At 41.2% G+C, this 72,089-nt stretch overlaps 2 protein-coding genes across 2 annotated transcripts; one reads left to right on the forward strand and one right to left on the reverse strand.

Moving 5' to 3' along the window:
* Positions 1–8,721: 8,721 nt before the first annotated feature.
* Positions 8,722–9,555, reverse strand: LOC145120383 (uncharacterized protein At1g08160-like). The gene has a single exon (XM_079056210.1). It carries the CDS (start codon positions 9,526–9,528, stop codon positions 8,920–8,922), a length of 609 nt encoding a protein of 202 aa, XP_078912336.1. The 5' UTR covers positions 9,529–9,555; the 3' UTR covers positions 8,722–8,919.
* A 24,546-nt stretch (positions 9,556–34,101) lies between these two features.
* Positions 34,102–35,939, forward strand: LOC145121695 (uncharacterized). Its single transcript, XM_079057404.1, has 5 exons — positions 34,102–34,638; positions 34,710–34,768; positions 34,923–34,999; positions 35,044–35,775; positions 35,890–35,939. The coding sequence occupies exons 1-5, from the start codon at positions 34,102–34,104 to the stop codon at positions 35,937–35,939; spliced, it is 1,455 nt and encodes a 484-aa protein (XP_078913530.1).
* The last annotated feature ends 36,150 nt before the right edge of the window (positions 35,940–72,089 follow it).

Below are 72,089 nucleotides of genomic sequence, written 5' to 3' on the forward strand. Positions count from 1 at the left end.
TTAATATAGTTTTTATTTAAATATAGTAATGTCATTAGGACCTTATAATAATTATGTAGGCTATTATTATGGGTTATATAAGTGTCGTTATAATATCTCTTTAACCACTCGCGGTACGGGGAATCTGGTTTGGAGAGCCGCTTGGGTTGCTGGATTCAGAAGTGCTATATGCCAAAATGATCCTGCCCTCCGGTGTTCCATGTCTGGCCCCTGTCTGTACATAGTGGGTGAAGATTATTGTTTAACGCTTATATAATAGTAATAATAGCTAGACTATTAATTAGTCTCGGTGAATATTAGACTAAACTCTAGTGGTAATGATACTGGTTTTGTCAAAGGAAAATTGTTTTAAGAGTAACGAAGCGCTGTCCGAGTACCGAGTCACCACCTTATCAGGTGAGTGCATAGTTACTTTCATCTTACACATAGATATGAAGTATTTTATATAAATTACGTGCTATGTGTCCATATTATCTGTATACTTGCTATCTATGCTGGAGGAACGATTTTATACAAGTTTTATATGATTTAAATTGTATATGTATTTATATCTACATAATATGTTGGGTAAAACATGGGTAGATGAAATATGAGTTGGATAATGAGTTGAGATGTGATATAGACCATGAGGTAAGGGTGAGAGGTAGACGATGTGAGAAGCCTTTTTCCCAAATGATGTCCCCGTCATCTAGAAGAGTATGGATGATAACCACTGACAATTCTAGACAGTCCAGTGGAACACTAGCAGACTCGCAACCTGTAGGTGTTGTGAACGATGTGTTCACCCGGTGTACTCTAAACCCTGGCGATCATGCAGACTTGGTGCCTAAACCTTGGCGATCATGCAGACTTGGTGCCAAAACCCTGGCGACTATGCGGACTTAGTGTCTGTTGTATAAACCCTGGCGACTATGCAGACTTAGTGCCTAAACCCTGGCAACTATGCCGACTTAGTGTCTGTTGTATAAACTCTGGCGACTATGCAGACTTAGTGGCTAAACCCCTGGTGATGATGGACTTCGTGTCGATTCCATAGGATGATCCTTAGGAATGAATGAACGAGGAATAGTTGATTCTTAGGGTAGATCCTTAAGAGTAAAGAAGATAATGGGGATGGGTAATTGGGTTGATTGTTTGATGTTTAAACATAATAATTATATTATTGTGGGTTGAAAACTCTATTTACTCACCAGGTTTCCCAACCTGACCCACTCCAGCTTATTTCTATCACAGGTGTCGATAGGAAGTTACATTACACTGAGAGATTTAAAAGAGATGTAGATCACTAGTGTAAATGAATGTAAGTTCTGTTTATGCTTATGTTTCTGTATTGACGATGACATCCCAAATGTTTTAAAAATGAATAAAAATACATTTCTTCGAAAATGCTTTGATAATGTATTTATCATGTTTTACTGGGAACAAATTCCACAACATTTTTATTAAAAGAAGTACTCTGATTTTTATAAAGCATAAACAAAATCGGTCTTTTCTGGCCGCGAAAATGAGGATGTCACATTTTATACCTATCCTTATAGGGACATGTAATAGTTGTAATTTATGAATAAATATAGATTTACTTATCGTTTAATGGATGTTCACATTCATGTTTTGAAACGATGTATTTTGTGTTAAAGAATATTTTTCTCATAATGTTGATTATGAAGTAAATCTATAAGGTTTCATTAAATTTATAGTTCTGATCATAACACCTATATAATCAAATAATATTTGATTGGAACTTATCTATGTCATAATCATCATGACTATATAAATAATAAATACATATACATACTTTAAGAGGATGGAATTTTTGAAGGCAAATGAGCTTGATTCATTTGATATATGTGGATCATATTTATAAGGGAAGATGATTCACAAGCGTCTTTATCTATTAGTAGTTAAAGAACAAAAGGCTTGACAAAGAATTATACATAAGTAATCTATGTAATCTTTTCAATCCACGAATAGAATTGGTGATAGATACTTAGTCAATTTCACTGACGACTTTTATTCGTTATTGTTGAAACCTTTGATTTTCTCAAATTGTTTCATAGTGAAGATTGATATATAACTTAATTTAGACCATCATTAACCTTTCATTGTGATAAATAAAATGAGTTTTTGTAAACCAAGTCTTCTTGGAACATCTTAAGAGTTGTGGAATCGATTCATAACTCATTCCGACAAAAACACTCACTCATCATTAGTATGGTTCTTGTGGCAGAGGATCACCTCGTCACTTGGATCTATCTTTTGATGTTCGAGGTAGCCTTCATATTCTTTAGTGGGATAGGGTCACCTGGCCACTAGCTGAATGCGATAGTCTAAGTTTTTTAAGAGGATAAAAATAGACCTTTCAGTATATTATATTATGTTTTAAAAAAAACTATTTACTTAATTAAATTTTGGAATAATGCTCACTGCAACAATATATATATATATATATATATATATATATATATATATATATATATATATATATATATATATGTGTGTGTGTGTGTATGTGTGTGCGTGTGTTTCCAAGAAAACGAGTGGATTAAATAATTTCACTAGAATAAGGATGTAATGGTTTATCTTTATCTAAAAGTTATGGAGTTATAGAGCTTATGTTAGACAATAAGCTTAACCACTCTAGCATCTACTAACTGCATTTATGTAGACAATCCTAAATGATTGTTTAAGATGAAGTTTTTAATAATCCCACTAGTTGTCATTCCATAAGACAAGTGCTTAGAAAGTTCTTTTTCTAAGTGGGAGCTATTTGGAACTTTAAGTGAAAAAGATCCATAAGATAAATGCATCATAGTTTGGAACTAGCAAATTTTCAACTATTTTTGAATCTGCTCAATAGTTGATCAGAAACTAATAAGTCACATAGAGATGAATTCATGTATAATTATCAAGTATGGGCTTGATTAATCTTCCTCGATATATTATGAATATAAAGAGTTAATGAGTTTTCAAATGAGAAAACATACATGAATGAAAATCCCTCCAGATTTAAGCTAACATCTCAAAGTAATAATCTTCTTTCTTATAAGATAATTACATAGTGTGATTAAATTATAAATCAAGAAGACTCTTGTGTTTTATACAAAGCTAGTGGGAGTGCAATAACATTCCTAGTCTTATAAGTAGTCGACATACTAATACCCGGAATAAAGATCTATATAGATAGATCATGGCAACTTAAAGGATTAAGTAAATTACATTAATTGTCAAGGATCCTAAAGAGCTTAAGATAAAGGACCCTGAGAGAGTTATCTTGTCAAATACCACATGCCATGATTTTTGAGAAAAATCCTAGTGTAAATGTTTTGAACTAGATAACATGATTGTATTCTATATGATGTTGCAATTGGAGTAATCATATATGTCATGATTATGCATGAAAGCCAAATAAATCGTATGCTTAGAGCATGTCGAATGATACCAGTATAATCCGAGAACGAGTCATTGTGTGACTTATAGGAATATTCTAAAGTACTTTGAAGAACTATATGTCTAATATGCAGAGTATTTGAAAGAAATCTATGTTTAAAGTTGTTACACATGTGATAAACTTTCAAATAGATTGAGATGACTCTTAGTCACACTTGGGTGTGTCCTTATTATGAATGAAGAGAAAGTTACATGGATAGTGCTTCCATGTAGATTTTAATTACAGTTACAAATCAGAGTTAGATTACATTGTGATTTGGAGAACCACATGCAAAGATGCTTAATGTATAGTTCATTATGACTATGAGTAACCCCATTACGTAAGTATTGGTATCTAAGTCATATTTAAGCATCTAATACATTCTCAATAGTTCTCTTTATATATGAGTTATATATATATATATATATATATATATATATATATATATATATATATATATATATATAACTGAATATGTTTGTATCCGCAAATTTTATACAAATCAAGTTTGTCAAATCTACTTAACAAAGATCCTTCATTAGCTAAAGCATGAAAGTCAAGTTGGTGCTATAGGAACTTGTTGATATAAGTAGATGTATTTGATTGAAATTTAGTATTTGGATATTGGAACAGTACAAGCAACATATGTTGTAATAAATTGATATATTGGACATGAGTCTTTCATTGAATAATTGTTGTGTTCTATATCAACATGTTTAAATCCTCGAATAACTAGGTTATTCCAAATGTCCATAGTTGTTCATAGTTGTGGTAGCATCTATGAAGTAAGACTAATATGAGTGGATTGGTGGATTCTCATGGAGATGAGAATAGCAAGAGCTGCTAGCCTGCTACCAACTTCGTAGGTATTTGATTAGAGAATAAGTATTGGACTTGACTCACATCAAAATCACTTTATGGATCGTAGTTAAGAGTGATGTTTTGATTAAGATTGTATCTTTGTTTTCTTAGACCTGAGATACATATTTAGGACTTGAAGTGTGGGAATTGTTGTGTTTTGACATGGTTTAACGTTATTCCTTAAAAGGCAGTCATTAGGGCCATCATTGGGTATGACATGAACTACATTAATGGGCGTATGTAGTCCAGATAGGATTTTTCCCTCTTATTCATTGAGAGTTAGACATCTAAGGCCTTACTAAAAGTTGAACACTAAATGAGATTGATGGCGATCTATATCTCATGTTCGACATGATGTCTGAGACAAAGGAATAATTGATACCACACTTTTAGTAACAATTATAGCTTAAAGCTCCTGGAATTGGTTGTTGATGAGATGACACCCTTCATATGTTGTTAGGGGCAGCAGCCCGTTGCTAGACGTCAGCTACTGTCTATGTCATTCTGTAATGAATCTTATGCAAGTGGGAGATTGTTGAATCTATATGTCCAAGAATCATTATTAAGTGACATTGCTAATAATATATGATCCTATAGGGTCACACCTTTATCAAGTTGGCACATTTTGTATATTTATTATTAATGTGATTACTAATAAATAATATCAATTCTTGTATTTTAATTAGGGAATAGTTATTGTTTTGTGAAAATAAAAATTATAAGAGAGTATAACTACTTATTATTTCACATGGTATGAAATAATAAGTCATATATAACTTTTTGGACTAGTTGAATTCTTTTGTCCTTTACCTAAAAACTAAGTTTATATTTTATAAACTTTGAGTTTATAAAAATTAAAGAATTCTTCTCTTTTCAAGAGGTATAACCGAAAATATTAAACAAAGAATGAGGTTTCTTGTCAACCTTCATGCTTTTTCTCCCCATGCTTCTAAAGGCTACATTACTTTAGAGTATTTTAATGTAAAGCCCTTACCTTTGCACGGGTATATAAGAGAGTGTTTTGCATGAGTTTTTGGCTAATTTTTCTAGTGAGCTCTCTCCATTCTCCATATGGATGAAACCTCCTCCCTTCTACTCTTCTTGTTGTCTTTTGAAGATTGTTGCAAGCTTAGAAGCCTTCTTGAGTTGTCTCAAGTGTTTTAAAAACCGGTTTGAACCGGCCGATCAAACCGGTTGGACTGAAAACTGGGGAAGGGAGCGGTTCAACTATCACTGGTTTTACACCAATTTCTGAACCGGATTAAACCGTCCGGTTTTTAGAAAAAACCAGTTCAACCGGTCAAAATAAACCGGTTAAACGAAATAAAAATACATGGAAAAAATCATTTTCAATAATAAACTTTGGTGGACTTTTTCACATCTATTTAGATTTTTCCAAATAAAAACATATGGTAAATGTTATGATGTTTTTTGATGCACTTGTATTCATCTAAAACTATATTTTGTTTCAGTATTATACTTTATTTTCTTTTTGATGTATGTGAATTTGATGTAAAACTTGTAGTTATGTGTTGTTTTAATGTATTCAGATTGATCTACAACTTATTTTTATGTGTATTTTTAATGTTTGAACTTGTAGACGTCAAATTTATGATTTATGTATGTATGTATGTGTAGAAAAATAAAAAAAAAAGATGAAAATTATAGAAATCGGTTGACCCGACGATCGAATTGGTTGAACCAGGAACCGGTCGTCATACCGGTTCAACTAAAAAACCGGTTTTTAGAACATTTGTTGTCTCCTTTAGTGCTTATTTGAGTTAAGCACTTAAATGCTTAAGACACACAAGAATACAAGAAGGAATTAGCATTCCAAGTGTCTTACTCTTGATAGTGGATACACATAGAGAAATCATGTTCTTCGATTTTTTGCTATCTTCATCAACACCCAAAAACCAAGTGGGTCCAAAGGCTTCAAAGGTTGTCATTCTAAAAACTCATTGGTTGTTTTTATTTCATTCTAACCTCTATAATGGATCCTTGATGGTTTGGTTTTGTTATAAACTTAAAATAAACTTGTTATTTTTAAAGTATTTCGTTGCGGTTTTTATGAAAAACAAACTTATATTTTGTATCAAAACCCATCATAATCATGAATAGAGAGATCTCCTAATGTAACATTCCTCAACTCATCTTCAAGTTGCATAGTTGTAGATTCGACATTTTCATAGAATAAAGAGTGGAGATTTTGCCAAACCTTTTTAGCTGATGCATTATTCGAGTGAACTGAAGTGACCAGTTTTTGAGAAATTGATCCAAAAATCCATAACTTGACCAGAGAATCCAATTCTTGCCATGTTGCATCTGTAGGAGGTTGAGTTGGTGGATCGTATGTGACATCAATATGATCAACAATGCCATTAGCAATACAGTGGGCTTTAAACAGATCACTCCAAGGTTCATAATTGTGGGTAGTAATGTCGAGAATCAGTGGTACGTAGGTTTTTATGTTGGTGACACCAAATGCACGATGGGTTGGTTTAGGATGGCTGCTTTCTTTTCCAAACACGGAGAGAGAGATAATCAACAGAAAAAAATAAAATAGGAGAAGAAGACATGAAGGGGAATGATCGACTAGATCGTTTTGAAGGAGAAGGATCGGCTAGGGTTAAAACCCAATGTAGCGTGATACCATAATAATAGTTATGTTCCCATGAAAAACAATTCTCATTAAACAATGAGACTAAATATATGTACACAATACAAACAAGCCACAAAGGTCAAAGGCCGAGTACACAAAACCCTAACTCTAATGGGCTAAATGTATATACAAAACATACCCGCAAACAGGGACTTCTTTTCATAAGCCGAACCCGAATATGGGGTTGAAATTTATCGCCATAAAGCTAAAAATACGTCTTAGACTTCATTCGGTAAAGTGATCATCCACTCCTCATATTTCATGACTCCCTTCATAGCAAGAGGTCTTTGTTTTCTATTAGGCATCCCATGATAAAATTTTAATCCCCTTCCACCACCGTCGCCTTTGGAAGAAAATCCGTATTTTCCGAAATTTTTGGGATCTAAAAATGTTTTTAGTAAATTGTGTCGGACAACATGAAAATCTTGAACAACCATCCCCATGTCTATGGCATCGTCTGACTTTTGTATTTTATTTTTCAAGTCAAATTGTAATTCCTCCTCTTAGTTTTCAAATCTCCATTCCAATCCTTTAGCTTCCTTTTCATTAAAAAAGAAAATTATGTTTATCCATGAACATAATAAATTTGTTTCTTTCAAAATAGCATAATCAGCATTTTGATGGGCCCATAAATACTTTACCAACTTCTCAAAGCCATATAACTCCAAAAGTTATGAAGTTTAAAAGATATGGCCCATAATCTAAATCATCATTTTTTTTTCTGGAATTAGGATAAATGAACTTTGAGTTATGATATGACCATATCAGATCCAAAGCAAGAGAGGATAAGTTAGCGAAAATATCAATGACATCTTGTGAAACTAAATAATGATCTAATTGGCTAATTTGCTCATTTTCTTACATGCAAAAGACAATATAAGGATTTATTTTTACATTAACAATTTTTCTGTAATAACTCTGAGGAGAAAATGGCTCAAGTAGAAGACGTTTTCTTAAAATAAGATTGTTTTTATAATAAACCGGCTAAACTCCTTCAGTTAATAAGTTTCTAATTTTTAAAAGGCTAACATAAAGGAAATTCATATAATAGCCCATTAGAAAAAAGTAATTTAACTTCGAAGATTTTATTAGCGTCAACTTTTTCGTAAATTTCAAAACATCATTTTCTTTGTTTTATTATCCTAAAATAAATAAGCTATGATTGTCTCTTAAATCTAGGGGGAGACCTTGGTGTCCGAAAGAAAAAAATGGCAAAGATTTCATAATCATTTGCTCGATAATAATCAAAGAAAAACAGTCACTTATACAACATGGAAAAGTTTCTTCATGACTCGATGAAGGAAACACAAAGAACTTGGGTTTTTGCTAGTTTGTGTAATGTTTTGAGCATTTGCCAAAGCATGGGTACCTAAGGTATGTACGGGTTCCGATAGGCATGATGGGGATTTTGATAGAGAATCAAAGCAAAGTCGGGTAAACTTCTGTTGGAAAAATAAGGGTTGGTCTTAGCATGATGTCAAAGGGGAGAATGAAGGTTAAATGGTGATAATAATGTTAAGTCTAGGGTCTAATATGTAAAAAAATAAAAGTTGGAGGTCAAAAGCTGACTTTTGACCATAGAGATAGAAAGAGACGTAAAGAGAAGGATTATTCAGTTCTCTCCGTACTTTTCAGTTTTAATTTTCTAATTCTAATTTATTCCTGATTATTGTTTTGGGTTTGTCTTACTCATTTGCAAAAAGTTGTGATTGCGAATGTCAATAAATTTATTTTAAAAAATTACAATTAAACATGTACTACGGTAAATAAGTTGTAGCTTAACGAAACAGTGTTACAAAAAATATTAAAAGGTATCACGTGATGTCTTCAAGTAAATAAATCACACATACAAATTATAATACTTAAAATTCACCCAAATCCACAAAAATAGAAACAAAACAAATAGAGCAACGAAATTACAAAACACGCCCTAATCATATCCAAGAAAAACACAATTCAACCCTAAAAATTAAATATCAACATCACACATGGTCCTTTGAAAGCCCCTGGAAGATGTAGAAAAATGAACCATTATAGGTGCACACGATACTTTCATGTGGTAGTGTCTTGACTTCCACACTCCCACCTTGAACCTTATTTTAGCCCTCAATTTCACAGTCATTTCAACTCGACCTGACGTTCTTTCAGTCTTCAGGTCTCGTGCAATCTGATCAGACAACTGTACATCATGTGATGCAAGATTCAACTTAAAACGGGTTGCGTTTCTTTTAGGCTGATGGAATGGATCAATAATCCCTCTGCTAAGAGTTTCATCATCATATAGAACCTCAATATCAACTTTATCATAGTAGACAGACACTTTCTTGTTAGGGTTGTATGCACGAAGGATGAAGTTGTAGGTTGAGTTTAGGTGGTTGCCATCGGATAAATTGTAGTTGTTGATAGAACCATCATCAATGGAGTAAACCAACTTTTTTGGCTTAATGGTTAGCCAGATGATGAGAATGGTTAGACCAACAAGGACTATGAGTACTAGTAAGACTATTGCAATGAGTCTAACCAGATTTGAATGTGTTGGGGTGGCTTGATTTGGGGTTGGGGGTTTAGCTGTTGCCATTTTCTCTAACAATTTAGATAACTTGGTTAAAATGGGGTTGAGTGTTATATAGTATGCAAAAAGTTGGGACTGTTGTGTTATAGAGAATAGAGAATGTCTTGCAACAGAGTCTTTCCTTTTTCTTTCCACCAAATGTCCTTTTTATTTTTCCTATTGTAAAATACATATAATTTCACATGATCCAAGTATTTTGTACAAAATTAAATGATTGTTAGTATGATTTTTTTTTGTATTAATTACGAGAAGCAGATATAGATATATTGTGTTCGAATATTGATTTGATATATGGGACTTCCAATATGTATTCCTAAATAATTAAAATTTTGAAATATACATTATATTTAGTTAGCATAAACCAATTATTATAAATGAATTCTATTATTTATTTTTATTTTTTTTTGGGAATTTACACTAGATTATTATTTGTCGACATGATTTTCATATATTTTATTAATTTTAAAATAAGTACCAAGTAAAAAGATAGATACTCCATCTATAACACACACACACACACACACATATATATATATATATATATATATATATATATATATATATATATATATATATATATATATATATATATAAGTGAGAGGGAGTTAGAGTAATAGAGGATTAATAAATGTAAACATGGAGAAAAAGGACCATAAATGATTCTTAACTTGAAGATGGGGGAAGAAGGAATAAGTAGTACTCTCAAGTGATCCTTTTATTCATGTTTGAAAATTGCAACTTTTGTGGATCCTTGGTTTTGAAGGTTTCTAAGAAAACCCCCCTGTAAATTCGATTCCTTTGGTAAATTTAAAAAAAATACAATTAATTTAGTTTTAGATAAATATTAATATACAATTATAATAATAATAATATAATTCCATAATTTGTCTCACTGGGGTGGCTGTTATTTGTTTGTACAGATCTAGTCACTATATTTTCAAGATATATTTCTGTTGCATCATTTTGTTAAGAACATTTTTGACTTTATTGAGATATCTCATTAAAAGTTTGGTTTAGTACAACGATATTATTCCATTAGTATATCAGTTAAAATCAACAAAGTACTTAATAGGTCATTGTAAAGTGTATTACAGATCAAATGTGTAAGAATGATTGTAAATTTTTGTTGGGAGATGGCTCAAGATTATTACTAGTATATTGATTTTTAACAAACGGTATGGTCTTTGCCGGCGGCAATCTGATTTGGCATTTAATGCCGGCCGCAAACACCGCATCTTGAGTCTCTTTTTTTTTCTTTTTTTTTTTGCCATCGACGATCTTGAGCGGCATATATGTGCAGATGAGAAGTTGAACGTCAAAAAAATTCAACCAACAAAAAACGAGACACATTAGCACATTATCTTTGATATTTTCATCTGAAACCCTTTTTTTTTGTAAACAAAAGTTTTACCATTAGCAAAAAAAACTACCACACCCCACTCATTGAGGCAAAAATAGTAAAAACTTGTATGATGCCTATGTGATATACTTTTACCATTTATAAAAAACCACCTCCAAACAAAGTCTCGTTCCCAAAATTCCATATCACCTATAATGAAGTAAATCTCCATTTTTAGCACCAAGTGCAGACTTTCTTTGAAATTCTAATAATTTCCCGTGACCTCATTCCATTCATGATTAAAGAATATATACAAAATACATGGGAAAAGAGCCTGAATACAACTAATGTGGGTTATCTATACAATAGTATAAATAATACAAGAAATAATGATCCGTTAACAGCCCCCCGTAGTGCGAATGGGAGGAGAATCACGTACGTTCAAACTGGACCGAAAGTCTAGAAAAAGAGGCGATGGAAGACTCTTGGTAAATATGTCAACATATTGAGAAGATGATGGCACATGTAAAACTCGAATGTGACCTGTGGCAACCTTGTCTCGAACAAAATGAAGATCGATATCAATATGTTTTGTTTGTTGATGTTAGACCGGGTTAGTAGACATGTACACATCACCCAAATTATCACAATAAACAATGGTAGCCTGATGTGGCGAGTAGTGAAGTTCAAGAAGCAAGCTTCGAATCCAACAAGTTTCTGCAATGACATTGGCAACACCTCGATATTCTGCTTCTACACTAGATCGATAGACGGTATTCTAACATTTTGATGACCAAGACAACAAATTTTGTCCCAAAAAACACAGTATCCAGATGTAGATCGACAGGTGAATGGGCAACCAGCCCAATCAACATCAGAGTAAACAATGATGTCACAAGACGAAGAGCAGAAAAGTTGAAAACCATTACTTGTAGTGCCACGTATATAGCATAGAATACGCTTAAGAGTGGTAAAGTGAGGTTCCCGAGGATCGAGCATATATAAACATATCTGATGAACAACATATGAAATGTCTGGTCTAGTGAACGTGAGATATTGTAGTGCACCGGCAAGGCTACGATATAAAGTGGAGTCGGCAACTGGAGGCCCAGAGCTATCGAACTTAGCAGAAAGATCAGTAGGTGTTCAGGAAGTTTACATTTGAGCATGGACACCCGTTCAAGAATCTCATTGTCATAGCTTTGTTGAGATAAGAACATACCATCCTTTGATCTAGTAGCCGAAATGCCCAATAAATAATGTAGATCGCCAAGATCAGTCATGGAAAAGTCAGAGCTAAGGACGGACATAATACGGGTTAGCAATTGTGAAGAGGATCCGGTGAGAATAATATCATCTACATACAAGAGCAGATATGATATATGAGAACCTTGTATGAAAATAAACAATGATGTATCGCACCTGCTATGAACAAAACCAAAACGTGAGATAAACATAGCAACCCGTTGAAACCAAGCTCGAGGTGCCTACTTGAGACCATATAGAGAGCTTTGAAGTAGGAAAACATGGTTAGGCCCATTAGGGTCCTTAAAAACCGGAGGTTGTTGCATATACATAGTTTCCTGAAGATGTTCATGGAGAAAAGCATTCTTAACATCGAGCTATCGAATAGGCCACTGATGGGTTACAACAATACTGAGAACAGTCTGTATAGTAGTTAGCTTCACAACCGGGCTAAATGTATCATCACAGTCAATGTCAGGTCTCTGAATCCGACGATTAGCAACAAGTGTCGCTTTGTAACAAGATAGAGAACCGTATGTATTAAGTTTCTTTTTGAACAGCCAAATACAATTAATAACATTAGAAGCATGTGGTCGTGGTACAAGAACCCAAATTTTGTTTGAGATAAGAGCCATAAATTCATTAGTCATTGCTTTTAGCCAATTTGGTCTGTAAGGCATGCAAATAGTTTTGAGGATTAGGAGAAGAGGAGTCAACATGAAGGTTGAGCTTCCAGATGGTCTTATAAATGCCCGTTTTTTGCACGAGTCAACATGGGGTGTTGAGACCTTAAAGACTTGGTGTTGGTGGGAGGAGACGAATCTGATTTCGTCGATGAAGGGGATGAAGTAGAGATAGCCAAGGGGAACAACTTGCAGACGGGAGTTTTCAGCGAGGAAGATGTCGAATGGGTAGGGATTGTCGGTGTGGTAGGATTTCATTCCAACAAATGAGGGATGGTGATGGATGAAGTCTCATTAAAAATAAAGTGATAAGTAGGAAGTTAGGTTTCGTGAGGAACACCTCCGTCAAAATGATTTTGATTGGAAGATGGAGATTGAGTGAAATCGAGAGAGCCAAGGAAAGAGTATGATGGTGCAAAATTCAGGGCATTGATCTTAAAGGGAAAACAGTTTCACCAAAGACAATATGATGAGATATGATAGTTTCTTGAGTATCCAGATTGAGGCATCTATAACCTTTATAATTGGAGGTATACCTAAGGAAGACACATGGGATGGATTTTGCTGAATGTTTATGAGAAGTAACAATATGTGGAAAACAAAGACATCTAAAAACATGAAGATGAGAGTATGATGGTTGTTTTTGAAATAGTCTGTGATATGGAGAGTCATTGTAGAGAGTAGTTGTAGGAAAGATATTGAGTAGGTGTGTAGCCATGTGTAGAGCTTCAACACAATAAGTTAGAGGTATACGAGCATGGAACAAAGGTGTACAAATGACATTAGTAATGGTGTGGAGCATGCGTTTAGATTTGTCATTTTGTTAGGACGAGTAAGGGAACGAAAAACACATTTGAATACCATTTTCATCACATAATTGATGAAATTGATGATTGTCATATTCACCCCCATTGTTGCATTGAAAAGATTTGATGTCAATTTGAAATTGATTTTTGACAAATGAACGAAAGTGCATGAATTTAGAAAACACTTCAGATTTGGCACGTAACGAATATACCCACAAAAAATGAGAAAACCCATCCAAAAATATGATATAATATTTAATACCACTAATACTCTTAATCAGAGAGGTCCAAACATCAGAGTGCACAATTTCAAAAGGAAAATGAGTAATAGAATTCGACACACTAAGTGGAAGCATAACATGTTTGCCAATTTTACAAGCATGATATAAACTAGAGTATTTATTAAAAGAACAAGAAATAGAACGATTATGAACTAGATAGTTGATGACATGGAGACCGGGGTGACCTAGGTGTTGGTGCCAAATTGACTGAGCAACGGAAGAAAATACTTGAAGAGTACGATCCGTGACAGGATAGAGGTCATCGGTGCTGTCACATTGCATTAGAGTTTGTTTTGTCTGATAGTCCTTCACAGAAAAACCAAAAGAGTCAAATTCAATAGATCACATATTTTGACCAGTAAACTGGTGAACGGAAATGAGATTTTTAATTATATGAGGGGTAATCAAGACATTTTTAAGATTGAGGGTACGATAAAGATTTGGGAGAGATGTATGACCAATTTTAGTGATGGGTATGGATGACTCGTCACCAACTAAAATTGAGGATGAATAATTACTTTTATTATCTAAAACAAAGTTGAGAGTACTTGCATCAGAATGATGATGAGCCATAGCGCCAGTGTCCATGTACCATCCGCCTTGTCCCGAGTTATTTAATGTTGTAGAATAGAACATTTTCGGTATATAAGTGAGCTCAGGGGATGCATTGTTGGGCCATAGGGCATGTTAAGCAGTCTCGGAAGCGTGAAAGACCTGCTGGGGCGAAAATGGGTTGTTAGGTCCTTACTGAAAAAACTAATGGGCTACTTGATGTTGGGTTGTTGCCTGAAGAGGCCCATTTAAGGGATGTTGGGGCAGATTAGATGGACTCGGCAGAACACCTGCTTGCGTCGAAATAGAACCAGGCGGAACTTGATGCCAACCAAACACCTAAGTACCACCGTTGTTTCTATGGCTATTGTTGGACGATGCGTGACCACCACCACCGCCATGAAAATTATTTCGGCTACCATAGCATCCGCCACCTTGGCCTTCGTGTTGCTAATTGCGACTACCATGATATCCCCCTCGATGGTTATTGTGAGATTGGGAGGCTTCTGAGACCAAAATTGTAGAAGATGACGAATGGTCAAAGTGGATTTGAGTTGAATTTTTGGATTCATCTTGCTATATTTGTTGTTCTTCAAGTAGAATTATGGAGCGTATATCCCAAAACGAAGGCAGGGGATTGCGATAGTGGATCGTGGTTGCAATGTATCGAAATTTTTGAGACAAGCCATTCAATGTGTAGGCAACAAGGTTGTGTTCATGCACTTTGGCATCCATGTTACCCATCAGGTCAGCAAGATTTTTTATATTGTTGCATTATTTAGTGATTGTGGAGTTACCACTGGATATGTTACGAAGTTCGTTGTCAATCTGAATAAACTTGTTGGCCTTGTTGTCACGAAAGACCGTTTCAATATATTCCCAGACTTCATACGCAGTAGCCTTCTTCTTAAAAATCATTTGGAAAAGAGAGATAACTAGTATACCGTACAACCAGGACTTGATTATAGAGTCTAATCTATCCCATCCAGTGGAATCAGAAGAGGTGGGCTGCTTCTCATTTCGTGGTAGCAGGTGATCGGCAACTCCATAGCAGTTATAGTAGATCTTAAAGAGTTCTCTCCAGATGTCATAATTCAATCTTTCAAGATAAAGCACAAGGGGACAACATGTTTAATGTTAATCATAGATTATGGCTTGTTAGACGCAAAGGAAGAAGAGTTTGGTTTTGGATATCTAGTCATGATGATTAAATGGAATGAGTGAAGAAGAGGAAAATGAGAAGAAAAGAGGATGAGGAAATGGTCGATAGAAGGGAAGCAGTCTACAGGAACTAGGGTTTTTGGAGATAAACTTTACATGAAAGTTTCACAACTATGATACTATGAAATTCTAATAATTTTCCATGACCTCATTCCATTCATTATTGAAGAATATATTCAAAATACATGGGAAAAGGGCCCTAATAAAATGGGCTAAAGTAATGTGGGCTATTTATACCAGAATACAAATAATACAAGAAATAATGATTTGTTGGAATTCTTTTCCCCCTTTCATTATTATAACAAATGTCTAATTATAGTTTCTTCATGCAAAATTTTAATGAAATAATAATAATAAGCAAAAGATTCCATCGATGTTGAAGAATGCAAAGATTCAATCGATGTTGAAGCTTTTTTCTTGTTGATTCGAGGCAATGAATTGAACTTGGTGGAAGCACTGAAGAATCTAGAAGGATGAGACGTATAGAATACCTTTGAAGTTGATCAATAGTAAAAATAAGCCATGACTCCATTTCTGAAGTCAGCTTATGAACATTACTGTTCATAAACCGACATCAAATTTAATATATATATATATATATATATATATATATATATATATATATATATATATATATATATATATATATATATGTGTGTGTTTATATTATCATATTGTTCAAAAAAATTATAATTTTATATATCAACATAACGTAAGAATTATTATTTCATAGTTAATATGAATAACTATATAATCTTAACATGCGCAGCATGCAGGAATTCGTCTATTGTATATATATATATATATATATATATATATATATATATATATATATGTGTGTGTGTGTGCGTGTGTGTGTGCGTGTGTGTGTGTATATATGTGTGTATATATGTATGTATCATGTATGTATGTATGCACATAATATTAGAGGTATTTTTATGCATTTTTAGGGCATTTGTTCTGTGCATTTATATAATATTTAGGAATTAAATTTCACGTATTTTTAATATTTTCAGGACTTTTTGGTAAATTTGTGGAACCTATTGATTTGCATGCGTTTTATATAATTTACAGGAGCTTCAAAGCTTGGAATAATTTTAGGATGTAGTTATCCAAATTTCATGAAGAACATATCTTAAATGCAAAAAGTCGAAAAAACAGATATTCGTACAATTTTGGAAAACTACACGGCCGAGTCAGGCTTTTCCTAGGATCTAGACTCGGTGATTCCATCAAAATCATGTCTCATATACATTTCAAAGTGACCCACTCAAGTCAAATATTGAATCAGTCTAGTCAGGGTCGATTTTTTCAAAAAGTCCGAAAAAAGTCAATATTTACAGTTTTGGTCTCTGGTAAGTTGACTTGTCCGAGTCAACCCGATGCCAAATTCAACTTGACCGAGTCAAAGTTTACTTGTTCCCTATGCTTACTAAAACCTATATATATATATATATATATATATATATATATATATATATATATATATATATATATATATATATATATATATATATATGAGTGATGGGTAAATATTTCGACCAGATCTAATTTATGGTTGCTGAAGACGAATTTTTGGTGCAATGGAATGCTGAAGAACACAATTATGGTGGGGTCAGGCAGATTGTGTTAGAAGAGGCTCATAAGTCTCGCTTTTTTATACACCCAGGAGCCTCCAAGTTGGAACGGGATTTGAGATTGAGCTACTAGTGGTCGTGTATGAAGAGGGAGATTGTCTGGTATGTTGAGAGATACTTTACCAGCAGGATGGCCAAGGCTGAGCATCAGAGGCCGCATGGCAAGATGCAACCTCTGGAGGTTCCCATATGGAAATGGGTGCATATTACCATGGATTTTATCACCAAGTTGCCGAAGACGGCAAAGAGTTTTGACACTATATGGGTCATCGTGGATCGATTGACCAAGACTGCCCACTTTTTAGCTATCTGGTAGAGTTCTTCAGCCGAAAAGTTGGCTGATGTTTATGTCTGAGAGATTGTTGCTCTCCATGGGGTTCCGGTCTCTATTGTTCCTGACCGAGATGTTCGGTTCACTTCCTGTTAGTGGCAGAAGTTCCATGAGGAACTGGGTACGAGGTTGCATTTCAGCACAAGTTATCATCCTCAGACCGATGGCCAGAGTGAGCGGACGATACAGACCCTTAAGGATATGTTGCGGGCCTATGTTATTGATTTTTGTAGGAGTTAGGATTCCTACCTACCTCTTGCAAAGTTCTCCTACAATAATAATTACACTCCAACATTGGTGATCCGCCTTTTGAGCTCTTGTATAGTCTGAGATGTCGTACCCCGGTTTGTTGGGGGAGGTTGGTCACAAGGTTATGGGAAGGACCGAAGTAGTCCTTCAGGCCACAAAGTTTATTCAACAGATCAGGCAGAGATTGTAGACCGCTCAGAGTCGGCAAAAGAGCTACGCCGACCGACGCCGATCAGAGTTGGAGTTTCGGGTCGGCGATATGGTACTCCTGAACATCTCACCCTGGAAGGGTGTGATCCGCTTCAGGAAGATGGGGAAGTTGGATCCCTGGTATATTAGGCCTTTTTGAGTGATTACCAGGGTTGGAAAGGTTGTTTACATGTTGGAGCTACCTGGAGAGCTCAGTCAGATTCACAGCACTTTCCATGTTTCGCAGCTACGAAAGTGCGTATTGGATGAAGGTCTTGCACAACAAGGAGATACCTTTGGTAAAGGTTTGGTGGAAACATCGGAGATGCTCCGAGTGGACCTGGGAGTCAGAGGCTGAGATACGGGAGCATTATCATGAGTTATTTGCCACAGCAGACTTCGAGGACGAAGTTTAGCTCAAGTGGGGGAGAATTGTAACGTCCCGATGTAAGGTACTTCTAAATTTAACCCCTTTAATTCATTTATATTGCATTTGGTCCCAAAGTTGAAGAAGTGGATGCAAAAGTTCCTTAATGGCATTATTGTAAATTAAGGCCTTCGAAGTACGCCATGCGTACGTGGTGTACGTTGAGTGTAGTAGGGCGCGCCCTAGTACGCTGGGCGTACATTAGTTTACGTTGGGCGTACTTTGTAAATGAGGAAACCCTAATTTTTAGGGTTTAGCTAGTATTTAAGCATCCTTATGGCCTCATTTCCTTTCACCTTATCAGCCTCCACCCTCTCATTCGTGAATGTAACCCTAGTGTAGCTTGAGAAGCCTTTTCTAGCCTAAAAGAGTGTGTTTTTGTGCTCAGAAGAAGGAAGGAAGGAAGCCAAGCTCATATTGGAAGAGTGAAGCACTTTGGATCTAGGACTTATTATTCATTTGCAACCTTTCAAAGGTATAAAGCTTGCAACTTTATCTTTCAATCATGTAGATCTACAAAATGGGTGTTTTAATGATGCTTTTTTGTCCCAAATGTCTTATCTTGAACGTGGCATGTTCTTGACGATTTGAGTTGTCCTTTCAGACCCAAGGAGGGGTCCTAAGTCATAAAATGAAGTCCCAATGGTTAATTTTTCTCCATGCATCTTGTAGAAGGTCTTTATGACTCTAGAGTGTATTTTAGCCTTGAATCTGAGATATGGATGTAAGTGCTTAAGCGAATAAGCATTTAATGAGTTTTGAAGTTTACGAGAGTACGCCCTGCGTACAAGGTCAACCACCCCGATGGTGGTTTACATGTGAGGCTCGAGTACGTTCAGCGTACCTCCAGAGTACGCCCCGCGTACTCGCACTGGGTTAATCTGGTTGAGTTGGCTCGGTTGGGTTGACTCGGCTGGGTTGACTCAGTTGACACATAAAGTTTTAGAAGAAAAACACATAAAGGCGGAAACTTGATCACTTAAAATTTTTTAGAAGAAGATAAGAAAGTTGAATCTACTCTGGATCTAGCTTTTTTGTGCATAAATGACACATTTGCTTCTTCAACAAGGATCACCAAAACACCCCAAAGGCACAATAATATACATCTGGGAAACATGTGTTACCAAACCCTATTTCACCTAGCAGGTTACACAGCCATGCCAACTCGCAAGTAAGTTTGGGTCATATCCATACATTCAGAATAAACAATTCGACGGGAAACAACATTTTATTTCTTACTTTTCAACGAAACCAGATTCCCTCCAACAAACACAAAATACAACATAGTAGACCACTTGCTCAAAATGTTCCCATTATGGTAAGTTTTTATGAACCCTTCTATGACATCATGTGTAACACCCTGTTCCGAGTCGTTTCATAATTCAAGGTTGAGACCCAAAAATCAAGTATCATAAGGCTTCGGGCTTTGGGGAAAGAGACGATTAAACCCAGTAGGAGGTGGATAATGTAGATTACATGATCCAAGAGTTCGGTTGGTGTTTTGGAGCCCAATGGCAAAATGGTAAAAGTGATGCTTCAGACCTTTTCTTTGAATTAAGGATTTTAGTTCGATTTGTTTTTAAGCCAAAATTAATTAGATAGGGTTGTAGAGCTCCTCAAAACGTTTCTGAGGATATAAGGATCGTCGAAATCGGAGTTAGAACGAACAAGTTATTGCCTTCGGAAGTTAGGAGGTTTTTGGGCAAAGCCTAGTACGTTGGGCGTACAAGGTGTACGTCGGGCGTACTACCTCGGAGTGATCGCGAAGGATTAATCTAGTATGTTGAGTGTCCAAGGAGTACGTAGGGCGTACACACTGTAATGCCTGATTCCAGGTACGCATTTAATAATAATTTGTTCATTTTTGTAGAGCTACTCGACGAGTTAGGAGCCCCAAACTCGTCGAGTAGAAACGGTCGCGGGATTTTAAGTCGCCTACTCGGCGAGTTGAGAGCCTCGACTCGACGAGTAGGGCTGCCAGGATGAAACCCTAAATTCGGGGTTTTGCACCCTATTTAAGCATCCTAGTCCCCACCTTTTGGCCTCATTTCCAGCCTCCAAGTCCCAAACCCTATTCCACGAAACCCTAGTGCCTTGTATGAGCTTGTGAGTTGTTTTTGAGTGAATGTTGTGTGTTTTGAAGCTTGTTGAAGAAGGAGGAGCTTGGAGATTCAGAAGGAAGCTAGTAGATCCAGAAACAACATCTCATCCTCTTCATTTTCTGGTAATCAAGTCTCAACCTTGCTAAATAGCTTGTTAGATCTCCTTCTTATCATTTTATGGGGTTTTTGGTCCAAGAAGCATGATCTTTGGGACATGGATGTCCCAAGTGGGTATACTTTCAGATCTATGACCTTGAAGGGCTCACATGGCATAAAGGTGCAAACGTTATGGCTATGGAAGCCCCATGCAAGCTATAAGTTGCCATTTTAGCCTTTTAAGCTTCAAAAGGCCATGCATGGGGAGAAAGTTAGGAACTTTATGTGTTCATGGAGTGCTTAGAGTCTGGATCTCGGTGAATATGCCTTAGTGTGGAGTATGGATGGCTTGTGGACCAAGATCTAGGTCCTAAAGGTTTAGGGTTTGAGCTAAACCCATGAAGAAGAGCAATTAACGGTTAAAGTTGGAAACTTTACCCTCAAAAGGATGTTTTCAATATGCATGAGAGATAAGAAGCTTAGATCTGAAGAGTAGGGGCTTAATCCTTTAAGAAAGCCCAAACAGACTGAGGAACTCGTCGACTCCATAGAGGAACTCGACGAGTTGAGTCGTTTTGTCCCGATTCTGTACCAGGTAGAGCTCGACGAGTCCGAGGGGGAACTCGACGAGTTGAATCCTTTTATCGCGACTGTGAGTAGTCAGGGAACTCGGCGATTCAGGGGGATGACTCAACGAGTTGGATCGCAATTTCAGGGTTTTGATTTATAGAACTCGACGAGTTGATGAAGCAACTCGGCGATTTGAGTCAACCCAGAACGTTGACTTTGACCAGAATCTTGATTTTGACCGGGGGTAAAGTGGTGCAAACCGATCCTGGACCGGTTTGTGATAGTCTTCATTGATGACATCTCGGTTTACTCCAAGACTCAGGAGCAGCATGAGGAGCGCCTGAAGGAGGTGCTGGAGACTCTGAGGAGGGAGAGACTTTTCGCAAAGTTCTCCAAGTATGAGTTCTAGTTACGCGAGGTACAGTTTCTAGGGAACCTTGTCAACCAGAAGGGTATTCTGGTCGATCCGGCCAACATAGAGGTCGTGACGCAGTGGGAGGTTCCTAGGTCTCCAACTGAGTTTCAGAGTTTTCTTGGTCTAGCGGGTTATTATCGGAGATTCATTCAGGATTTCTCCAAGACCGATGTTCCTTTGACCCGAATGACCAAGAAGTCGGTGACATTCCACTGGGGGCCTCAGCGGCAAGCAGCCTTTGAGACTCTCAGACAGCGGTTATGCGAGGCACCGATTCTGACTTTGTCGGAGGGTGTCGATGACTTCGTGGTTTACTGTGACGCTTCGATCATGGGCATGGGTGCGGTCTTGATGCAGTGAGGTCATGTGATAGCATACGCTTCGAGGCAGTTGAAGCCTCAAAAGGCGAACTATCCGACGCATGATTAGAGCTGGGGGCTGTGGTTTTCGCCCTCAAGATTTGGCGGCATTACCTCTATGGGGTTCATTGTACCATTTACACAGACCACGAGAGTTTGAGGTACCTCATGGATTAGTCGAATCTGAACATGAGACATCGTCGGTGGTTAGATGTGGTGAAGGACTATGACTGTGAGATCCTTTACCACCCAGGAAAGGCCAACGTGGTGGCCGATGCCCTGAGCCGCAAGACAGTGGCGGCCCCGATTCGAGATATATGTATGAGGATGACAGTGATTACTCCGTTACTGGAGAAAATTCGGGAGGCGCAGGTCGAGGGTATGAAAGAGGAGCGCCGGAAGTGTGAGCGGATCATAGGCTAGGTGGCCTAATTTGATTATGACAGCTGTGGGTTGTTGAACCTACATGGGAGGGTCTGGGTTCCGTACTGGGGCGGAGTATGACAGGTTCTGATGGATGAGGCCCACAAGTCGAGGTTCTCTATCCATCTCGGGGCCATGAAGATGGATCGGGATCTTCGCCCTAATTACTGGTAGCCCTACATGAAGTGGGACGTAGCATGGTATGTGGAGCGGTGCTTGACCTGCAGGAAGGTCAAGGCCGAACACCACCGACCCCATGGCAGGATGTATCTGTTGGATATTCCCGTTTGGAAATGGGAGAATATCACCATGTATTTCATCACCAAGCTTCCCAGGACCGCACGTGGAGTAGATTCGATATGGGTCATCGTGAATCGGTTGACCAAGAGTGCTCATTTCATCCCGATCCAAGAGAGTATATCGGCTGAGAAGCTAGCTGAGACCTACGTTCGAGAGGTGGTGGCATGTCATGGAGTTCCCGTTTCGGTGGTTTCAGACCGAGACGTCCATTTCACTACCAGGTTTTGGAAGTGGTTTCACGAAGAGATGGGTACTCGTCTCCACTTCAGCACCGCTTTCCACCCTCATACGGATGGACAGAATGCGAGGACGATACAGACTCTCGAGGACATGGTACGCACATGTGTCTTGGAATTCGGTGGCAGTTGGGATACATATCTTCCGTTAGCGGAATTTTTGTATAACAACAGTTACCACGCCAGCATAGACCAACCTCCCTTCGAGATGCTCTACAGGAGGAAGTATAGGACCCTAATCTGTTGGGGTGAGTTCGGTCAGAGAGTCATGGGGAGTACTTAGGTAGTACTCAATACCACTGAGAGGATCCAACAGGTTCGGAGTAGGCTCCAGACTGCTCAGAGTCGACAGAAAAGCTATGCCGAAAAGCGTCGTTCACACTTGGAGTTTCAGGTGGGCGACATGGTTCTCCTGAAGGTGTCACCTTGGAAAGGTGTCATCCGGTTTAGGAAGTGGGGCAAGATGGGCCCCATATACATCGGTCTGTTCAGGGTTTTCGCTCGGGTGGGACAGGTTGCTTACCGTTTGGATCTCCCAGCAGAGCTCAGCCAGATCCACAACATTTTCCATGTCTCTCAGCTGCAGAAGTGCTTAGTGGATGACTCAACGGTTGTGCCTCTAGAGGATATTCAGGTTGATGACAGCCTGAATTACATCGAGAGACCAGTATCTATTCTTGACAAGAAGACGAAGGAGCTAAGGAACAAGAGGGTTAAGCTAGTGAAGGTGCAGTGGCAGCACCGCAAGGGTTCAGAGTGGACTTGGGAGCCCGAGGAGGAGATGAAGGAGCACTACCCAGAGTTGTTTCCAGACGCAGCAGACTTCAAGGACGAAGTATAAGACAAGTGGGGGAGAATTGCAATGCCTGGTTCCTGGTTCGCATTTAATAATAATTTATTCGCTTTTGTAGATCTACTCGACGAGTTGGGAGCCCCAAACTCGTCGAGTAGAAACCTAAATGGCCGCAGGATTTTAAGTCGCCTACTCGGCGAGTTGAGAGCCTCGACTCGACGAGTAGGGCTGCCAGGATGAAACCCTAAATTTGGGGTTTTGCACCCTATTTAAGCATCCGAGTCCCCACTTTTTGGCCTCATTTCCAGCCTCCAAGTCCCAAACCCTAATCCACGAAACCATAGTGCCTTGTATGAGCTTGTGAGTTGTTTTTGAGTGAATATTGTGTGTTTTGAAGCTTGTTGAAGAAGGAGGAGCTTGGAGATTCAGAAGGAAGCTAGTAGATCCAGAAACAACATCTCATCCTCTTCATTTTCTGGTAATCAAGTCTCAACCTTGCTAAATAGCTTGTTAGATCTCCTTCTTATCATTTTATGGGGTTTTTGGTCCAAGAAGCATGATCTTTGGGACATGGACGTCCCAAGTGGGTATACTTTCAGATCTATGACCTTGAAGGGCTCACATGGCATAAAGGTGCAAACGTTATGGCTATGGAAGCCCCATGCAAGCTATAAGTTGCCATTTTAGCCTTTTAAGCTTCAAAAGGCCATGCATGGGGAGAAAGTTAGGAACTTTATGTGTTCATGGAGTGCTTAGAGTCTGGATCTCAGTGAATATGCCTTAGTGTGGAGTATGGATGGCTTGTGGACCAAGATCTAGGTCCTAAAGGTTTAGGGTTTGAGCTAAACCCATGAAGAAGAGCAATTAACGGTTAAAGTTGGAAACTTTACCCTCAAAAGGATGTTTTCAATATGCATGAGAGATAAGAAGCTTAGATCTGAAGAGTAGGGGCTTAATCCTTTAAGAAAGCCCAAACAGACTGAGGAACTCGTCGACTCCATAGAGGAACTCGACGAGTTGAGTCGTTTTGTCCCGATTCTGTACCAGGTAGAGCTCGACGAGTCCGAGGGGGAACTCGACGAGTTGAATCCTTTTATCGCGACTGTGAGTAGTCAGGGAACTCGGCGATTCAGGGGGATGACTCAACGAGTTGGATCGCAATTTCAGGGTTTTGATTTATAGAACTCGACGAGTTGATGAAGCAACTCGGCGATTTGAGTCAACCCAGAACGTTGACTTTGACCAGAATCTTGATTTTGACCGGGGGTAAAGTGGTGCAAACCGATCCTGGACCGGTTTGTGATAGTCTTCATTGATGACATCTCGGTTTACTCCAAGACTCAGGAGCAGCATGAGGAGCGCCTGAAGGAGGTGCTGGAGACTCTGAGGAGGGAGAGACTTTTCGCAAAGTTCTCCAAGTATGAGTTCTAGTTGCGCGAGGTACAGTTTCTAGGGAACCTTGTCAACCAGAAGGGTATTCTGGTCGATCCGGCCAACATAGAGGTCGTGACGCAGTGGGAGGTTCCTAGGTCTCCAACTGAGTTTCCGAGTTTTCTTGGTCTAGCGGGTTATTATCGGAGATTCATTCAGGATTTCTCCAAGACCGATGTTCCTTTGACCCGAATGACCAAGAAGTCGGTGACATTCCACTGGGGGCCTCGGCGGCAAGCAGCCTTTGAGACTCTCAGACAGCGGTTATGCGAGGCACCGATTCTGACTTTGTCGGAGGGTGTCGATGACTTCGTGGTTTACTGTGACGCTTCGATCATGGGCATGGGTGCGGTCTTGATGCAGTGAGGTCATGTGATAGCATACGCTTCGAGGCAGTTGAAGCCTCAAAAGGCGAACTATCCGACGCATGATTAGAGCTGGGGGCTGTGGTTTTCGCCCTCAAGATTTGGCGGCATTACCTCTATGGGGTTCATTGTACCATTTACACAGACCACGAGAGTTTGAGGTACCTCATGGATTAGTCGAATCTGAACATGAGACATCGTCGGTGGTTAGATGTGGTGAAGGACTATGACTGTGAGATCCTTTACCACCCAGGAAAGGCCAACGTGGTGGCCGATGTCCTGAGCCGCAAGACAGTGGCGGCCCCGATTCGAGATATATGTATGAGGATGACAGTGATTACTCCGTTACTGGAGCAAATTCGGGAGGCGCAGGTCGAGGGTATGAAAGAGGAGCGCCGGAAGTGTGAGCGGATCATAGGCTAGGTGGCCTAATTTGATTATGACAGCCGTGGGTTGTTGAACCTACATGGGAGGGTCTGGGTTCCGTACTGGGGCGGAGTATGACAGGTTCTGATGGATGAGGCCCACAAGTCGAGGTTCTCTATCCATCTCGGGGCCATGAAGATGGATCGGGATCTTCGCCCTAATTACTGGTAGCCCTACATGAAGTGGGACGTAGCATGGTATGTGGAGCGGTGCTTGACCTGCAGGAAGGTCAAGGCCGAGCACCACCGACCCCATGGCAGGATGTATCTGTTGGATATTCCCGTGTGGAAATGGGAGAATATCACCATGTATTTCATCACCAAGCTTCCCAGGACCGCACGTGGAGTAGATTCGATATGGGTCATCGTGAATCGGTTGACCAAGAGTGCTCATTTCATCCCGATCCAAGAGAGTATATCGGCTGAGAAGCTAGCTGAGACCTACGTTCGAGAGGTGGTGGCATGTCATGGAGTGCCCGTTTCGGTGGTTTCAGACCGAGACGTCCATTTCACTACCAGGTTTTGGAAGTGGTTTCACGACGAGATGGGTACTCGTCTCCACTTCAGCACCGCTTTCCACCCTCATACGGATGGACAGAATGCGAGGACGATACAGACTCTCGAGGACATGGTACGCACATGTGTCTTGGAATTCGGTGGCAGTTGGGATACATATCTTCCGTTAGCGGAATTTTTGTATAACAACAGTTACCACGCCAGCATAGACTAACCTCCCTTCGAGATGCTCTACAGGAGGAAGTATAGGACCCTAATCTGTTGGGGTGAGTTCGGTCAAAGAGTCATGGGGAGTACTTAGGTAGTACTCAATACCACTGAGAGGATCCAACAGGTTCGGAGTAGGCTCCAGACTGCTCAGAGTCGACAGAAAAGCTATGCCGAAAAGCGTCGTTCACACTTGGAGTTTCAGGTGGGCGACATGGTTCTCCTGAAGGTGTCACCTTGGAAAGGTGTCATCCGGTTTAGGAAGTGGGGCAAGATGGGCCCCATATACATCGGTCTGTTCAGGGTTTTCGCTCGGGTGGGACAGGTTGCTTACCGTTTGGATCTCCCAGCAGAGCTCAGCCAGATCCACAACATTTTCCATGTCTCTCAGCTGCAGAAGTGCTTAGTGGATGACTCAACGGTTGTGCCTCTAGAGGATATTCAGGTTGATGACAGCCTGAATTACATCGAGAGACCAGTATCTATTCTTGACAAGAAGACGAAGGAGCTAAGGAACAAGAGGGTTAAGCTAGTGAAGGTGCAGTGGCAGCACCGCAAGGGTTCAGAGTGGACTTGGGAGCCCGAGGAGGAGATGAAGGAGCACTACCCAGAGTTGTTTCCAGATGTAGCAGACTTCAAGGACGAAGTATAAGACAAGTGGGGGAGAATTGCAATGCCTGGTTCCTGGTTCGCATTTAATAATAATTTATTCGCTTTTGTAGATCCACTCGACGAGTTGGGAGCCCCAAACTCGTCGAGTAGAAACCTAAATGGCCGCAGGATTTTAAGTCGCCTACTCGGCGAGTTGAGAGCCTCGACTCGACGAGTAGGGCTGCCAGGATGAAACCCTAAATTCGGGGTTTTGCACCCTCTTTAAGCATCCTAGTCCCCACTTTTTGGCCTCATTTCCAGCCTCCAAGTCCCAAACCCTAATCCACGAAACCATAGTGCCTTGTATGAGCTTGTGAGTTGTTTTTGAGTGAAGCTTGTGTGTTTTGAAGCTTGTTGAAGAAGGAGGAGCTTGGAGATTCAGAAGGAAGCTAGTAGATTCAGAAACAACATCTCATCCTCTTCATTTTCTGGTAATCAAGTCTCAACCTTGCTAAATAGCTTGTTAGATCTCCTTCTTATCATTTTATGGGGTTTTTGGTCCAAGAAGCATGATCTTTGGGACATGGACGTCCCAAGTGGGTATACTTTCACGTCTATGACCTTGAAGGGATCACATGTCATAAAGGTGTAAACTTTATGGCTATGGAAGCCCCATGCAAGCTATAAGTTGCCATTTTAGCCTTTTAAGCTTCAAAAGGCCATGCATAGGGAGAAAGTTAGGAACTTTACGTGTTCATGGAGTGCTTAGAGTCTGGATCTCAGTGAATATGCCTTAGTTTGGAGTATGGATATCTTGTGGATCAAGATCTAGGTCCTAAAGGTTTAGGGTTTGAGCTAAACCCATGAAGAAGGGCTATTAACGGTTAAAGTTGGAAACTTTACCCTCAAAAGGATGTTTTCAGTATGCATGAGAGATAAGAAGCTTAGATCTGAAGAGTAGGGGCTTAATCCTTTAAGAAAGCCCAAACAGACTGAGGAACTCGTCGAGTCCATAGAGGAACTCGACGAGTTGAGTCGTTTTGTCCCGATTCTGTACCAGGTAGAGCTCGACGAGTCTGAGGGGGAACTCGACGAGTTGAATCCTTTTATCGCGACTGTGAGTAGTCAGGGAACTCGGCGATTCAGGGGGATGACTCGACGAGTTGGATCGCAATTTTAGGGTTTTGATTTATAGAACTCGACGAGTTGATGGAGCAACTCGGCGATTTGAGTCAACCCAGAACGTTGACTTTGACCAGAATCTTGATTTTGACCGGGGGTAAAGTGGTCATTTCACCCTAAGAAGGGATGTCAGTTTTTGACTAAGTGTTATTGTGATAATGATAGCCGGGGAGTCATTTGAGCAGCCGTCAGAGATTCATCACACGTGATTTCATAGTTAGCTTACGAGGTGAGTTTTCCTCCAGTAGGAACAGGTCGAAGGCACCAAGGCCGGCCCGTTTATGTATGTTAGTATGTTCCGGATTAAGGTCTGATGTCGGGCGGGGCCCGATGTAGGTTTATATGTTTTTCCGGATTTCGATCCGATGCCGGGGCGGTACCCGATTAATGTTAGTATGCTTGATGTCTTTGTGATTCTTTCATGTGTTTGCTACTTGTATGTTTCTGGACTACGGTCTGATGCCGGGGCGGTTCCCGAGGAATGCTTGTTTGCTTCCGGATTTCAGTCCGATATCGGGCGGGGCCCGAGGAATGTTTATATGTCTATGATTAGGTGGTTGTGCTCATGTTATGTGTATTAGTAGTTATGCTCATATATATGTCGAGTTTTGCTCGATACCAGGCGGGGCCCGATGCCGGATGCGGTCTGATGCCGGGCGGGGCCCGATGTCGGACAATGCCGATGTCGGGCAGTGCCCGATGTAGCAGGGCGGGGCCCAAAGTATGTTATATGTGATTATGTGATTATGTGTATGGTATGTGGTAGTTTGGGGAGACTCACTATGCTTCGTGCTTATATTTTTAAGTTTTGGTTTCAGGTACTTCCGGTAGCAAGGGGAAGAGCTCGGGATGATTGCAGTGCACACACCATTTGTCCATCCTGGGATGCTTAGACTCTGATATTTAGACATGTGACTTGATACAGTATTTTGATATGATGATTTGAGATACATGACTTATGATTTTTATATGATGTTTGATGACTTATGGTTTTTCTTAAATGGTTTTAAAACGAAATTTTTTGGACAGTATTTTTAGGATGTTTCAAGTTGGTATCAGAGCCTTCGATTGAGGGATTCGGGCACACTCTCGGGTGTGTCTGTACTCAGACTGAGGACTTGGTATACAAATTTTCAAAAGAAAATCTTTTTCATAAAAAGGATTTTGAAAAGAGAAAGGAACTATGCAAAGAGAAAAGGGTGTGGTGCATGCAATCAGCCGAGATCAAGTAAGTATTCCCAAATTACCCATACAATTTATTGTTATGATATGTTTATGAGAACTGCATGCTAGACTAGGGATCAGGATCTAGGAAGGATGCCTTATGTGCTTGTTATATGTGTATCAGCTTTATGAACTGCATGCTAGTACAGATTAGACAGTGATATGATGGCCTGATTAGGACATGTTTGATTATGTGTACTCAATGCTCAAATGCTGCTTGTTTTGTGCTTTTAGGAGTTCTAGTTAACTTTAACTAACTAGTAAATGAATATGTTAAGTTACTTATTGCAAGGACTAAATGATTTCATAAGGTTAGGTTTAGCTCTATTTCACAGCTCTTGTTTGAGTCCAACTATTGTAGGGTAGGACCTCTCATTTGAAGAATTATCTAGTCTTAGTGATATGTAATGGTATTCACGAGCTAGTTAGGGGGAGATAACAAGGACTTCTGATGCAGATGATGGCGGATAGTGGGATGGTGATTACCCTAGGGCAAGCCTAGGATGAGATTATCATGTGAAGCAGTAGTTGTAGAAGGGACTTGGTGAAGTCAAGGCAGTTCTTGAGGAAAGTACGGATAGATGTGGAAGGTAGTATGGACCCGTACTACTGAAAGCAGAGGATCCGTACTCGAATCAAGGAAGGCTGAGATAAATCCAGGGAACTTGTAGTGTGTATGATCCCTCGATGTATGATGAGAATTCTGATGTTTGTTATGGTGTATTTTCAGTATGGTGACGCTACGCACTAGACTAGTTGGCACTTCAGGCGCTGGTGAGGTATCGGGCTCGGGATCTGGAGCCAGGCAGTTTGATAAGCAGACGAGAGAGTTCATAGGTCACGCGCAACATTTTAGACCAGACTCCTGTGAGCTTAGGTACGATCAAGGAGGGTATCTTGGAGCTTTTGGATGAGAGGCTGAGTGCATTCCGCACTAAGGTGGCGGCAATGATGGGGTCGCGCACGCTGACATTCAGGGATTTCAGAGCCTGTGGAGCTCCCAACTATCATGGGGCTCGGGACCCCATTGCTAGCGGCAGATGGTTGGCAGATGTCGCCAATGCCTTTCACACCAGCAGATGTCCCGAGGGGGAAAAGGTCTGACTTGCTTCCTTCCTCCTAAAGGACAGGGCACGAGATTAGTGGGAGGAGGTTGGGAGAGCTATCGAAGATGATGTTGCTATTGATGCGATGACTTGGATTGATTTCTCGGCCAGGTTTAGGGCCGAGTTTGCACATGTGATTAAGGTGCAACAGCTGGCGAGGGAGTTCCGGGACCTCCAGCAGACTACGGAGACAGTGGCTGAGATCACCGCTATATTCAGGGAGAAGGCCCTTATCATTCTGCAATATGTGGCGGGCGAGGAGTTGAAAAAGGCCCGATATCATGAGATGTTGCGGAGTGATATCCGCCAGTTTATGAGCCGATCCAGCTGCAAGACGCTGGAGGATATGATTGTTAGGGCTCGGGAGAGGGAGTTGGATTTAGAGATGGAGAGGAAGAGGAAACCAGATGGGGTTCAGACAGGCAGTTCAGGCAAGAAGCCCAAGATATCAGATCACAGATCGAGGAGCCAGCAGGGTCGCAGCCGATGTGGCAAGTGCGGCAAGATGCACGAGGGGGTGTGCAGGGCGGGGAGTTCGGGCTGCTTCAAGTGCGGCCGAACTAGTCATATGATCAGGGATTGTACTGCTACCACCACCACAACAGTTTCAAATCTGATTTGCTTCCAGTGCAATCAGAGGGGCCACAAAAGGGTCCAGTGTCTGGGTTTAGCAGCAGCAGGACATGTGGCAGCACCCGCTCCTGCTACATTGAGGATCACAGATGGCCGTCAGGGCGGGGCTGAGGCGCCTACGGCTAGGAGCAGGGCTTTTCAGCTTACTGCAAAGGAGGCACGTGCAACTCCTAATGTTGTGATGGGTATGTATTCTCCCCTTATCTCTTTATTTGTATTTATTATCGCTTATGTTACGTGTTTTGTTATAGGATTGTTCTTAGTGAACGGTATATCATCTCTGGTATTGCTAGATTCGGGGGCTACCTGATCAGTTGTTTCACTCGCACTTAGCAAGCGATTTGTTGGAGCTCTGGGGGAGCTAGATTGTCCATTGCATGTGGAGATAGCGAATGATAGGACTGTTCAGGTTGCGAGGGTGCATCGGGGATGTACACTACAGTTGTTCGACGAGCAGTTTTCCGTGGATCTGGTCCCCATTCCCCTACGAGGGAATAAGGTTATAGTGGGTATGGACTGGTTGAGCCCCAATGGGACAGTGATCGACTGCGAGCAGCAGCTAGTGAGAGTTCGGACTCCTAGTGGGGGAGGGTTAGTGATTTAGGGAGAGAAGCCACAGTGTGGACCGGCTTTGTGTTCGGAAGCGAGGGTGAGGCGCTACCTTCAGTAGGGTTGTGCAGGTTATGTCGCCTATGTTATGGATATCTGGGACAAGGGTAAGACAACAATGGATGATGTACCGATCTTACGGGAGTACCCGGATATGTTCCCAGAGGATTTGTCTGGGATACATCCGGAGAGACAGGTTGAGTTCAGGATTGACCTAGTCCCTGGTGCGGCTCTGATAGCCAAGGCACCATATCGGTTGGCTCCTCCCGAGATGCGGGAGTTGTCTACACAGCTGCAAGAGCTGCCAGACAAGGGATTTATCAGGCCGAGTAGTTCGCCATAGGGAGCCCCGATCCTATTTGTGAAGAAGAAGGACGGGTCACATCGGATGTACATAGACTACCGGGAGCTGAATAAGGTAACGGTGAAGAACCATTATCCCCTCCCAAGAATTGATGATTTGTTTGACTAGCTACAAAGTGCATCTTGGTTCTCCAAGATTGATCTGCGATCGGGTTATCACCAGATGCGAGTCAGAGACGAGGATGTGTAGAAGACAGCTTTCAGGACTCGTTATGGTCACTATGAGTTTGTGGTGATGCCGTTTGGGCTCACCAATGCTCCAGGCACATTCATGGATCTCATGAAGCGCGTGTGCAAACCGATCCTGGACCGGTTTGTGATAGTCTTCATTGATGACATCTCGGTTTACTCCAAGACTCAGGAGCAGCATGAGGAGCGCCTGAAGGAGGTGATGGAGACTCTGATATTTAGACATGTGACTTGATACAGTATTTTGATATGATGATTTGAGATACATGACTTATGATTTTTATATGATGTTTGATGACTTATGGTTTTTCTTAAATGGTTTTAAAACGAAATTTTTTGGACCATATTTTTGGGATGTTTCACGCACTCAGGTGCTTTCTCATTATCCCCTGTTTTACATAATGAAGGTGCTTTGTCATTATCCCATGTTTTACATAGTGAAGGTGCTTTCTCATTATCCCCTGAGTATAATAGGAAAAAGGTGTTGGACCAAGGATAAAGCTTTGTCATCATGTAGTGAGAAATTGGCCATGGATGATGTTGGTGAAGTTAATATAGGTGGGGATAAGGATCATGCACCTAATGATTTTGATGAGGCAGTTAATGAATTTGATCTTGGTTTGTACCAACAGATTTTACAATCTAATTCTGAATTTGATAATGGAGTCAATGAAGAGAAGGCAGGGGAGGAGGTACTTAATGAATTTGATGAGGGAGTCAGTGAAGGGAAGGAAGGGGAGGAGTTAGTTAATGAAGTTAGTGATAATATAGATATGAGGAATTATGAGAAGGATGCTAGAGTTAAAGATGATGTAGATATGGGGGGTTATCAGATAGATGCTGGAATTGAAGATGAAGTTACTCATAATGTAGATGAGGATGAAAGAAGTGATATGGAGGAGGATAGTGATGAAAGAAGTGATGGGGAAGAGGATAGTGATGACAGTGACTTTTGGGTAGATGAGGATAACATAATTCCTGAAGTAGAGGTAGATATGAAGGATTTTTACATGAGTGTTGAAAGTGATGAAGACCCTAAAGATTTGGATGTAATTGATAATGACCAATGGGATTCAATGGAGGAGGGTTCTGATATGGAAAGGAAAAGGAGAGTTTTATGAAAAGAATTAGGGAAGGAGACAAGGTGATATCAAGGGGAGATACATAAATTTACTTTTAGGATAGGACAAAAATATAAAAGTAAAAACGAGTTAAAGGAAAAGATACAATTGGATATATTGGAAACCAGGAGGAATATATTCTTCAAGAAAAACGACAAAACAAGGTTAAGAGCTTTATGCAAAGGGATTGTAGCCTTTAATGAGAGTGATGTTGGTGAACCTACCCCTTGTCCTTGGGTGATACAAGGTTCTAGATCAAATAAAGATGGTAGTTAGATGATTAAAACATATAACCACGAACACAGATGGTTGCATACAAGAAAAGTGAGATCTGCAACTGCAAAGTTCATTGGTAAGCAAATAATGGATCAGGTTGAATTAAACCCAACAATCCCTGTGAAAGCTTTAAAAGAGCAACTGCAAAAGGACTATCAAGTGGGTTTCTCTATACATCAGATTTTCAGGGCTAAATCTAATGCAAAAAAACAAGTGCAAGGGGATTACAGAAAGCAGTATGAGGTTCTCAGAGATTACATCTTAGAGTTACAGTCTACCAATCCAGATACAACTATGAAGTTAGAATTTGAGTCTGAACCCAACTCCAATGCTACCTCAAGAAGGTTTAAAAGAATTTATGTGTGTCTGGGTGGAATGAAGAAGGGGTTTAGAACTTGCCTGATGGATTTTCTAGGTTTTGATGGGGCATTTATGAAGGGCCCTTTCCCAAGACAGATTTTGATTGCAGTTCGGGTAGACTCCAACAATGGAATATACCCCCTGGCTTATGCCATTGTTGAGTCGGAGAACACTCAAAGCTGGAAATGGTTTCTTGAGACTTTAGGAGATGACCTGGACCTATATGCAAACTCAAACTTCACATTTATAAGTGATAGACAAAAGGTATGTAATTGCAATCTTACATTTGCTATATTTGGATGAAATATACTAACTATGTTTTATTTCCTTTATAGGGTTTACAGGCATCCATTTCTCAGTTGTTTCCATGTGCTGAGCACAGATACTGTCTCAGGCATATACATGATAATATGAAGAGAACATGGAGATCCAATGAACACAAAGAACACTTGTGGAATTGTGCCACAGCAAAAACAGTCCAAGAGTTCAACCACTTGATGAATGAATTCAACTTATTTGACAAAGATGCATATAATTGGTTGAAGCAGATCCCCCCACAACACTAGGCAAGAAGCCACTTCACAGGTAATTTCCGAATTTGCCCCTGAGGTGTATTACTTTGTTAGTACACTGTCTTGCTTACTTTCTTTGTTTTTGACAACATTTCAGGGAGAGCAATATCAGATATGCTTTTGAATAATCTTTGTGAAGTTTTCAACAACAAATTGATTGAAGGAAGGGATAAGCCACTAATAACTTGCTTGGAGTACGTCAGGGAATACATGATGAAAAGAATCTGCAATGTCATCAAGGTGCAAAATAAGTGTGTAGGGCCTCTAACTCCTTCTGCAACAAAGATTATGGACAGAAATTTATATTTGGCATCTCAGTACACAACTAGGTGGAATGGGTCAGACAAATACCAAGTTAAAGGGCCATGGCAGGATCAACAGGTTGTTGACATGGCAGAAAGGGTGTGCAGCTGCAGGAAGTGGGAATTAACTAGCCTCCCTTGTAAACATGTCATAGCAGTCCTAAATGACAAAGCAGATAATGGTGAGAAGATTGGAGAGTTACACACTTATGTCCACAGGGTGCATTGGCTTGAAACTTGGAAAGCAGATTATGTCCATAAGGTAGATAAAGGGAGAGCAATGTGGCCTATAAGTGAATGTCCAATTAAAATCACCCCTCCTCTACACCATAATCAGCCTGGGAGATCCAAGAAAAAAAGAAGGCAATCTGAGGGGGAGAGAAGCCAGAAGAAGGGAGATAATGGTAATGGTGCTAGTGGGAGTCAAACTCATGGGGCTAGTGGGAGTCAAACTCATGCTGCTAGTGGGAGTGGGAAGTTGACAAGGAAGTTTATTAGTGTAACTTGCAGCAAGTGCAAAAATAAAGGTCACAATGCTATAACTTGCAAGGGCCAAGTAGGAAATTGATGGGGTTTGAAGCTAGTTTGATATATTTTGGGTTTTACATGTCAATTGCTTATGTTTATTGTATGTTATGTAGTTGATGTCTTTTGGTGTGGAAGATACATTGATATTCTTTTTGGTACTTGATAGTATGCAGAAATGTCTAGTTTGTATTTTGATGTATGGGAAAAAACTTATCAGAAATTTAATGTTATGGTTTATGGTATGTTAAATTTGATGTTAATTGCGTATTTTACAATGTTTAAATCATACAATTGGATGTTATGGTTTATGGTATGTTTAATTTGATGTTAATTGCATATTTTACAATGTTTAAATCATACAATTGGATGATATGGTTTATGGTATGTTCAATTTGATGTTAATTTCATATTTTACAATGTTTAAATCATACACAAATGGAATGGTCAACATATAGATACCAAATATAACTTCCATTGACATTTTGTTGCAAAACATGTCTTACATTGATTACATTGCTTACATCTTGAATAAGTACTACTTTCATACAACTTACCAAAAGATTACATTGCTTACTGCTTACATCTTCAACAAAAAACTACATACCCAAACTATTACATTCCAAACTACTTGTAAAATAGAACATACACAAAGAAAATCCAACTGCATAACAGGTAAATTTTGAGTCTTGTGGTCTGAGCCTTCAATTTGTTTATTGTCCTCAGCAATCCAGGTATGATGGCTTTTGAACATTCACACATTGGACCATCATACCACCCAATAAAGCGACACTTGAATCCCCTCAAAATTAAAAAAAGCTAACACAAATCTTCACATGTAATGCGAGAATAATGATGCAAATACAAAATCCATTTGCTTACCTCAGTAGGGCATCCCCAGAAACGTCGACCTGGGTTTTTTTCGGTCCATGAAGTGCGAACGATAGCCATTTTACCACAAAAACACAACACCAGTGTTAATTTCTTTAGAGGGAAAACGTGAATAGTGATTGTGTTAGGGCTTGTGAAGAAGACGGGAATGAGGGGATAAAAGCTTGAGCACAGTTGTATCATCGATCTTATAGGATCGATCTTATAGGAGGATTTTATTAATTAAATAAAGGGAGTAAAATAGGGAATGATGAAAATACCCTCCCTTTGATAAGTCAAATGGATGGTAACGGGGGAAAAGTGACGGCAGTTAAGGTTTTGGACCAAAGTGGCAACAAAATGCAAACCTTTGGACCATCAGTGCTAGCCCAAACCTTTTTGGCCCAAAGTGGCAATTTCCACCTAACCACGGGGACCATTCTTGCAATTTTGTCCCCTATTTAATTTCTTTAACTCACTCAAACCCTTTCCATTCTTAGCCTCCACCCCTTAAACGTTCTCCCTTAAAACCCTGACCCTATTTGGAGCTTTGTGAGAAAAAGAAGGTGTTCTTGTGTGCCTTTGAAGGAAGAGGAAGGTGGGTATTGTTCTTAGAATCTTGAAGTAACCTTGGATCTTGAAGTTCTCCTCCCTCATTCATCTCTAGAAGGTATAAAGTTTGTACCTTTATGCCTCCATTGATAGATCTAGTTTAATGGTTAAAATTATGCCCTTTTTGTCCCATGAATTGGTCCATTTGGATGTAGGTTGTTCCTGGTCTTGTGACGTGCATGTCCATGTATACAAGAGGGTATTAAGTCATAAAAATATGATCTTGGCCTTGTTCTTCTATCCCTGCATGTATTATGAAGTTTAGAAGGTTATGATAAGTCAGGGTTTTGGATTTGGACACTTTCTAGCCATACAACATCATAAAGTTGTAAACTTTATGATTTAGGGCATCATTTAGACTTAGATCTGAGATCTCGACAAACGGTCTTAAGATATAAAGTGCTTAATGGAAAGGAAGGAACCAGCTCGAGTACGCTAGGCGTACTAAGCCATCCCATGTACGCAGAGCGTAAGTTAAGTATGCAGGGCATACTCAACCAGCCTTAGACTTTGACTTTTGTTGACTCCATTGACCACTGACTTTTTTACCAAGTTTAACTTTAGGTCAAACTTGAGGGTTTTGACTGGTGATTAAGATTTTATCTGGTTTCGGTGTTAGTGGATCTGCGGGAGCAAGTAGTGTAGAAGGGAGCGTATTTCCGTGTTTCTCGGGTTTCTTCATTCAAGTGAGTTTTCATCATTGTACTCGTGGGTCGAAGGCACCAATATCAGCCCACTAGATTATGTATCCTAGTACTGAGGATGATGCTATGTGGTAGTGATATGTTAGATCGGTATCCTCGTATATAGGATGTAGTATGCAATAATGATCTGTAGATCTGCCTGTTAGTTTATTGACTGGTTATGTGATTAGTTGTTGTTGTGTATATGTTATATGTTATGTATATGTCGACATAGTATGGTTGGGTTGAGATTGTATTGCTTTGTGAGGGCAGTCAACAAACTTGGGGCAACCCAACCTGGAGGTTGTGGGCCAAGGGAATCCAACCGAGAGGTTGTAGACCCAGTACATTATATACAGGGCAATCCAACCAAGAGGTTGTGGGCCAGGGTAATCCAACTGAGAGATTATGGACCCACTATGCCATCTTCAGGGCAATCCAACCAGGAGGTTGTGGGCCAGGGTAATCCAACCGGGAGGTTGTGTACTAGTATGCGATCTTTAGAGAAATCCAACCGAGATGTTGTGTGTAACATCCCGAGATTTGGCAGGTATTCCTGAACCCTCTTCTATCATTACCTTGTCATTTATAGTCCTTGGGGTTAGAAGTGAAGAGCCAAGATAAGTTTAAGGACCAAGTTTGCAAATTTGGGCCAAAAGGGAGTACGCTGCGCGTACATAAGAGTACGCTAAGCGTATTAAGGCCCGCCTTAGTACGCTGGGCGTACTAATGTCTGGGTAAAACCCTAATATTTAGGGTTTGGGTCCTATATAAGCAACATTATGAACACCAAAACCTCTCTTACCTCAGCCTCCACAGATTACATTCGTCCTCCCCAAACCCTAGCCTCTCCTTTGTGTGTTTAAGCTTATTTGGTGTGTTCTTGAGTGCTTTAAGAGGAAGGTATTGAATCAAAGAGTTGGAGAAGAAGATCAAGCTTGTAGATCTGAAGTTAGCTTGTGCTTAAGAAGCTCCAGAAGGTATAAAGTTCCAAACTTTATGCATATATGCATAGATCTCATCATTTTACTTTATTAGAAGCATTTCTTGTCCCAAAAGCCATAAGGTGGTGCATGTGGTGATTTGGACGAAAAAGAGTTGTCCTTCTAGACTCTTGAAGGGACCTTGAGTGATAAAAATGAGGTCCCATTAGCTGTATGTGTCCCATGCAAAGAGAAATAAGGTCTTAATGGATTAAGACCAAGTATTAAGAACTTTATGGACGCCCAAGTGATAAAGTTCATGACTTTATGAATCCTAGGCATATTAGGTCTCTGGATCTGAAGTTTGGGCTTAAGTGCTTAAGCCATTAAGCACTTAATAAGGTTTTGGAAAACTGTTGAGTACGCCCAGCGTAAATCCAGTACGCCTAGCGTACTGGGTCAACCAACCCGATGGTGGTCAACATCTGGTCGAGTACCCCCCGCATACCAGAGGATTACGCCCCGCGTACGTCCTCTGTTGGGCCTTTGACAAATGGACTTTGGATTTTGGGCTCTTATGGGCTAAATGGGAATTGGGCCTTGCTGGACTTTGTAAATAAGATATTTTGGGCCAGGTAGTGATAGTGGGTCATGGGGTTAGGACCAATTAGGAGGTTGGGCCCAATTTAGTAAATTGGGCCAATTATGGGCTTTATATGTGGACTTTCAAATCGAGGACTGGGTAATTGGGCCTTGGCCCAATAAAGGGAATGGACTTAATGAATGGTGTGGACTTTTAGTCAAGAAGGTTATTTTGGGTATTAACTTGTAATTATTGTGTAATAGTTTGGGATTCCCGGTGAGGCAGCAGTCAGAGATTTACAGTATTTCGATACTACTTGCGAGGTGAGTTATCCTCACTATATCAATAGGGTCTAAGGCACCAAGGCCGACCCTTTATGGTTTGTATCTGGATTATGGCATGATATGTTTATCGATTACATCCTGGTAGTTAGGATGGTGATATGCTTATGCTTAGTGACCTGGTTAGGTCGGTGTCCTGGTTATAGGATGATACTATGTTAGTGACTGGTTAGGCCTGTATCCCGGTTATTGGGATGTTGCTATGATTAGTGATATGTTAGATCGATTTGACTGTTATATGATATGAGCTAGCGTATGATATGTATGTACACATGTTTGTTCGATTGGGGGTTGGGTTGAGGAGGTCATGCTTTGTGCTGTAGGCCAACATACCCGGCGAGCGGTCCGGATAGGCTGTAGTCCCTGCGAGGCGGTCCAGTCATGCCGAAGGCTCGGGAGCGGTCCAGATAGAATGTAGGCCCTGCGAGGCTGTACAGTCATGCTGAAGGCTCATTATGCATGTTGTTATGTATTTGTTGTTATGATATGATTATGGTTCTATGACGTTGGTATTTTGGGGGAACTCACTAAGCTTTCCGGCTTACAGTTTCAGTTTGTTGTTTCAGGTACATCAGGGGATCGCGGCAAGGCGAAGGCGTGATCGTACAACTCCTCATGTTTTATTTATGTCTCTGGGAAAACTCTTATATTAGACTATTTTGGAAACAAATTTGTAATAACTACTGGTTTTAAATGTTTTGAAAAAGTTTAAAATTGGCTTGAATTTTATGGGTATTAGAAGTTGGTATCAGAGCCTTGGTTTGAGTGAATTGGAGGAACATTCGTGTGAATCCAGTCTCAAATCGAGGAAAGATTTTCAAAATGATTTTAAATGGTTTTCAAAATAAGTAAAGGAGGATGTAGGGTGTACGATCAGCCGGAGCCAGTAAGTAAACCCTAAAATACCATACAGTTATTTGATTATGTGACATTTTAGAACAGCATGCTAGTACCAGGCTAGGGATTTTCAGGGTTTGCATGATAGAATTGCCTGATTAGATGATCCCTGCAAGCCTAGGGTTTTCCTTATATGAGATTGACATCATTATTGTAGTTACTTGTGTATGTATCACCGATGTACATAACTAAGATCTTATAGCCTGAGAATGTTTGATTTGGCGTTATGTTATGTTCTTATTGATTAGGTCTTAGGGTAGGATTAGATATTTGAACGTCTATAGGGTCCAGCATTATGTATAGTTAGCATACACTAGTGCTGCAGGGTTGGTGGAAGTTTTATGGATGAGTGAGTTGTGTGAGGCCAGTGGGTCGATGTGATTCAGTTAGCCTTCCTCTAGGAGTGAGGTTGAGCGACCACCATATGTATGTATATTGTTGGGGAGTTGTGATGATACTTGAGACAAATATGGGTAGGTGTGGAAGGTAGTATAGGCCCGTACTAATGGAAGCACAGGACCCATACGCGTAGCAAGGAAGTCACAACTCCTAGGGTTTAGTCGGGAGTTGGTTCCCAGTTATTTATGCGGATTGTCTGAAATCTTCCTGTTATATTTTCAGTATCGTGGTTACGAGGCCTTTTGTGATTGGATCCAGATCGGGATCAGGACAGGGCGATCAGGAGGCCCCAGCAGCGCCTGAGGTTATCGGCCAGGAGGGGCCAGTGTTGACAGAGGATCGAGTTAGGGAGATCATCCGCGAGGAGATGGCCGAGATTGTCCGAGGTCAGATTCTGGAGCTGTTTGGGTCTATCAAGACCGTTATGATTGAGTACTTCAATGAGAGATATGCAGCCCTTGCGGAGACGGCTGCCGCTGCATCTGCATCGGCTGTATCAGCGGCAGGGGGAGGAGTAGGAGCCACTCGGGGCTTCCAGTACAGGTACTTCTATAACACGAAGCCCCTACTTTTAATGGGAATCAGGACCCCATCAAGTCTATGAGGTGGGTTTCAGATGTGGAGGGGTGTTTCTTTACTTGCTCGTGTCCTACTGACCAGAAGGTCAGGTATGCCTTGAACCTGTTGAGGTCCAGGGCCAAGGATTAGTGGACATTGACGACAGGGTCGTATACTGATGAGCAGATAGCTGTTGTTACTTGGGAGCAGTTCAGGGATATGTTCCGCGACTGATACATTCCACGGGTTGAGCGGGAACGATTGGCACAGGAGTTTTTGAGTTTGAGAGAGAATGGGGAGTCGGTGACAGAGATCACCCGTATGTTCACAGAGAGAGCGATGTTCTGCTCAGAGTTTGCTTCTGAGCACGCTCAGATGACTCGTTATCTGAGCATGCTCAAGAATGACATCAGACAGTTTGTTTCTACCCAGCGATATGATACTTTACTCGATCTACAAGAGGCCACTAAGCGGCGTGAGTTGGAGATTGAGCTGCAGTTAAGGGAGCAGCGGCAGGCCCCGACACAGTCTCAGCCGGCGCTGAAGCGGTCTAAGACCGCTGATTCTAGGATCGGAGGTCAGCAGAGCCGCACTTGTGGAAAGTGCGGCAAGAGTCATTCCGGATTTTGTCGAGTGGGTAGTGGGTGCCACAAGTGTGGCAAGGAGGGGCACTGTAACACCCAAAAGCAGGTATGACCTTATAGCCCTTGAAGTATCTTGATATTGGCATAAGAGACCCTTAAGTACGCTGGGTGTACTTAAGAGTACGCTTAGCGTACTTGGTGAGGAGGAACGCGGAGGAGCAGTACGTACGCTGGGCGTACCAGGAGTACGCCGGGCGTACATGCCAGCTTGTTCAAACCCTAAAAATCGGACTTGAGCCCTGTATAAACATATTGAATTCCTTTGGACCTCATCTTTAACAGCCTCCTTCACCTTTAAACGTCCCTAAAAACCCTAATATCATTTGTGAGTGTAGCTTGAGCTTAAGAGTGCATTGGTGGTTCTTTTAATGTTCATCCAAGAAAAAGAAGTTGCCAAGGAAGCTAGGAGTGTCATTTGGCTTCAAGGATCTGACCATTTTCGACCTTGAGGTGCTTCTGGAGGTAAAAAGCTTGGACCTTTCCTTCTTAATCTCTAGATCTAGCTAGGGTTTTTGTAGTTTGTCCCCTTTTTGGTTGAGTTTGGATCTCTATTGGTGAGTTAAGCAACTCCAAGAATGGAAATGACAGATCTGAGGTCCCTTAGTCATTTTTCAATATAAAAATGGAGTCTTGATGGGTATTTTGACCTCATGCATGGTCTAAGAGCTTTACACATGACTTAATAGGGGTGTTGGGAGCATTTGAGACATGCAAAGGCATAAAGTTGCCAACTTTATGCCTTAGGTCCTCTTAATGGGGTTGGATCTGACTTCTGGATGTAAAAGGATCAAGTATTAAGCACTTAATGGGAAAAGTGCTTAATCTGTTAGTACGTTGGGCGTAACCCAGTATACGTTGCGCGTAAGCCCTAGAACCCCAGTACGCTGCGCGTACCAGGATGGTACGCTAAGCGTACGCATCACAGTTGGGTTGAATTCGTTTTGGGCCTTAGAGCTAATTGGGCCTCATTTGATTATTGGGCATGGTGGTATTCTGAGAATTATGGGTCATATCATCTATTATGGGCCATGGACATATTGATTGGGCCTTATTGGGCCAAGAGGCCCATTAGGGATTTTGGACTTGGACTTTGGGCCCATTAGCAAGGGATGGATAATTGGGCCTTAGGGAAGGGTTTGGAGTTTGGGTTTCCTTTGAATAACTAAAGTCCTAACATTGTTTAATATTACTATTCAGCACGGGGGGGTACAGACCGTTAGGAGAGCAGCTTTTGTATTCAGCAGGCAGAGGTGAGTCTTCTCACCATACCCATGGGTCTAAGGCACCAAGGCCGGCCCATTATGTGATTATGATTTATGTATTAGTCATTTTGTGATTTGATATGATATGTGATGGCATGTTTTGGATGTAAGACCATGTGGGGTAGCCCATGGCAGTCCTAGGTCAAGACCATGTGGGGTAGCCCATGACATTAGATGTAAGACCATGTGGGGTAGCCCATGACAGTCCTAGGTAAAGACCATGTGGGGGATCCCATGGCGTTGGATGTAAGACCATGTGGGGTATCCCATGGCAGTCCTAGGTAAAGACCTTGTGGGGTAGCCCATGGCATTCTTACATCTTTTATGTATGCATGGCTTATGTGATATGTGTGTATCTTTAATTAGATAACAAGATATGTGTATGTGTATTGTGTGTGGTATGCTCTGGGGGACTCACTAAGCATTTCGCTTACAGGTTGTTGGTTTGTTTCAGGTACATCTGAGCCCAAGGGAAAGGGCAAGGCGTGATGGCGCGGCGTGCACTCTATCTCTCTTTTATTGACATGTTTTGGGGACACTCTGATGAATCAAATAAGTTGTAATGAATACTGATTTGAAAACAATTATGTTGGGATTTCATGGATTATGCGAATGTGTTTTATTAATTAAAATCGAAAATTTATTGAAAATTTTTGGGTTGTTACAAGTTGGTATCAGAGCCTTGGTTTGAGGGATTCGGGCACACTCTCGAGTGTGTCAGGACTCAAACTAAGGAAACGGTGAAAATTGTTTTCAATATATATATATATATATATATATATATATATATATATATATATATATATATATATATATATATATATATATATATATATAATTATAATAATTATAATAATAATAATAATAATAATAATTTAAAAGGGTTTTCAAAAAGAAATGAAAAGATGAGAGTGCAACGCACGTGATCAGCCGAGCCAAGTAAGTAGTTCCTAAATATATTAGCCATGCTATACTGATATTTGAGTTTGTTGATTTCATGGAACTTGCTATGTGTATGCTTTTAATTGTATACGGTTAGGAGCTTATAGCCTCAGAATGATTGATTTGGCCTTATTTCCTGTTCCTTGTCTGGTTGTGGTCCTAGGGTAGAATCTTTTATTCGAAAGTCTGTTTGATCCTTTTCTGTGTATAATTTTCATGCATGAAGGTAACCTCTTATGATTGGTCTGATTGGTATGAGTAGAGTAAATCTTAGGACAGCCTCAAATCAATGTATGTGGTAGTTTGTGGAATATGGATCTGTTTTGGGACGAATTGGGTTATCAGGTAGAGCGTTGGGGAAAGGTACAGGTAGGTGTGGAAGGTAGTATTGGGCCCGTACTAATGAAAGCACAGGACCTGTACCCGAACCAATGTTAGATCTGGCGATTTCAAGGAGGACCGGTATGGGAAGATCCCTTATATGGAAATCCTGATCATTGTAATTTATGATATTTCAGTCCAGCATGGTGATGACGCGATTTGGAGTACGAGGATCAGGATCGGGGTCTGGATCTGGGGCGGGATCAGGAGATGCTACTGATGCCGCCAATGAGAGGCTGCGCGAACTCATTGCAGCCGAGGTTACCAGGGGCATCCTTGATGCGACCCCAGTCATTTTCGGGACGGTCAAGGAGGGTATGATGGAGATTATGGAGGAGAGACTTAGATCTTTCTGGGCTGAGTTGGCGGCGGGGCAAATTGGGGCCCGAACTCCCTCGTTTCGGGAGTTCAAGGCGTGTGGGGCGCTGGAGTTCTTCAGGGTCAGGGACCCCATTGTTAGCCGACGCTGGGTAGCGGATATCGAGAATGCCCAGCGCACGAGTTCCTGCCCGGATGCGGCAAAGGTTGGGTTTGCTTCGTGTATGCTGACGGATAGGGCCCGCGATTGGTGGTGCGAGATTACTAGCCAGGTGGGGCCAGCCGGGGTGGCAGATATGACATGGATCGAGTTTGTTCGGCGATTTGATTTGGAGTTTGCACCACCTATTGAGGTGCAACGACTTGTGAGGGAGTTTCATGACCTTCACCAGACTACCGAGACTGTGGTGGAGATCACCGCCAAGTTTCGGGAGCAAGCGTTGTTGATCCCACAGTACGCTACGGATGAGGATATGAGGCGGACGAGATATCATTCCATGTTGAGGGATGATATTCGTGAGTTTGTGAGCTTTACAGGGTGCAAAACCCTGAATGAGATGGTGGAGAAGTCCCGTGAGAGGGAGATGGAGTTGGATACCCGCGCGAAGCGGAATACTGATCAGGCGTACGAAGCAGGAGGTCAGGCTAAGAAGCCTAAGACCTCTGATTCTGCGGGTAGGGGCCAGCAGGGTCGGGGCCGGTGTGCCAAGTGCGTGAGGTTTCATAATGGGGCGTGTCGGACAACCGGGATATCGGGATGTTATTCTTGTGGTCAGCAGGGCCCCGTGAGCAAGGATTGCCCCAAGAAGGGCTTGATATGTTTCCACTGCAACCAGACTGGCCATAAAAAGGCCGATTGTCCGAGGTTGCAGGGAGGGGGACGAGCAGTGGTGGCGCCCGCGCCCGCCACAATGAGGATCACAGATGGCCGCCCTGCTAAGGCGGATGCCCCGGCGGTGAAGAGTCGTGCTTTTCAGCTAACTACCGAGGAGGCTCGGGCAGCTCCGGACGTCGTGGCTGGTACGTATCTATTATTTCTCTGCTCATTATGATTGTATGACTTATGTGTATGTGTATATATATATATATATATATATATATATATATATATATATATTGCATATATAGGGACCTTTTTGGTCAATGGTATGTCGGCACATGTCTTGTTTGACTCGGGTGCTACCCGATCGTTCGTATCTCTTGCACTTAGCAAGAAGTTCAGAGACGCGCCGGGGACCTTGGATTCCCTGCTCGAGGTGGAGATTGCAGACGACCGCACTGTTAGTGTTGCAAGGGTATATCGGGATTGTGTACTGAATGTATTGGGCGAGAGGTTTTGCGTTGATCTCGTTCCGATACCATTACGAGGGTTGAAAGTGATTGTTGGGATGGATTGGTTGGGAGCCCACGGGGCCATGATTGATTGCGAGCGCCAGTTGGTCAGGGTTCGAACCCAAGTGGGGGAGAACTGGTTATTCAGGGTGAGAGGGCCTCGCAGGGACCGGTCCTCTGTTCGGCAGCAAGGGCTAGGAGGTTTTTACAGCAGGGTTGCACAGGATTTCTGGCTTATGTCACAGATACGAGGGTAGAGACCGTGACGGATGTGGGCAGTGTGCCGGTGGTACAGGATTTTCGGGACTTCTTCCCCGAAGAATTACCAGGAGTGCCTCCAGAGAGGCAGGTGGAGTTTCGCATTGATTTGGTGCCGGGTGCCGCTCCGATAACAAAGGCACCCTACCGGTTGGCACCGCCGGAGATGCAGGAGCTATCTACGCAGCTCCAGGAGCTGCTAGACCCAGGGTTCATTCGTCCGAGCAGTTCCCCGTGGGGAGCACCGATTCTTTTTGTGAAAAAGAAGGATGGATCGCACAGGATGTGCATCGATTATAGGGAGCTGAATAAACTAACGGTGAAAAACCGTTATCAATTGCCAAGGATCGATGATTTGTTCGATCAGCTACAGGTTTATGAATATGCTATGTACGATTTATCATGCAAACATAATTATGGTCATAATCTATGTTCTCTAGCACATCAAAGTTAATTACTTCAATTACTAACTAAGATTTTGGTCGATCCTAGCTCTAGCAATTCAATGTTCACTAAATTACTAGGTTATCAAGTTCATGCAGTTAATGGTCACTAAGCTACACATAACATGAATTTAAGCAACTAAAGAAACAACATAAGCATGCTAGGTAACAATAAATCAAACACAAGCAATTCACCAACTAAATAAATCCATATAAAATTATGCTATTCATAAGTTTGAAGCTTCATCTAGCTAGATAAGAGTAGCTAGATTCAGCTGCTCATAGTAGCAACTAATACATAAACACAACTCAAATAAGAAAACATATCTATAAGTATCAAACAATTATGAACTTTTACTCTTTTGGTGTTGAAAACCCTTTTCCAGGACCTTACTTCTGCTGTAAATCGCCTCCTGGAACCTCTTCCTTCAGCCAAAAGTCTCCCAAATCGTAATGGGCAAAGGTATTTATAATATCTTCAAATTTACCGTTCACGTCGTGAGAATTTAAGTCCCACGTCGTGAACTCGAGATAATCGTATTCGACAAGGATTCCTTCACCCGAATGCTTATCTTCTAACTCTTTCTACTCACGTCGTGAACCATCAACTGTTCACGTCGTGAGCACGTCTTTTGGGTGTTTTTTTCGTTCTTCTTTTCTTCAAGTCCCCCAAAGTTCCAAGTATTGTCACTTCTGGTCCCTTTCTTTGAAAATACTTCTATTTGGCTGCAAATAACATTTTATCCTCATAAGTACCATAATTCTATGCAAATAACCAAAATATTAAATAAAATGTAGATCAATATTGCCTAAAACTATGTATAAATTTGGCAATATCATGCGTCGTGGTTCTCCAAGATTGATCTTCGGTCGGGATACCATCAGATGAGGATTCGAGATGAGGATATACCGAAGACGGCTTTCAGGACTTGGTATGGGCATTATGATTTTGTGGTGATGCCGTTTGGGCTTACCAATGCCCCAGCAGCGTTCATGGATCTTATGAACAGGGTATGCAGACTGATGATGGATCGGTCGGTGATCGTTTTTATTGATGATATCTTGGTCTATTCTAAGACCAGGGAGCAGCATGAGCAACATTTGAGGGAGGTATTAGAGACCCTGAGGGCGGAGAAACTGTATGCGAAGTTCTCCAAGTGTGACTTCTGGCTGCGGGAAGTACAGTTCTTGGGGCATGTCATCAACCAGGAGGGTATTTCGGTTGATCCAGCTAAGGTGGAGGCTGTGATGTAGTGGGAAGTACCGAGGAATGCATCGGGGATTCATAGTTTCTTGGGTTTAGCGGGTTACTATCGGAGATTTATCCAGGATTTCTCCAAGATTGATGTGCCATTGACCCGCTTGACCAAGAAAAATGTGACTTTTCGGTGGGGTACGGACAAGCAAATGGCTTTTAAGACCCTGAGACAGAGGTTATGCGAGGCTCCGATTCTAGTACTACCTAAGGGGTTAGATGATTTGGTGGTGCACTGCGACGAGTCGATTTCAGGGTTAGGTGCGGTACTGATGCAGAAGGGACACGTGATAGCTTACGCCTCGAGGCAGTTGAAGCCTCATGACGCGAATTACCCCACCCATGACCTGGAGTTGGGGGTAGTGGTGTTTGCCCTCAAGATTTGGAGGCACTATTTATATGGAGTGCGTTTTACTATATATACCGATAACAAGAGTCTGAAGTATTTTATGGATCAGTAGAACCATAACATGCGGCAGAGGAGGTGGCTGGATGTGCTGAAGGATTATGATTGCGAGATTCTATACCACCCAGGGAAAGCCAACCTGGTGGCTGATGCATTGATCCGCAAGACGACGGGGTCCCCGATTAGGGACATTTGTATGCGGCTGACGGTGACTTCTCCTTTGTTAGATATGATCAAAGTGGCTCAAGTCGAGGGGGTGAACAAGGAGAATTAGAAGGTCGAGCGGATTCGGGGGCAGTATCCTTTGTTTGTGAAGGATAGTCGCGGCCTTCTGACGCAATGTGGTCGAGTATGGGTACCAGTGGTAGGGGAGTGAGACAAAGACTATTAGAGGAGGCGCACAGGTCCAAGTTCTCTATACACCCTGGAGCTACGAAAATGCATAGGGACTTGAGGCTGGGATATTGGTGGCCCTGCATGAAGCGGGAGATTGCTTGGTTCGTGGAGCGATGTTTGACCTGCAGGAAGGTCAAGGCCGAGCACCAGTGGCCTCATGGCAAAGGTTCAGCCACTACCCATTCCCATGTGGAAGTGGGAAGAGATCACTATGGACTTCATCACAAAGTTTCCTAGGACGACGAGGGGAGTGGACGCTATATGGGTGATCGTAGACAAACTGACGAAGAGTGCCCACTTTATTCCGATTTCCGAGAGTATATCTGCGGAGAAGTTGGCAGATATTTATGTGCGTTAGGTAGTGGCTAGACACGGGGTGCCCATGTCTGTGGTCTCTAACAGGGATGTCCGGCTTACTTCCAGGTTTTGGAAGAAGTTCCACGAGGAGCTGGGCACTCAGCTACATTTCAGTATGGCGTACCATCCTCAGACTGACGGTCAGAGTGAGAGGACGATCTAAACACTGGAGGATATGCTTCGAGGATGCGTGCTGGACTTTAGAGGGAGTTGGGATACATACCTCCCACTGGCAGAGTTCTCATATAATAATAGTTATCATGCCAGTATTGACCGAGCTCCATTCGAGATGTTATATGGTCGGAGGTGCAGGACCCCAGTGTGTTGGGACGAGGTTGGGCAGCGTGTTATGGGGAGCACTGAGGTAGTGCGCAAGACTATCGGGCTGATTCAGCAGGTTCACGACCGGTTGCGAGTCGCGCAAAGTCGTCAGAAAAGTTATGCTGACCGACGGCGTTCGGATCTCGAGTTTCAGGTGGGGAATTTTGTATTACTGAAGGTGTTAGGGATTATCAGGTTTTGAAAGAGGGGCAAGTTGGGGCCTCGGTTCATAGGCCCGTTCAGGATCACGGCCCGGGTGGGCAAGGTGGCATATCGCTTAGAACTCCCTGAGGAGCTTAGTCAGATTCACAATACTTTCCACGTGTCCCAGCTTCGGAAGTGTGTTGCTGATGAGTCCGCAGTTGTTTCTTTGGATGACATTCAGGTGGATGGAAGTTTAAATTATGTCGAAAAGTCGGTCACCATCTTAGATAGAAAGACGAATGGTGTTCGGAACAAAGAAGTGAAGTTGGTAAAGGTACAATGGCAGCACAGGAAGGGTTCCGAATGGACTTGGGAGCCCGAGGAGGAGATGCGGGAGCATTACCCCGAATTGTTTACAGCAACGGACTTCGAGGACGAAGTCTAGTTCAAATGGGGGAGAGTTGTAACACCCAAAAGCAGGTATGACCTTATAGCCCTTGAAGTATCTTGATATTGGCATAAGAGAACCTTAAGTACGATGGGCGTACTTAAGAGTACGCTTAGCGTACTTGGTGAGGAGGAACGCGGAGGAGCAGTACGTACGCTGGGCGTACCAGGAGTACGCCGGGCGTACATGCCAGCTTGTTCAAACCCCAAAAATCGGACTTGAGCCCTGTATAAACATATTTAACTCCTTTGGACCTCATCTTTAACAACCTCCTTCACCTTTAAACGTCCCTAAAAACCCTAATATCATTTGTGAGTGTAGCTTGAGCTTAAAACTGCATTGGTGGTTCTTTTAATGTTCATCCAAGAAAAAGAAGTTGCCAAGGAAGCTAGGAGTGTCATTTGGCTTCAGGGATCTGACCATTTTCGACCTTGAGGTGCTTCTGGAGGTAAAAAGCTTGGACCTTTCCTTCTTAATCTCGAGATCTAGCTAGGGTTTTTGTAGTTTGTCCCCTTTTTGGTTGAGTTTGGATCTCCATTGGTGATTTAAGCAACTCCAAGGATGGAAATGACAGATCTGAGGTCCCTTAGTCATTTTTCAACATAAAAATGGAGTCTTGATGGGTATTTTGACCTCATGCATGGTCTAAGAGCTTTACACATGACTTAATGGGGGTGTTGGGAGCATTTGAGACATGCAAAGGCATAAAGTTGCCAACTTTATGCCTTAGGTCGTCTTAATGGGGTTGGATCTGACTTCTGGATGTAAAAGGATCAAGTATTAAGTACTTAATGGGAAAAGTGCATAATTTGTTAGTACGCTGGGCGTAACCCAGTATACGCTGCGCGTAAGCCCTAGAACCCCAGTACGTTGTGCGTACCAGGATGGTACGCTAAGCGTAGGCATCACAGTTGGGTCGAATTCGTTTTGGGCCTTAGAGCTAATTGGGCCTCATTTGATTATTGGGCATGGTGGTATTCTGAGAATTATGGGTCATATCATCTATTATGGGCCATGGACATATTGATTATGCCTTATTGGGCCAAGAGGCCCATTAGGGATTTTGGACTTGGACTTTGGGCCCATTAGCAAAGGATGGATAATTGGGCCTTAGGGAAGGGTTTGGAGTTTGGGTTTCCTTTGAATAACTAAAGTCCTAACATTGTTTAATATTACTATTCAGCACGAGGGGTTACAGACCGTTAGGAGGGCAGCTTTTGTATTCAGCAGGCAGAGGTGAGTCTTCTCACCATACCCATGGGTCTAAGGCACCAAGGCCGGCCCATTATGTGATTATGATTTATGTATTAGTCATTCTGTGATTTGATATGATATGTGATGGCATGTTTTGGATGTAAGACCATGTGGGGTAGCCCATGGCAGTCCTAGGTCAAGACCATGTGGGGTAGCCCATGGCATTGGATGTAAGACCATGTGGGGTAGCCCATAGCAGTCCTAGGTAAAGACCATGTGGGGGAGCCCATGGCGTTGGATGTAAGACCATGTGGGGTAGCCCATGGCAGTCCTAGGTAAAGACCATGTGGGGTAGCCCATGACATTATTACATGTTTTATGTATGCATGGCTTATGTGATATGTGTGTAGCTTTAATTAGCTAACATGATATGTGTATGTGTATTGTGTGTGGTATGCTCTGGGGGACTTACTAAGCATTTAGCTTACAGGTTGTTGGTTTGTTTCAGGTACATCAGAGCCCAAGGGCAAGGGCAAGGCGTGATGGCGTGGCTGATGGGTTTTTGAGCATTCTAACACCTCCTAAGTGTACATGCAACCCTAATAACCTTGAATCTATGTTTTCACTATATACATGCAAATTTCTTTTTCAAGGTTATTTCCTAACTAGCATGGCATGGGGATTACATAAAACATAAAAAACTAGTAGAAATACATACCTTGTTGTTGCTTGGATTCCTTCAAGACTTTGTGAGCCTAGCACCCCAAATGTTGTGCCTCAAATGCTTCACACAACACCACAAGACTTGGAATAACTTGAGAGAATGTCACTTAGCCTCAAAATCGGTTATGCCCTCTCTAGTAACACTAGGTCCACTAGCTCACCATTTTGCTAGCCATAGGGTTCCTTTTATAGTATTGTCACAATTATGGTTTACACATGAATGCCCTTAATTGTCATGACTCTTGATTTCTCATGACCCATGGGTTTGTAACTCCCATGGACTATCCATGGAGCTCCATATGGTTATAACCAAACCCATAAACCATGGATCATTAATCCACCATAAAAGAATTGATGATTGTCATAATCATCCCTATATATTTAATTAGTCTCACTTTGATCACCAAATTAATACTAGATTAATACTTGATCAATACTAATTAAATAATACTATTATTAATATATTAGAACTTATAATATATTAATAATCATAAGTGCCTTATTCTCTCATTTAGTCTATCCAAGTATTGCAATGCCATGCAACCCAAATGAACCATGTCGGGTCGGGTCAAGTACATACCAAATAAAGTTATGGACTTAGACACAATATCCAACAGTCTCCCACTTGGATAAGTCTAATAACTATATTTGCAAATATGACTTCAAAATCCGACTAGCAATCGTAGCTCTTTCAAAGTCTCTCGGAACTGAGATGATGATGATACGCCATTTAAGATAAGTGATCATATAATCCTCTGTTCTCATGATATCGGCCGGACAAACACATGGAACATGGTCCTACTTATTGTCCAACATTTGTTTCTCGATCTCTGATTTGTTTCGACATAGAACTAAATTGAACACATCAATTAGGTTCTGACCGGGCCCGGTACATAGGTCAAAACCAAATCATCGAGGGGCCCAGATATCGCTTCTATTTCTAGAAGGAACAGATAAACTTCGACTGATATGCTTGTACTAACTACTTGTTGAATTATTCACAAAGGCACGTTTTATGACATCGAGTTACCAATGCGTTTTCGTGCAATCAATGAATAACCAACTCATAGTCAACAACTCATATCTCTAGGTTTGAAGATTTATATGATATTACCGTCTCACGATCACTCGAGATAAATTCCATGAAGTGATGCAAGTGAGCGTGGGTTGGATCCAATACTCAGCCCTTATGAGTACTCATGAATGTTGTAGCAACCATTGCATTGTCCAAAGCACTTTTAGACAAATCATACAAGCCAAATTCATGACAGTCTTAAATCAATACTTACTTCCAAAGTTTGACTGACTGTGGATGGTTTGAATAATAACATAATTATTCTGGAAGTAAAAACATGCAAAATTGAAACATAGTAAACAATCAACACAAGATAGTAACACCTTACTCATAAATAAATAACAACTTTTATTTATCATCAAATGTCAATTACATTTTACAAGTTTCAGGAATCTAATTATTGAAACTAATATCATCCTTCAGCCCAATGCGCCTCGCATGCTGTAAATGCTTAACCCTGCTCAGTCCCTTCGTGAGGGGATCTGCCGGGTTCTCATCTGATGATACCCTCTTAGCCACGAGGAGTCCTTCTTCTATTCGATGTCTGATGAAATGGTATTTTCTGTCAATGTGCCTAGATCTCCCGTGATCTCTTGGTTCCTTAGCCAAAGCAACCGCACTTTCATTGTCACAGAAAATTTCCATTGGCTCCTTTATAGCTGGTACAACTCCAAGGTCTCCGATGAAGTTCTTTAGCCATATCGCCTCCTTAGCTGCTTCACTTGCTGCTATGTACTCTGATTCACAAGTAGAATCAGCTACTGTCTCCTGCTTGGAACTTTTCCAAGTAATTGCCCCTCCATTTAGGATAAAGACCCAGCCTGACTGAGAGCGGAAATTATCCCTATCAGTTTGGAAGCTAGCATCGCTATATCCTTCCACTCTCAAGTCATCACTGCCTCCGAGGGTAAGGACCCAATCCTTAGTCCTCCGCAGATACTTGAGAATGTTCTTTACCGCTGTCCAGTGTGCCTTGCCAGGGTTCCCTTGATATCTACTGACCATGCTCAAAGCAAAGGCCACATCAGGGCGAGTACAAGTCATAGCATACATGATCGAGCCCACAGCGGAAGCATATGGTATTTGACTCATCTCAGCTATCTCAGCCTCTGTACTCGGACTCTGAGTTTTACTCAGCTTGGCATTACTCTGGATTGGTAATTCTCCTTTCTTGGAATCTTGCATACTGAACCTCTTCAGTACCTTATCCAAGTAAGTACTTTGACTAAGTCCAATTAGTCTCTTACTCCTATCTCTGAATATCCTTATTCCTAAGATATAGGCAGCTTCCCCAAGGTCCTTCATAGCGAAACACTTCCCAAGCCAGGACTTAACCTCCTGCAAGGTTGGGACGTCGTTTCCTATGAGAAGTATGTCATCCACATACAACACCAAGAAGCTAACTATGCTCCCACTAGCCCTGACATACACACAAGACTCATCCTCACTCCTAGAAAAGCCAAACTCTTTGACTTTCTCATCAAAGCAAAGATTCCATCTGCAAGATGCTTGTTTCAATCCATAAATGGATTTATCAAGCTTACACACTCTATTAGGGTATCTTGTATCGACAAAACCCTCTGGTTGAGCCATGTAAACATCCTCAGCCAACTTTCCATTAAGGAAGGCGGTTTTGACATCCATTTGCCATATTTCATAATCATGAAATGCAGCTATGGCTAACAATACTCTAATAGACTTAATCTTAGCTACCGGTGAGAAGGTCTCATCATAGTCAACTCCCGGAGTTTGAGTAAAGCCCTTCGCAACCAGTCGCGCTTTGTAAGTATGTACCTTCCCATCCATGTCGGTCTTCTTCTTGAAGATTCATTTGCACCCAACTGTCTTACGACCTGGTACATTGTCAACCAAGTTCCAAACTTGATTGTCATACATGGATTGAATCTCGCTGTCCATAGCCTCCTTCCATTTAGCAGACTCAGGGCCTACCATGGCTTCCCTGTAGTTATTAGGTTCATCCAAATCTATTAGTGTACTATCACTAATAAACGTATCACCTTCAATGGTGATGTGATAACCATAATAAAAATCAGGTGTGTTCCTCACCCTAGTGGAACGTCTTGGAGGTACAGACTCATCTATCGGATCAACAGGAGTTTCCTCCTCAGGTAGGTCGATAGCATTAGAGGTTCCTTCACCACTTGACTCTTGAAGCTCTTCAAGGTCAATTTGCCTCCCACTGTCCCCTTGGCTTATGAATTCTCTCTCACGAAAGACTCCTCTTCTTGCTACAAAAACCACATTATCACTGGGTCTGTAGAAGAGGTAACCAAAGGATCTTTGTGGGTAGCCGATGAAAATACACCTCTCACTTCGAGGTTCAAGCTTATCATGAGTCTCACGCCTCACGAAAGCTTCACAACCCCAAATCTTGATGTGGTCCAAATTGGGAACTTTCCCAGTCCACATCTCGTGAGGTGTTTTGGCAACCTTTTTAGTAGGGACTAGATTAAGGATATGGGCGGCAGTCTCTAAGGCATACCCCCAGAAAGAGATTGGTAACGAAGCTCGACTCATCATGGAACGAACCATATCCAACAAGGTTCGATTACGCCTCTCAGCTACACCATTCAACTGTGGTGTTCTGGGAGGTGTCAATTGTGAGACAATCCCACATTCCTTAAGATAGTCAAGGAACTCAATGCTAAGATACTCTCCTCCCCGATCGGATCGGAGCATCTTGATGTTCCTGCCCAATTGATTCTCCACTTCCTGCTTAAACTCTTTGAACTTTTCAAAGGTTTCTGACTTATGCTTGATTAAGTAAATATATCCATATCTACTGTAATCATCAGTAAAAGTCACATAATAGCGATTAGCATCCCTTGTAGCAACTCTGAAGGACCCACACACATCCGTGTGTACAAGGTCCAACAAACCTTCACCCCTATCACAAGTACCTGTGAAGGGTGAATTTGTCATTTTTCCAAGTAAACAAGACTCGCAACTATCATCTGACTTGAGGTCAAATGATTCCAAGACTCCAGCCTTTTGGAGTTGGCCTATGCGCTTCTTGTTAACATGTCCAAGACGACAATGTCACAAGGATGCTTTATCCAAGCTATCTGAAGAATCAATATACAACACATTATTTCCTAGATTGTCTACAACATTCACGGCTTCATATACACCATCACAAGGTAATGCTTTAAAGTAAAATACATCATTGTAATAAACATTAATAGCACCATTTTTATTATCAAATGAAAATGAAAAACCTTGTTTGTACAAGCCATGAAAAGAAATAATATTTCTCGCCATTTCGGGCGAGTAACAACACTTATTCAAATCTAACATTAACCCATTATTAAGCAATAAAGAATAAACTCCTATCTTGGTAACAGGTGATGCTTTCATGTTGCCCATGACTAAGTTTATCTTCCCGTGCTCCACTTGCTCACTTCTTCTTAGTGCCTGCAAATCAGTACAGATGTGAATACCACAACCTGTATCAAGCACCCAAGCATTAGCATTAGATGAGTTATTAGACAATATTGTGTAAATACCTGCATGGGTGGGTTTAACCTTCCCATCCTTTAGATCTTGCAGATATTTGGGGCAGCTTCGCTTGAAGTGTCCCTTATCCTGGCAATAGAAGCACTGTGCTTCCTTTGGGTTTGAAGAAGGAGTAATGGGACCTTTCTTTGTCCCACTTGAAGAGGAACCATCAAGAGTCTTACCCTTGGTACCCTTCGAAGGGATTTTCCTCTTCTTACCTTTTCCCTGCCCAATAGCCAGAACAGGGGCTGTTGAAGGAGTAGAAGTAGCAACCGCTTTACCCTTAAGGCCATTTTCAGCTGTCCTTAAGAGTCCTTGAAGTTTGCTAAGTGTGACTTCCTCCTTGTTCATATGATAAGTCATACGAAACTGATCATAACTTGGAGGTAAGGAATGGAGAATGATGTCAATCGCCATTTCCTCAGGAAAGTCAACATTTAGCTTCAGCAACCGGTCAACGAACCTTTGCATCTTCTGCAAGTGACCGGTGATGGGTTCACCATCCTTCATCCTTGCGGTTATCATGGAGGAGATGATTTCATACCTCTCCTGACGCGCGCTCTGATGGTACCTTTCCATCAGATCCAGGTGCATCTCATAGGGGTAGAAATCTTCATAGGATTTTTGAAGTTCAGGAGTCATGGTGGCCATCATGATGCATGCTACTTTAGTAGCATCCTTTTCATGTGCAACAAACTCCGCAAACTCTTCAGGAGTAGCAGTGGCTTCACTCACAACCTTAAGCTCCCTATCGAGGACATATTCTTTGTCCTCATAGCGGGTAATCATTCTGATGTTTCTGATCCACTCATTGAAATTGGATCCATCAAAGATGACCTTACCACACAAGTTCATAAGGGAAAAGGAGCCTGTTGGGTTTGAGCCAGAAGCATTGTTGGAAGACATCTGAAAGGAAAGAAAGACAAGTTTCATTAGATTAGGAATCCTTAATAATTCACTCAAATGAAATATTAAGGCTAGGATCCAACAAACTAGTTATAGTTGGAAGAGGGATGCCGTAATCCATACTATAAAATATTTGAAGGTAGGTAAATGACGATTTACCAATTTCCACCATAAGAACGAAATATTTTATTATTAGGTTTTATTGGTTTTGAAACTCCTAGATCTTTTGAGATACATTGAACTTTTCAATGGCATGTTTGAATCTCGATTGTGCCCTCTCAAGTTTGTGACTGGGATGTCGAGGATCACAAACAAGGTGTGAATAACCATACAAATTAACTTGGTACCCTCAACAATATTATCTAATCGATGTGCCGGTTAACCACACACGCTCCACCGATCTATAATAAGGTCAAGTTACCCTTTGCCACTCTTACTAGTCCATGTTAGTGTGCCGGTTAACCACACACGCTCCACTAACGACTTGGTAAGGTACAAAGTGTAATTTTATGGGCTAGCACCAATTTCACATTTTCCTAAAGTAACTAAGATTGGGAATTTATAATGTATAGTTACTTTATAATTCATTATACTTTTAACAAGTATTTAAAGTCGTATCCTACCCGTTCGGCTAATGACCCTCCACCGATCAAGGAAGCGGTGGGTGAGAGTGGACACCCATTAAGTCACCATTTTATAGGTAACAACCTTATACCCCCCTTATAGACCGGGTTCGTGAATGAGGCCTACTAACGGTAAGAATGACATATTCTTATACATATCTATATAATAAAATTATAATAATAGTATAAGTGTTGATTTTTAAACTTTTTAAAAATCTAAGGTTTAATTTGGAATTAAAGTATTAAAGTGTAAGACTTTTCAAATTCCAAAACTTGAGGGCAAGATTTGAAACTATTCCAAGTCTCTTCAATCTCTTCAATTTGTAACTTATGAGTTTTAATGGTTCATAAAAATGAAGACTCTTCATTTTATGAAACCTCTTTAGTTCTTTAATCATAATTAAAAGAAGTGACTTTTGGTTATCCATAACTTGAGGACAAGTTATGGACACCATCATTGCAATTAAGATCATGAATTAAACATACATGGAGGTTACATATAATTCCTATGATCTTCTAAAAACTCATAAGAACACAAATTCATGTCAAGCAATTTCAAGAAAATCATATAAACATATACAATACTTGAAAATTGATAAAAGTCATGTAAAATAGGTTAACATAATCATTATCATTTTGAAAAACAGATTTTACAAGTCCAAAACAGATTGGGATAATGATCTTAATCCATTCTCAGCAACAAAACTCGAAAAAACTGCCCAGCACACTCCTACTCGCCGAGTGCATTATTCTACTCGGCGAGTAGAATGAATTTGTTCATGGACTCGGCGATTCCTCCCCATGGACTCGGCGAGTTCAGTCGTCAGAGTGCAAAATTTTCGATTTTTAAGCAGTTTTGCATCAAGTATACAGAAAACAATCCTAGGCTCTGATACCACTGATGGGTTTTTGAGCATTCTAACGCCTCCTAAGTGTACATGCAACCCTAATAACCTTGAATCTATGTTTTCACTATATACATGCAAATTTCTTTTTCAAGGTTATTTCCTAACTAGCATGGCATGGGGATTACATAAAACATAAAAAACTAGTAGAAATACATACCTTGTTGTTGCTTGGATTCCTTCAAGACTTTGTGAGCCTAGCACCCCAAATGTTGTGCCTCAAATGCTTCACACAACATCACAAGACTTGGAATAACTTGAGAGAATGTCACTTAGCCTCAAAATCGGTTATGCCCTCTCTAGTAACACTAGGTCCACTAGCTCACCATTTTGCTAGCCATAGGGTTCCTTTTATAGTATTGTCACAATTAGGGTTTACACATGAATGCCCTTAATTGTCATGACTCTTGATTTCTCATGACCCATGGGTTTGTAACTCCCATGGACTATCCATGGAGCTCCATATGGTTATAACCAAACCCATAAACCATGGATCATTAATCCACCATAAAAGAATTGATGATTGTCATAATCATCCCTATATATTTAATTAGTCTCACTTTGATCACCAAATTAATACTAGATTAATACTTGATCAATACTAATTAAATAATACTATTATTAATATATTAGAACTTATAATATATTAATAATCATAAGTGCCTTATTCTCTCATTTAGTATATCCAAGTATTGCAATGCCATGCAACCCAAATGGACCATGCCGGGTCGGGTCAAGTACATACCAAATAAAGTTATGGACTTAGACACTATATCCAGCAGTGGCGTGCACTTTATCTCTCTTTTATTGACATGTTTTGGGGACACTCTGATGGATCAAATAAGTTGTAATGAATATTGATTTGAAAACAATTATGTTGGGATTTCATGGATTATGCGAATGTGTTTTATTAATTAAAAACGAAAATTTCTTGAAAATTTTTGGGTTGTTACAGGCACTATGCTAGGGACTGTCACCAGTCCGCCCCTGCATTCGATATGAGGATATGCTATCGTTGTTATCGGGTTGGTCAGGTGAAGACCAACTGTTCACAGCTTACAGTTAGGCCGGCGCAGGTTCCAGCATCGGCTACCTTGAGGATTACAGATGGGAGGCCAGTTACGGCAGAGCCTTCGAAGGCTCAGGGCATGCCTTCCAGCTTACGGCCGAGGAGGCCAGGGCAGCACCGGATGTGGTTGCTGGTATGTTTCTATCTTTTATCTCATTTATTATATCTGTTTTATGCTTATCTATTGTATCTGTGATTAGGTACGTTTTTAGTGAACTCCTTGCCTGCATTGGTTTTATTTGACTCGGGGGCGAGTCAGTCATTTGTGTCTCAGACTTTCAGTAGGGAGTTCAGTTTATCCGTTCCTTCTTGGATTAGAAGCGATATCTGGGCCCCTCGATGATTTTGTTTTGACCTATGTACCGGGCCCGGTCAGAACTAAATTGATGTGTTCGATTAAGTTCTTTGTCAAACAAATCGGAAATCGGGAAACAAACTGCTGGACAATAAGTAAGACATTGTTCCATGTATTTTTCCGGCTGATATCATGAGAGCAGAGGATTATATGATCACTTATCTAAAATGGCACTTCATAGTTCAACAGAGTTTTCGAGAGCTACGATTGCCAGTTGGTTCCTGAAGCTATATAGGCAAATACAATTATCAGACTTATCCAAGTGGGAGACTGTTGGATAAGGTGTCTAAGTCCACAACTTATTTGGTATATACTTGACCCGGCCCGGCATGGTCCATTTGGGTTGCACTTCACCCGAACTATTTATATGGATAATATTATGAGAATAGTATGTTTATGACTTATTAATATATTATAAGTTATAATATATTAATATATGAAATCGTATTATTTAATTAGTATTGATCTTAAATTAATTATGAATTAATTTAGTGATCAAAAGGTGACTAATTAAATATGGGCTATTATATTTATATAGTGTGGGCTAATACTCATTTGGTAATGGGCTAAGCTTGCATGGGAGTCCATGGATGATCCATGGAGCTTTTAACCCATGGATCCTTGGAAAAGGAAAAGACATGGGTTATTAGGGTTTACATGGTTCATAACCCTAATCATCTACACTTAATAAAGAGGCTTGTGGTGCTTGAAATGACACTATGTGTGTGTGCATAAGAGTGGCCGATTTCTAGAGCTTGTATACTCTCTCATAAAGTTTTCCAAGTTTGTGGTGTTTTGTGATTTCCATTTGAGGCATTCACATTATTGGTGCTAGGCTCTCAAACTCCTAAGGAATCAACTCACTACCAAAGGTATGTAACTCTTCTAGTATCTTTTATGTTTAAAAGTACCCCATGCCATGCTAGATAGGTTATGGACCTTGGAAAATTATTTTGCATGTATTTTAGTCAAACATAGATCCAAGGTTTCTAGGGTTGCATGAACACCTTAGGAGTGTTAGAATGCTCAAAACCCAACAGTGGTATCAGAGCCTAGGCTTGTTTGTTTGATACTTGATGCAAAATAGTTGAAAAGGTCGAAGTTTTTGTTGTCTGCACAGGGGACTCGCCGACTCCATGGGGGGTCTCGACGAGTCCAAGCACAAATTCATCCTACTCGTCGAGTAGGTTACTGCACTCGACGAGTAGGAGGCTCTGACTGCAGTTTTTTCGACTTTTGCTGCTGGAAATGGACTAGAAACATCACCCTAAACTGTTTTGATGTTTTAAAACCTGTTTTAGATGGTGTAATGTTTGTGCTAATCCATTTACAATGGCCAATATCAAAATTCCATGCTTATATGTGTTCATATGTTCTTGGAATTTTGATATGATATTCATGTTCCTATGAATTATTGTTAGATCATAGGGATTATTTGCTAAATTGTTTATTAATTAATTCTTGATCATTTATGTGTTTTAATGGAGTCCATAACTTTTCCTCAAGTTATGGATTTCCAAAGGTCACTTTCTTTTATGCACATTTAAAACACATAAGTTACATGAAAATGAAGAGTCTTCATTTTTATGAACTTTTAATTCATAAGTTAGTAGGCCTCATTCACGAAGTCGGTCTATAAGGGGGGTATAAGGTTGTTGCCTATAAAATGGCAGCTTAATGGGTGTCCATTCTCACCCACCGCTTCCTTGATCGGTGGAGGGTCGTTAGCCGAACGGGTAGGACAATGACTTTAAATTCTCATTAAAACTATAATGATTATTATAAAGTAACTAAATGTTTTTTTTATAAATTCCCAATCTTAGTTACTTTAGGAAAATGTGAAAATGGTGTTAACCCTTGAAATTCACACTTTGTACCTTACCAAGTCATTGGTGGAGCGTGTGTGGTTAACCGGCACACTAACTTGGACTAGTAAGGATCACGAAGGGTGACTTAATGTTTATCATAGATCAGTGAAGCGCGTGTGGTTAACCGACACATTTATTAGGTGATAATATTAAGGGTACCAAGTAAATTTGCATGGTTATTCACACCTTGTTTTGTGATCCTCGGCATCCCAGTCACAAAACTTGAAGGGCACAATCGAGATTGAAACATGCCATTGAAAAGTTCAATGAATCTCAAAAGAATCTAGGAATTTCAAAACCAATTAAAACTAATAATTCATTTCGTTTTTCATGGTGGAAATTGGTGAATTGTCATTCACCTACCATCAAATATGTTATGGCTTAGATTACGGCATCCCTCTTCTAAGTTATAATATATTGTGTTGGATCCTAGCCTTAATATTACATTTGGGTGTCTTATTAAGGATTCGATATATCTAATCTAAACTTGTTTTCTTCTTTTCAGATGTCTTCCAACAACAATGCTTCAGGCTCTAACCCTACTGGCTCCTTCTCTCTCATGAACCTTTGTGGGAGAGTCATCTTCGATGGTTCCAACTTCATGGATTGGATCCGGAACATCAGGATGGTTACTCGTTACGAGGACAAGGAATATGTCCTTGATAAGGAGCTAAAGGAGCTTGATGAGTCCACTGCTACTCCTGAGGAGATCGCTGAATATAGGACACATGAGAGAGATGTCACCAAAGTGGCATGCATCATGATGGCCACGATGACAGCCGAACTCCAAAAGTTCTATGAGGACTATTACCCTTCTGAGATGCACCAGGACTTGATGGAAAGGTACCATCAGAGTGCTCGTCAAGAGCGGTATGAAATAATCTCCTCCATGATAACAACCCGTATGAAGGATAGCAAACCAATAACGGGCCACATGCAGAAAATGCAAAGGTATGTGGACCCTTTACTGAAACTGAATGTGAACTTCCCAGAGGAGTTGGCAATTGATATCATTTTGCAATCATTACCATCGTGTTATGATCAATTCCGTATTACATACCACATGAACAAGGAGGAAGTTACACTCAGTAAGCTTCAAGGACTTCTGAAGACCGCCGAAAGTGGTCTTAAAAGTAAGTCGGTTGCTACTCCTCCTCCTACAGCTACCCCTGTTTTGGCTATCGGGCAAGGAAAAGGGAAGAAGAGTAAGCACCCTTCGAAGGGTACCAAGGGAAAGTCTCTTCAAGGCTCCTCATCCGAAACCAAAGGTGGTTCTATCACTCCTTCTGCCATCCCTAAGGATGCTGATTATTTCTACTGTCAGAATAAGGGGCACTGGAAGCGAAACTGCCCTAAGTACTTGCAGGATGTCAAGGATGGGAAAGTGAAACCATCCCATGCAGGTATTTACATTATATTGTCTAATAAATCACCATATTCTAACTCTTGGGTGCTTGATACAGGATGTGGTATTCACATATGTTCTGATTTGCAGGGCCTAAGAAGAAGTGAGGATGTGGAGCACGGGAAGATAAACCTAATCATGGGGAATAGGAAGGCTTCACCTGTTTCCAAGATTGGAGTTTGTACTTTGTTGCTGAATAATGGGTTAAAGTTAGATTTGAATAAATGTGTGTACTCGTCGGAAATGGCGAGAAATATTATTTCCTTTCATGCTTTGTACAAACAAGGATTTACCTTTTCTTTTGATAATGAAGTTGGTAGTATTAATGCTTTCTTTAATAATGTTCTTTATTTTAAAGCATTACCTTATGATGGTGTGTATGAAGCTGTGTCGGTTGTAGATAATTTAGGAAATAACGTATTGTGTATTGGTTCTTCTACTAGCTTGGATAAATCATCTTTGTGGCATTGTCGTCTTGGACATGTAAGCAAGAAACGCATATGCCAGCTCCAAAAGGATGGAGTCTTGGAGTCGTTCTACCTTAAGTTGGATGATAGTTTTGAATCTTGTCTACTTGGAAAAATGACAAAATCTCCCTTTACTGGTACTTGTGCAAGGGTGAGGGTTTGTTGGACCTTATACATTCTGATGTGTGCGGACCATTCAAAACCGCCACAAGGGATGCCAATCGATATTATGTGACTTTTATTGATGATTTTAGTAGATATGGTTATGTCTACTTAATCAAACATAAGTCAGAGACTTTTGAAAGGTTTAAAGAGTTTAAACAGGAAGTATAAAATCAATTAGGCAGGAACGTTAAGATGCTTCGATCCGATCGAGGTGGTGAGTATCTTAGCACTGAGTTCCTCGACTATCTTAAGGAGTGTGGGATTGTCTCACAATTGACACCTCCCAGGACACCACAGCTGAATGGTGTGGCTGAGAGGCGTAATCGAACCTTGTTGGACATGGTTCGCTCTATGATGAGTCAAGCTTCGCTACCAATCTCTTTTTGGGGGTATGCCTTAGAGACTGCCGCCCACATCCTTAATCTAGTCCCTACAAAGAAGGTTGCCAAAACACCTCATGAGATGTGGACTGGGAAAGTTCCCAATTTGGACCACATCAAGATTTGGGGTTGCGAGGCTTTCGTGAGGCGCGAGACTCATGATAAGCTCGAACCTCGAAGTGAAAAGTGTATTTTCATCGGCTACCCACAGAAATCCTTTGGTTACCTCTTCTACATACCCAGTGAAAATGTGGTCTTTGTGGCAAGGAGAGGGGTCTTCCGAGAGAGAGAATTTATAAGCCAAGGAGACAGTGGGAGGCAAATTGACCTTGAAGAAATTCAAGAGTCAATTGGTGAAGGAACCTCAGACACTAGCAATCAACCTGAGGAGGAAACTCCTGTTGATCCGGCTGACGAGTTTGTACCTCCGAGGCGTTCCACAAGGGTTAGGAACACACCTGCGTTTTATTATGGATTTCATATTACTACGGAAGGTGATACATTTATCAGTGATAGTACACTGGTAAATCTGGATGAACCTAACAGTGTAAAGGAAGCCATGGCAGGCCCGAAGTCTGCTAAAAGGAAAGAGGCTATGGACAGCGAGATACAGTCCATGTATGACAATCAAGTTTCGAGCTTGGTTGACAATGTACCAGGCCGTAAGACAGTCGGGTGCAAATGGATCTTCAAGAAGAAGACCGACATGGATGGGAAGGTGCACACTTATAAAGCACGATTGGTCGCGAAGAGTTTTATTCAGACTCAGGGTATTGATTATGATGAAACTTTTTCACCAGTAGCGAAGATTAAGTCTATTAGGGTTATGCTAGCCATTGCTGCATTTCATGATTATGAAATATGGCAAATGGATGTCAAAACCGCTTTCCTTAATGGAAAGTTGGCTGAGGATGTTTACATGAATAAGTCAGAGGGTTTTGTCAGTGCAGATTACCCTAATAGAGTGTGCAAGCTTGAGAAATCCATTTATGGATTGAAACAAGCATCTCGAAGCTGGAATCTTTGTTTCGATGAAAAGGTCAAAGAGTTTGGCTTCTCGAGAAGTGAAGATGGGTCATGCGTGTATGTCAGAGCTAGTGGGAGTATAGTTAGCTTTTTGGTACTGTGTGTAGATGACATACTGCTCATAGGAAATGACATCCCAACATTGCAGGAGGTTAAGTCCTGGCTTGGGAAGTGCTTTGCTATGAAGGACCTTGGGGAAGCTGCCTATATCCTAGGGATAAGGATATTAAGAGAAAGGAGTAAAAGACTAATTAGACTTAGTCAGAGTACCTACTTGGATAAGGTGTTGAAAAGGTTCAACATGCAGAACTCCAAGAAAGGAGAATTACCGATCCAAAGCAATGCCAAACTAAGCAAGGCTCAGAGCCCGAGTACAAAGGCTGAGATAGCTGAGATGAGTCGATTACCTTATGCTTCCGTTGTTGGCTCGATCATGTATGCTATGACTTGTACCCGCCCTGATGTGGCCTTCGCTTTGAGCATGGTCAGCAGATATCAGGGAACCCTGGCAAGGCTCATTGGACTGCGGTAAAGAATATTCTCAAGTACCTGCGGAGGATTAAGGATTGGATCCTTACCCTTGGTGGGAGTGATGACTTGAGAGTAGTAAGGTATAGTGATGCTAGTTTTCAGACTGATAGGGATAACTTCCGCTCTCAGTGTGGCTGGGTCTTTACCCTAAATGGAGGGGCGATCACTTGGAAAAGTTCCAAGCAGCAGACGGTAGCTGATTCGACTTGTGAATCAGAGTACATAGCAGGGAGTGAAGCGGCAAAGGAGGCGATATGGCTGAATAACTTCATCGGAGACCTTGGAGTTGTACCAGCTATTAAGGAGCCTATGGAGATTTTCTGTGACAGCAATAGTGCGGTTGCCTTAGCCAAGGAACCAAGAGATCATGGCAGATCCCGACACATTGACAGAAAATATCACTTCATAAGACATAAGATAAAAGAAGGACTCCTCGTGGCAAAGAGAGTATCGTCGGATGAGAACTCTGCGGACCCCCTTACGAAGGGACTGACGAGGGTTAGGCATTTACAGCATGTGAGGCGCATCGGGCTGAGGGACGATATTAGTTTTAAGGATTAGATAGTTATTACTGAAACTTGTAAAATGTAATCGACACTTGACGATGAATAACAGTTGTGATTTATTTATGAGTAAGGTGTTGCTATCATTGTTAATTATTTACTAGTGTTTCAGCTTTGCATGTTTTGACTTCCAGAATAATAAGTTTATTCAAATTCTCCACAGTCGGTCATATGTTGGAAGTAGGTATGAATCAAGACTGTCATGAATTGGGATTGTAGATGACTAAAAGTGTTTAGGCATAGCAATGGTTGCTACAACATTCATGAGTGCTCATAAGTTATGAGTATTGGAATAAACCCACGCTCACTTGTATCACTTCGTGGAATTTATCTCGAGTGATCGTGAGACGGTAATATCATATAAGTCTTCAAACCTACAGATATGAGTTGTTACCTATGAGTTAGTTGTGCATTGATTGCACGAAAATGCATCAGTAACTTGATGTTATAAAATGTGCCTTTGTGTACAATTCAGCAAGTAGTAGAACAAGCATATGAGTCGAAGTTTATCCGTTCCTTCTTGGATTAGAAGCGATATTTGGGCCCCTCGATGATTTTGTTTTGACCTATGTACCGGGCCCGGTCAGAACTAAATTGATGTGTTCGATTAAGTTCTTTGTCAAACAAATCGGAAATCGGGAAACAAACTGCTGGACAATAAGTAAGACATTGTTCCATGTATTTTTCCGGCTGATATCATGAGAGCAGAGGATTATATGATCACTTATCTAAAATGGCACTTCATAGTTCAACAGAGTTTTCGAGAGCTACGATTGCCAGTTGGTTCCTGAAGCTATATAGGCAAATACAATTATCAGACTTATCCAAGTGGGAGACTGTTGGATAAGGTGTCTAAGTCCACAACTTATTTGGTATATACTTGACCCGGCCCGGCATGGTCCATTTGGGTTACACTTCACCCGAACTATTTATATGGATAATATTATGAGAATAGTATGTTTATGACTTATTAATATATTATAAGTTATAATATATTAATATATGAAATCGTATTATTTAATTAGTATTGATCTTAAATTAATTATGAATTAATTTAGTGATCAAAAGGTGACTAATTAAATATGGGCTATTATATTTATATAGTGTGGGCTAATACTCATTTGGTAATGGGCTAAGCTTGCATGGGAGTCCATGGATGATCCATGGAGCTTTTAACCCATGGATCCTTGGAAAAGGAAAAGACATGGGTTATTAGGGTTTACATGGTTCATAACCCTAATCATCTACACTTAATGAAGAGGCTTGTGGTGCTTGAAATGACACTATGTGTGTGTGCATAAGAGTGGCCGATTTCTAGAGCTTGTATACTCTCTCATAAAGTTTTCCAAGTTTGTGGTGTTTTGTGATTTCCATTTGAGGCATTCACATTATTGGTGCTAGGCTCTCAAACTCCTAAGGAATCAACTCACTACCAAAGGTATGTAACTCTTCTAGTATCTTTTATGTTTAAAAGTACCCCATGCCATGCTAGATAGGTTATGGACCTTGGAAAATTATTTTGCATGTATTTTAGTCAAACATAGATCCAAGGTTTCTAGGGTTGCATGAACACCTTAGGAGTGTTAGAATGCTCAAAACCCAACAGAGAGGACGAGTGATAGCCTACGCATCGCGGCAGCTGAAGCCGCATGAGACGAGATATGTTACGCATGATTTAGAGTTGGTAGCGGTGGTGTTCGCTCTCAAGATATGGAGACATTATCTATATGGGGTCCGTTATACCATATACACAGATCACGAGAGCTTGAGACACGTCATGGATCAGCCGAACCTGAATATGAGTCAGCGCAGGTGGCTGGATGTAGTTAAGGACTACGATTGCGAGATCCTTTACCATCCCGATAAAGCGAATGTGGTGGCGGACGCCTTGAGCCGCAAGTCAGCTGGGTCTTCCACCCCAGCGATATGTATGAGGATAGCGGTGGATTCTCCGCTTGTGAGTTTGATTAGAGATGCTCAGGTTGAGGGCATGCGACCTAAGAACTGGAAGATGGAGAAGATCAGGGGTGAGAACACCCGGTTTGTGCAGTATATCCAAGGATTATTGACCCGATGCGGTTGGGTATGGGTTCTGATGTCTGGTGGGGTCAGACAGACAGTCATGGAGGAGGCTCATAAGTCTCATTTCTCTATTCACCCGGGGGCCACCAAGATGTACAGAGACCTGAGTTTGAGTTACTGGTGGCCATGTATGAAGCGAGATATCGCTTGGTACGTCGAGAGGTGCTTGACCTGTAGGATGGTCAAGGCCGAGCATCAGAGGCTGCATGGTATGCTGCAGCCCCTGGAGATTCCCATGTGGAAATGGGAGCAGATCACGATGGATTTCATTACCAAACTGCCGAGGACGACGAAGGGGTTTGATGCTATATGGGTTATCGTAGATCGATTGACCAAGAGTGCCCATTTCTTAGCTATTCGGGAGAGTTCGTCGGCCGAGAAGTTGGTTGACATGTATGTTCGCAAGATCGTTGCTCGCCATGGGGTTCCGGTCTCCATTGTTTCCGACCGGGGCGTTAGATTTACCTTCCGGTTCTGGCAGAAGTTCCACGAGGAACTGGGCACGCGGCAGTACTTTAGTACAGCATTTCATCCGCAAACCGACGGTCAGAGCGAGCGGACCATTCAGACCCTCGAGGATATGTTGAGGGCGTGTGTCATTGATTTCGGTGGGAGCTAGGATTCCCACTTACCCCTTGCAGAGTTCGCCTACAACAACAGTTATCATTCCAGCATTGGCGCCCCGTCTTTCGAGCTGTTGTATGAGCGGAGATGTCGCACCCCGGTTTGTTAGGGTGAGGTCGGACATAGGGTGATGGGACGGACGGAGGTAGTCTTGCAGACTACCGAGAAAATTTAGCAGATTAGGCAGCGACTGCAGACCACTCAGAGTCGGCTGAAGAGTTACGCCGACAGACACCGATCTGAGTTAGAGTTCCAGGTGGGTGATATGGTACTCCTGAAGGTCTCACCCTGGAAGGGTGTGATCCGCTTCAGGAAGAGGGGGAAATTGGGCCCCCGCTACATTGGACCATTCAGGATTGTTGCCAAGGTTGGCAAGGTGGCATACGAGCTAGAGCTACCGGAGGAGCTTAGTCGGATCCACAACACTTTCCACGTTTCGCAATTGCGAAAGTGTATTATTGATCAGGAGGCAATGGTGTCGTTGGATGATATTCAGGTCGATGAGCACCTGAATTACGTGGAGAGACCTGTGGCTATACTAGAGAGGAAGAAGAAGGTTCTAAGGAACAAGGAGATACCTTTGGTGAAGGTACAGTAGGAGCATCGGAGGGGGTCCGAGTGGACGTGGGAGCCCGAGTCCGATGCGGGAGCATTACCCGGATCTAATTGTCGCAGCAGACTTCGAGGACGAAGTCTAAGTCAAGTGGGGGAGAATTGTAAAATCCCAAGATTTGGCAGGTATTCCTGAACCCTCTTCTATCATTACCTTGTCATTTATAGTCCATGGGGTTGGAAGTGAAGAGCCAAGATAAGTTTAAGGACCAAGTTTGAAAATTTAGGCCAAAAGGGAGTACACTGCGCGTACACAAGAGTACGCTAAGCGTATTAAGGCTCGCCTTTGTACACTGGGCATACACTTGTGTACGCTGGGCGTACTAATGTCTGGGTGAAACCCTAATATTTAGGGTTTGGGGCCTATATAAGCAACATTATGAGCACCAAAACCTCTCTTACCTCAGCCTCCACAGATTACATTCGTCCTCCCCAAACTCTAGCCACTCCTTTGTGTGTTTAAGCTTATTTGGTGTGTTCTTGAGTGGTTTAAGAGGAAGGTATTGCATCAAAGAGTTGGAGAAGAAGATCAAACTTGTAGATATGAAGTTAGCTTGTGCTCAAGAAGCTCCAGAAGGTATAAAGTTCCAAACTTTATGCATATATGCATAGATCTCATCATTTTACTTTATTAGAAGCATTTCTTGTCCCAAAAGCCATAAGGTGGTGCATGTGGTGATTTGGACGAAAAAAAGTTGTCCTTCTAGATTCTTGAAGGGACCTTAAGTGATAAAAATGAGGTCCCATTAGCTGTATGTGTTCCATGCAAAGAGAAATAAGGTCTTAATGGATTAAGACCAAGCATTAAGAACATTATGGACGTCCAAAGTGATAAAGTTCATGACTTTATGAATCCTAGGCATGTTAGGTCTCTGGATCTGAAGTTTGGGCTCAAGTGCTTAAGCCATTAAGCACTTAATCAGGTTTTGGCAAACTGTTGAGTACGCCCAGTGTAAATCCAGTACGCCCAGCGTATTGGGTCAACCACCCCGATGGTGGTCAACATCTGGTCGAGTACCCCCCGCATACCAGAGGAGTACCCCCCGCGTACGTCCTCTGTTGGGCCTTTGACAAATGGACTTTGGATTTTGGGCTCTTATGGGCTAAATGGGAATTGGGCCTTGCTGGACTTTGTAAATAAGATATTTTGGGCCACGTAGTGATAGTGGGTCATGGGGTTAGGACCAATTAGGTGGTTGGGCCCAAGTAAGTAAATTGGGCCAATTATGGGCTTTATATGTGGACTTTCAAGTCAAGGAATGGGTAATTGGGCCTTGGCCCAATAAAGGGAATGGACTTGATGAATGGTGTGGACTTTTAGTCATGAAGGTTATTTTGGGTATTAACTTAGTAATTATTGTGTAATAGTTTGGGATTCCCGGTGAGGCAGCAGTCAGAGATTGACAGTATTTCGGCACTACTTGCGAGGTGAGTTATCCTCACTATATCAA

The sequence above is a fragment of the Lactuca virosa genome, chromosome 6 (assembly GCF_052849685.1).
Source record: "Lactuca virosa cultivar CGN04683 chromosome 6, Lactuca_virosa_CGN04683_v6, whole genome shotgun sequence".
Lineage (NCBI taxonomy): Eukaryota > Viridiplantae > Streptophyta > Magnoliopsida > Asterales > Asteraceae > Lactuca > Lactuca virosa.

Bases quoted from the DNA above. Each gene is read 5' to 3' on its own strand.
- LOC145121695 (XM_079057404.1), top strand. From the start codon at position 34,102: ATGGATCAGGTTGAATTAAACCCAACAATCCCTGTGAAAGCTTTAAAA. The intron at 34,769-34,922 runs GCATATACATGA...TGGTTGAAGCAG, and splicing joins GAGCACAGATACTGTCTCAG to ATCCCCCCACAACACTAGGC. The intron at 35,776-35,889 runs GTCACAATGCTA...TATGTTATGTAG, and splicing joins CAGCAAGTGCAAAAATAAAG to TTGATGTCTTTTGGTGTGGA.
- LOC145120383 (XM_079056210.1), bottom strand. From the start codon at position 9,528: ATGGCAACAGCTAAACCCCCAACCCCAAATCAAGCCACCCCAACACAT.